General features: G+C 34.3%; 5 protein-coding genes across 15 annotated transcripts in view; 1 reads left to right on the top strand and 4 right to left on the bottom strand.

Annotated features, from left to right (window-relative positions):
* Positions 1 to 1,170, bottom strand: part of LOC114377559 (CSC1-like protein At3g54510) — a 13,585-nt gene extending 12,415 nt beyond the window's left edge. For 8 of the 9 annotated variants that reach the window (XM_028336120.1, XM_028336126.1, XM_028336128.1 and 5 more), the window contains exons 1-2: positions 916 to 1,170; positions 528 to 775 (exon numbers count right to left, since the gene is read on the bottom strand). Coding sequence is in view for 1 of the 9 variants with exons in the window: in XM_028336125.1 (XP_028191926.1) it covers positions 528 to 555 (28 nt within the window). In the remaining 8 variants the exon portion in view is untranslated. The remainder of the gene's footprint in view (positions 1 to 527; positions 776 to 915) is intronic. The other variant, XM_028336123.1, reaches the window with a different exon arrangement.
* An 18,546-nt stretch (positions 1,171 to 19,716) lies between these two features.
* Positions 19,717 to 25,728, bottom strand: LOC114374015 (U3 small nucleolar ribonucleoprotein protein IMP4-like). The gene is made up of 9 exons (XM_028331599.1): positions 25,412 to 25,728; positions 25,254 to 25,337; positions 24,896 to 25,005; positions 24,721 to 24,771; positions 23,125 to 23,268; positions 22,964 to 23,053; positions 20,879 to 20,985; positions 20,674 to 20,758; positions 19,717 to 20,017 (listed from the first exon to the last, which is right to left on the bottom strand). Exons 1-9 carry the CDS (start codon positions 25,521 to 25,523, stop codon positions 19,919 to 19,921), a joined length of 882 nt encoding a protein of 293 aa, XP_028187400.1. The 5' UTR covers positions 25,524 to 25,728; the 3' UTR covers positions 19,717 to 19,918.
* Positions 25,729 to 34,635: 8,907 nt separating this feature from the next.
* LOC114377451 (U-box domain-containing protein 44-like) lies at positions 34,636 to 38,964 on the top strand. 3 transcript variants are annotated; one of them, XM_028335963.1, is made up of 4 exons: positions 34,636 to 35,183; positions 35,365 to 36,116; positions 36,217 to 36,517; positions 37,276 to 38,964. In XM_028335963.1, the coding sequence occupies exons 2-4, from the start codon at positions 35,379 to 35,381 to the stop codon at positions 38,730 to 38,732; spliced, it is 2,496 nt and encodes an 831-aa protein (XP_028191764.1). In that variant the 5' UTR covers positions 34,636 to 35,183; positions 35,365 to 35,378; the 3' UTR covers positions 38,733 to 38,964. The 3 variants fall into 3 exon arrangements, with proteins under 3 accessions (XP_028191764.1, XP_028191762.1, XP_028191763.1); XM_028335961.1 differs by having other exon boundaries at positions 35,283 to 36,116; XM_028335962.1 differs by having other exon boundaries at positions 35,271 to 36,116.
* A 4,191-nt stretch (positions 38,965 to 43,155) lies between these two features.
* LOC114374143 (NADPH:quinone oxidoreductase-like) lies at positions 43,156 to 45,819 on the bottom strand. Its single transcript, XM_028331747.1, has 3 exons — positions 45,563 to 45,819; positions 45,253 to 45,444; positions 43,156 to 43,697 (listed from the first exon to the last, which is right to left on the bottom strand). Exons 1-3 carry the CDS (start codon positions 45,660 to 45,662, stop codon positions 43,393 to 43,395), a joined length of 597 nt encoding a protein of 198 aa, XP_028187548.1. The 5' UTR covers positions 45,663 to 45,819; the 3' UTR covers positions 43,156 to 43,392.
* Positions 45,820 to 55,289: 9,470 nt separating this feature from the next.
* Positions 55,290 to 56,441, bottom strand: LOC114373003. The gene has a single exon (XM_028330564.1). It carries the CDS (start codon positions 56,439 to 56,441, stop codon positions 55,290 to 55,292), a length of 1,152 nt encoding a protein of 383 aa, XP_028186365.1.
* Between the last annotated feature and the right edge of the window lie 15,648 nt (positions 56,442 to 72,089).

Raw genomic sequence — 72,089 nt, 5'->3', positions numbered from 1 at the left:
ATTAGTACAAAGATACTCAATCCCCTCTAAGATATACTTAAGACCTCTACTTGGGATCTAAATCTAAACTCAACAAATATACCAGACAACTAAATTTAATATAATAAAAGCAACAAGACTAATATATACATCCAAAAACAATAACTAGATGGAAAATATCAAACTAAACAAAATAAATTCATTTGATTACTCACGTAGAAGGAGCCTGCAGTAGGCAATAAGCAAGAAAAACAGCAATCATAAAGGTTGATCCATATTAATAATTTAAAGGTTGAAATAAATTTCAAAGCACGGTCATGGCGTGTATTGTGATTCTCTAAGATGAAAATGTCAATCCAAACAAGGGCAAACATTGATATATAAAACTGCATTTAGTTAAACTAACAGTCATCGCCATATGTTAATCAATTTTGTCAGCAAGGAATTAATATGTTTATTCCACTAAAAATCCCCAAAAGTATAGTTAAAGCCTGCCAACAAGGCCAAGATTAACACCATGCAAGATACAACAATTCTTATATACAAACCTTGATACGCTGAAGAATTCAGGGGCATTTTTCATCCTTCAAGGGACCTGGAAATGAAAGCAGCAATAGCCAGCACAACAACATATTCAGCTTCATCTTGGGTGGAATTGTTTGCTTGCAGGTGCTTCTTACCAATCTTGAAAGAGTGGTCACCACCATCGATGACATATATGCAGCTCATTGGGTGCTTTCATCTTCTTCCGAGTGGCTTCTAACTTTTCAAGTGGACAGAGACCATCCTTGCTGCCCTGGGCAAGACACACATAAACACACACAAGGATAGAATTAAACACATAACGCAAGCAATTTATGTGTTATTACCCATACTGATAGAATATGAAAAATTTGACAGGTCATTCAACTTAAGTACAAAAACTAACAAAAATACCTTTGTTGCGTCTTCGTCTTCTCTGACCACTCTTCCCCGGTTAAGCCCGTCGGCCTCATTGCACCATCGCCACCACTGACAAAGCCACCTCTGTCGTAGAGTAAGACCATCACAAGAAGGTTCTATGTAAAATCTAGCTAAGATCTGAGTTTTCTAAGATCTGAAATCAGAGTATTTTTATTTTAGATTTGAGATCTGTGGAGCACCGTGCCACTTTCCCTCCGTCAACCATGTCCTCCTCCACCAGACTGCAACTTCTTCTCCGACGACTACGACAACGACTTCTTCTCCAGCGGCTGCTTCTTTTCCGCCTCCTTCCTGGCGACAACCACCACCACCACGCCACCAACCTCCAAGGCCTCCATTTTGATGTAGCGGCGGTCCTCGTTGTTGGAAGCAGGCGAACACGATGCCAAAACGGTCTTGCCCAAGTTCTTCAAACACTTGGTATTCTTCTTTCTTCACAGCTACTCTTCTCGATCGATCTAGAACCTTCCGGGAGTGCAAATAAAGAGACACGGGCATTATTTTTTAATTTTAATTAAACCAATTAAAGACGGTGTTTATAAAATCACCGTTCTTGTCTCTTTGGCTTCAAAGATGGTGTATATTCGCACCGTCTTAAATCATTTTAAATAAAATAATTTATTTTATAAAATAAATATCATTGAGCTTTCTACAACGTTGTTGTAGTACCCATCGTCGAACAAGTAATTTTAAGACGGGTTTGAGTAACACCATCTTCGTATAGCAGCTTAAAATTACGAAAATGCCAACCCATATATTTTTAAGACATTTGCGTAATGACCGTCATAAAAATTGTATCGTGGAATGTCCTTTTTTTAGTAGTGTAAACTTCAGTTAAACTTTGTGAAAGTGACTTGACTTCAAGTGTGTGGTCCATCTTCTCATGTACTCCTAGGCGCCCAACGAGTTTTTTCACTAACATGGTACCACATTGCATATATGATTGAGTCTTAGTGTATCTATTACATAACATCTGTGTAATAATCATTGTGACTTGTTACGTGATCGTGTGTAATGAATTATGTGAGTGTGAGATGTTGTGTTGTACTTGAGATGCGTTGTGATTTTGTGAAGGTGTGGAATGTGATTTTGTGATTAAATCCTTGGGACAAGTGATGTTACGCAATGATTGGTAAAATGATGTGAATTATGCTAAGTTGAGCTTGTTATACTTAAATAATATATGTATATGCTTTCATTTATCTCTACCTGTTTAAGAATGTGATAACTCACTCCTTGTGTATTTTTTCTGTTTGGATCCTGTGATGATCTCAAATCTTGTGTTTGGGGGAATAGATGGTTAGGTGGATGGCTTTAAAGAACCTCGTGCTAGAAGACGCTAAGACACAACAATCTGATAGGATGTGGCATTGAAGCATGGGTTTCTATATTATTTACATAATATTCTAAACATGTTACTTTATGTTGTTCCGCTGCTTAACTTACTTTATTTTGTAAAAAAAAAATTAGGCGGCCTTGTTTTGGGCCAGAGATGTTTTCATACTCTTATTTGATAAGTTTTTAATTTGATGATTAATATGGATGTGCACCTTTAACATACATGAACTATTTTATGCTCAGAAAATAAAATCTCTTTTATGTAATTCCACTTTTGCATGTATTTTATTATATAAATATGTATATCGGGGTAGAGGGTGTCAGGTTTAGTGATATCAAAGCAGGTCAAACCTTTCAACCAGTGTGTTGTACACTCTGTGTGATTTCTTGTGATTATTTTGTTGTTTATGTTGGAATTGTTGCTTGTTTTTTTTCACATGATTGCATGAAACTAATTGATGCTCGTGATATGCCTTGTATCCTTAATGTCCGATATACCATAATGTGCGGTAGGACATTATGGCAAGCTATTATGCAATGCAAGTAGTCTTGATATTAATTGATAATGCCTTAATGAACCCTTATCTTCCTAGGTGTATGTTGTTAATAAGCTTATTTCTCTCTTGATGTGTGGATTAGTATTGTGAAAACCTTTTGAACCGTATATATGCCTTGGATAAGTGTGTCTCTCTTGATCTGTAAATGTATGACTGCTTAACTCCCTTCTTTTGTGTGTAGTCATGAATGTGGTTGTTGAAGCTTGTGATTCATTAATACACCATTTGTGACATCCTCTACCCCGACATATATATATAAATAAATAAAAGAAATACGAGATCAAATTTAATTAAAAGTTTTTAAAATACATTTAAATAAAGTCTTTCAAAAGGGTAAAAGGCTCGCATTCACTTTTCTAACACCATAATAAAACTTGTTCAAATCATTAATAAATTATTTCAGCTCAAAACAAGGTTGTCCAAGACCTCGTACAATTAATATAGCAACTTATACCCTAATGTCACATCCTATCAGAGCATTGTGTCCCGACGTCCTTCAGCACAAGGTTCCTTAAAGCAATTCACCTAGTCATCTGCTCCCCTGAACATAAAGTTCAAGATCATCACATGACCCAAACACAAACAGCAAACCGGGAGTGAGTTATCACATTCCTAACTACTAGAGAGAAACAAGACAACATATAGTAGCCAAATACAATTTACTTAGCATAGCTCACATTATTTCACCACTTTGTCATTCAAAATTCACTTTTCAATCATCAATCACACCTTTCAATCATCAATCACAATACACAAGAATCACACACTTCGATCAAGACATAATAACACATCAATTTCATAATAAACAATTAATAAGTGTATGCAACAGTTATGCTAAGACTCAAGCCTATATGCAATGTGGTACCATGTCAGTGAAAAATCTCATCAGGCGCCTAGGAGTACATGACAAGACAAACCACACACTAGCAAGTCAAGTCACTCTCACTAGGTAATATCATAGGGAGACCAGTCAGGATCATAGTGTTTTGTGAGAATGCTCCAACCATATGGGATCAACATAGGCTTAAAAGAGTACTCAAACCGGGTGACCCTCAAGGCCTACACTCCGAAGAGTCGGTCAAGGCCTCTCCCTCCTGATTCAGGTCCAACCCAGAAAACATTTTAGCACACAGACTCTATCTATGAATTGTACAAAACACACGACTCCTCAATTGTTCTCAAATATTTTTAACTCGTCGCCCTTTAAGGGTCTTAGCATTAACTCGTCACCCTTAAAGGGACTTAGCATTAACTCGTCACCCTTAAAGGGTCTTATAGTTGTGCGATTGTACAATCCACAGTTTACAACTCAATGCACACAACATCTCAATCACGTGCATACTCAATTTATCACATACACTCGATTTCAATCACAATGTTATAATCTCAAAATAACATGTTATCACACCTCATGAATCATACACACTTTACCTGTGAACTATGCAATACACACAACTACTCAATTATTTTCAAAATCATTTTAACTTGTTGCGCTTGTGATTAAACTCGTCGGGTTCCCACAATGGATCCCATCACAATACTCGTCACGCAAAACTCGTCGCCCTTAAAGGGTCTTACAGTTGTGTGATTTCACAATTTATAGCTCACAACACAATACACATCTCAATATACATGTATTCCATCATTCATCACATGTTCAATTCACCACATACTCACAATTTGAATCATCATTTCATATCCTCAATATAACAATTTATACAAAAGACTATCACAACCTGGGGAGTAAAACCCCTCAAATAATATTACACAATTATATCAAAATCATAGGTCAAAATATACAAATATCAAGAGCACAATTTACCAAGAAATTCTCATTAGAACATCAATATTTTATTTATAATCATAAAGGAAAAATTGCAATTTAATAAACATCCCAAAATAAAACCCTAATTTAATCCTTTAAGGATTCCTACACATGTTCTCACTAACCCCCAATTGTAACTAACTCATCCCTTACCTCCAAGCGGACTCACGTGTCTTCCAACAGCGATAGCAGCATCTCTAGCGATTCCCTAAGATTCCTCCAGTTTTTCCTCTGACTGCTCCGATAGAGTTTCCAAACGTCAAAGAGACGGAGAAGGGATTGAAGCCTCCATTTTTACTATCTTTGTGCGATTCCTTTTTCTCTCTCAGTGAAAGTGTGTGTAATTAAATTGCAAACTACATATCAAAATTTCATGAAAATCCAACGATTAACGAAACAAGGATCGCAGTTTTACTGAGACCGTTTTGGGTTTTTGCGGGAAAAGAGAAAGCTACGGTGTGAAGGATATTTCTCTTAGCTCTGACATGTTTTTGCATTTCCCAACGGGGAGAATTCTAGGAATTGGGTTGCGAACCTGGTGCTCAAATTTCACGACGATCCAACGGTGAATAAGTCTGAGATCGTAGTTTTTCTAAGACAAGTTTGGTGGGTTACGGGAAAAAGAAAGGGCTTTGGGAAGAGAAGAGAGAAAAACGAAAATGAAGGGAACAGGAGGCATCATCAGTCTAAAAACTGACTTAACACGTCTCTACTTATAACTAGGGTACTTACAACTTATTATTTACTTTATTTATCTATTTTTATTATTTTATAAAAAAAATCTATTTTATTCTCTATCAAATGAATAAATAAAATATCTTTTTTTTTCTCAAACTATTATTTTATTATAACTATTTTTCTTTATTTATTTAATTAAAAAATATCATTATTCTCTAAAATTTTATTTACGAAAAAATGGGATTTTACACCATTAATGACTGTTTGATTCTTATTTCTTATATGTACGGTAAATACTTGTGGTAGGAACCTATAAGTCTATGTATGCTTGTGTCATACACTAATTTTGTCTAGAGACTATCATTCATTGATCTTTGATCACTGTTAGTCGACTTACAGTGTTAAATGCCAGTTACAGCACAAGACGAAAGATCGTTTAATGTTTTGATCAAGAATACGAAAAATATCGGAAAAAGGGGCAAAAGGGTCTTTTCATTGAATTTCCTGGACCTTAGCTCGCCCAGGCTAGCATCTGGCTCGCCTAGGCCCCCAAAATACTTCAACCTGAAGGAACCAACTTGCCTAGGCAAGCTGTAGCTCGCCTGGGCCAGCCAGTTACTTCAGGAGTAAGTCTTGGTTCGCCTGGGTGAGCTGCCATTGCCCCAAATGCTCATTTTCCTATAAATAGGCGTGCTAGGGAGGTTGAGGGGAGGTTCCAAGGTTCAGAAGTGCTGAAAATTAAGAGAATTAAGAGAGAAGAAGAAGAAAAAAAAAAGAGGAAACGAAACTGAAGCACTGTTGAATCACAACTATGATCAATCTCTACATCATTCCTTGTTTGATGTTCTTCGTGCGACCATCAGTTAGTTTTTTTTTTTAAATGTGATATATGCACCCTTAGGGGTCTCCCTTGTTGTTTTGTGCACATTCATCTTCTCCATCTATCATCGTCGATCTCTTTTTAACCGATCACTAAGTGTTGTAAAGTTGTCTTTAAAAAGATTGAAAGTTAATAAACAAAACCAAGATAAAACCAACTCATAACTAATTTCTTTTTATCAAATTTCACTTAAGATCGTTTCAAGGTCCAACGTCTTAACGACTCCCTCCTCTTTTCAAAAATCAAAAGATCGTTTCAAAGGTCCAACGCCTTAACGACTCTCTCCGCTTTTCAAATTTAAAAGATCGTTTCAAGGTCCAACGCCTTAACGATTCTCTCCGTTTTTCAAAGTTTAAAACATCTTTTCAAGGTCCAACGCCTTAAAAGACTTTTTGTTCGCAATTAAAATGAATCCTTCAAAAACATAAAAATCAATTTAACACACAAACATTCAGACTTAAAGAACTACGTAGGTCTGAATTCCTCATCGCACCTGAGGATACATAGGAGCAAGGGCGACACCCTTGTCAACCCCAAAAAAAATATAAAAAGGGAAGGATAAATAATTTTGAAGTCACATTATGCACACTTGATTAAAGGTTGTCATCCTTTGCAACGGGCATGTGGGGTGCTAATACCTCCCCATGCATAAACAACTATCGAATCCTTATTTTCAAAATTCGTAAACCTCTTTTTGGTTTTTCTAACGTTTTCCTTAAATAAACGTTGGTGGCGACTCCCGTGTGTTTTCCTTTTTGGAAGATGCTCCTTTGGCTTTTCGCTCACACTTCCATCATAGGGTAGGTTGCGACAGATGGCGACTCCACTGGGGACTTGTTACAGAGTTAAGCCAGTCGATCAGTGTGCAATGTTTATCGTGACTTCTTCATTCATGTTTCCTTTTCTCTTTTATCTTTTGTTTTGTCCATATTTGTGTATAACCTTTGCTATGTTATTGTGTTTGGTGTGTGTTTGTCTATCTATTACATTCATAGTTAGAAATATTTGTTGCTCCATGCACACATTGCACCTACACCTTTGCACACACATTGAGATATTAGGCCTTATACCCGGGTCTATGTGAGACATAGGGAGTGGAGGTTTTCCTCTTTTGGTGAGACATTGTCGTTGGTAGTCCCTACCGCCATAATCTTTGTTACCTAAGAGGATGATATCTCTAGAAGCCATCGAAGTTACATGAAACCACCCTTGGGAGTTGCCACCATAAGTGGACTTTTGGATCCTTTCCATTAGGTTCCTGAATTATAGGGCACATAGCAAACTCACTCTGACTTGTTCCTTGATCGCATCATGCATCTCTTCATGGCATCATAATGGACATATCATTCCTGCATTTATCATTTATCATATTCATGCATTGCATTTGCATAAGTCATTGCATTATCATATATCTTCATTTAGCATGCTTTTGTTCTGCCAACTGCATACATTCTATTTTCATCGTTCACATGTTATGTTCACTCATGCATAATCCTTGCATTTTCCTTTGCAAAAAAAAAAAAAAACAAAGAAAGAACAAAAAGAAAGTCACATTGAAGAATGAAGTTTACACCACATTCTTAGTTACATGTGTTGGGTACCATGATCATAGTTGTTGGATCAAGTGGTCTCGGAATAATTAAGAAGGGGGGTTGAATTAATTATTAATGTGTCTTGACTAATTAAAAATTTAACCTTCTTAATGTTACTAGATTCAATTAGGCTTTACTACTAAGTTGTGAGAATGTAAAGAACAAAGACAATAACTTAGACAAAAGTAAAGCGCAAATAAAAGAACACAGCGGAAATTAAAAAGTGTAAGGAAAAAGAAGACAAACACAAGATTTATACTGGTTAGGCAACAACCCGTGCCTACATCCAGTCCCCAAGCAACCAACCGGTTCTTGAGATTTCTTTCAACCTTGTAAAATCCTTTACAAGCCAAAGATCCACAAGGGATGTACCCTCCCTTGTTCTCTTTGAATAACCAAGTGGATGTACCCTCCACTTGAACTGATCCACAAGAGATGTACCATCTCTTGTTCTCAGTATAACAACCCCCAAGTAAATGTACCCTCTACTTGTACCACAAAGGATGTACCCTCCAATGTGTTGGGACAAAGAATTCTCAGGCGGTTAGTCCTTTGAATCTTTGTAAGGGGAAACAAAAGATATCTCAGGCGGTTAGTCCTTTGAAATCTTTTGTTTAAGGAGAAGGGAAGAATCAAAATAATTCTTAGGCGGTTAGTCCTTTGAATTCTCTTGGAAATATAGAAGAGAGACACAAAAGAATTCAGGTGGTTAGTCCTTCTATTCTTTTGGCAAAGGGAGAAGTGAATGAAGAAGATGAATAGCACAAGTTTTTGAATAATGAACTTTTCTTGGAAGAGAAAGTATTGAACAAAAACTTTTAGAAAGAAGTTGAGAAAATGAATCAACAATTTCTGTAAAAAACTGGTTGAAAAGATGAAGAGAAATGAGTTAGAAAGTTCTGTAGAAAAGCGTTGAAAGATGTTGTGAAATTCATTCCATGGTCACATATTTATAATCTCTTGATGATTCAAGTTAAAGTTTGTGACTCTTGGTAATTTCTTTAAAACTAGTCACCCTTTAAAAATTGTGACTCTTTTGAAAACTAGTCACTTAAAAAGTTGTGACTTTTGAAAAAATCTTCAGAAACAAGTCACTTGAAGAATTGTGACTTTTGGAAATTTATTTTTCGAAATCAGTCACTGGTAATCGATTATCATCAAGGTGTAATCGATTACACATCAACAAATGTGACTCTTCATGTTTTAAATTTGAAAATCAAAATGTTTAGAAACTCTGGTAATCGATTACAAGTATTGTGTAATCGATTACACAAGTTTAAAATGATTTGAAAATGTTTTATCACTAGTTGTGACTCTTGAAATTTGAAATCTAACATTTTAAAACATTGGTAATCGATTACATGATTCTGGTAATCGATTACAGTTTTGTAAATCAGTTTTGAAAACAATGCTGGCTACTGGGAACTGATTACTACCTTCTGGTAATCGAATACCAGAGAGTAAAACTCTTTGGTAATGATTTTGTGAAAACTTCTTGTGCTACTTAATGTTTTGAAAAAAAAAATTAGTACTTATCTTGATTGAGTCTTCTCTAGATTCTTGAATCTTGATCTTGATTATTCTTGAATCTTGATTCTTGAAACTTGATTCTTGAATCTTGATTCTTGAAACTTGATTCTTGAATCTTGATTCTTGAAACTTGATTCTTGAATCTTTGGAATTTGCTTAACTCTTGATTCTTTGGCATCATCAAAATAATCTTGGAAGGCATTGCTTCCACAATAGCTATAAATAAACCATGTTGGGATTATACACTTATTTCTCCTAAAAAATGATTGAAAATCATGTGAACATGGTACCTAATGCATTGTTAACTAGGAAATGATGGTTCTTCAGGCATCTCATGTCGATCTCATAATTACATTTGTCATGCATAGCATAAGCATGTCGTAGTCATTCATCTCTATGATATGTTGTCGAAGTATTGACAATCAAAATTTCTATTCCTTGGATTGTGGGGTCGAACCAAGCACATGCTTTTAAGAAAAGGTTTTCATCAAGTCAAGGTCAAGTATAGAGGTAACCAGCTTGCAAAAGTTGAGGCAGAAGATGGATCGAGTTTACATAGCTTCTTTGGCTACTACCAACACATGATTGAGCTAAATAATTTATAAAATTAAGGATTGTTGATGTCCATGTTTTATTTTCAGTTTCACTTTGATTCTAACAAGATTTGATGAACCATGTTGCTTTAATGAAAATCTTAATTGATTCGACCCTATGTTCTACTGAATGTCCTATGTAAAACTTGCAATACTTCAACAATATATCATTCACATACATCCATGCTTATTTTTCTTTTCACGTTTGGATGCATTGCTTATTGCATTCTTTCCTTGAAATCAGAACCGTAATCATTGTAATCATAAGGAAAGAACGCGCTTTACGGCGCCCTTATCGAACGTGTGCCAAAGCTGGAGTGATGAGTGAAATAGTGGAGGTGCAAGAGCAAATGAAGGCCGACATGGAGGCCATGAAAGAGCAAATGACCACAATGATGGAAGCCATGATGAGTATGAGAAAAATGATGGAGGTCAACACGACAATAGTTGTTTCCACAAGTACCACCACAGAATTAGACCCGACTCACCCACCTGGCTTCAATCAAGTAAATTATCCAGCCTCAGATATGGTAGGTTAGGGAGGCAAAGCATTGGGAAGTACGGGTGGCCCCTATTTTGTGCAGGTCCAAAGCAAGCATTCCCTCCCACCATATGGCTTGCCTCCCAAATATACACCACCCAATGTTGCACACACTCCCGATGAGAATGCCAACAACTCTACTCCTCTACCCATTGAGAGCCAGCCTCCCCAATCTGGTCATGCACAGGTCTCTTAACCCATGGGGGAGACACATGAAGCACCTTGAGACCACAATCTAGTTGACTTCGAGCCTCACGTCGAATATGCCACTAAAGGGCAAGCGTTTTGCGGCATACCTCTGCCAAAAACTTTGGGGGAGCCTCAGTATCGCCCACAACCACAACCCTTCCATTTTGCGATGGGAAGAGTCCCTCCTGCTATGGTGGAAAAGGAGAGATTTGATCATATAGAGGAGAGGCTGAGGGCTATTGAAGGAGACGGGGATTATGCCTTTGCTGACATGGCAGAACTGTGCCTAGTGCCCGACGTCGTTATCCCTCCGAAGTTCAAGGTGCCGGATTTCAATAAATACAAGGGGACTACTTGCCCCAAGAATCACCTGAAGATGTACAGCAGGAAAATGGGGGCATACTTGAAAAATGAAAAATTAATGCATTTCTTCTAGGAAAGTCTTACTGGGGCAGCTGTCACCTGGTATACGAATCTGGAACTTTCCCGAGTTCATTCTTGGAAGAACCTAATGGTTGCCTTCGTTAGGCAGTATCAGTACAATTCTAATATGGCTCCGGATAGAATACAGCTAGAAAACATGTGTAAGAAGGAGCATGAATCTTTCAAAGAATATGGCCAAAGGTGGAGGGATCTGGTAGCTCAAGTAGTGCCCTCAATGATGGAGAGGGATATGATAACAATGATAGTAAACACATTACCGGTGTTGTACTATCAGAAGATGGTGGGTTACATGCCTTCAAGCTTTGTCGATTTAGTTTTCCTCGGCGAAAGGATCGAAGTGGGTCTGAGAAGAGGCAAATTTGATTATCCTGCTTTGATGAATAGGAAGCCTAGGGCAAATGGAGAGAAAAAGAAGGAGGGAGAAACCCATGTCGTGGCTGCCATTCCTACATGGCCAAATTTCCCATTAGCCCAACAATATCAATACTCGGCCAATATCATTCCTTCTCATTACCCACTGTTCGAACTCTAGGACAATCCCGAACTTTATCAGAAAGTGTACCGAGTCGTTAAAGTAATAATAAAACGGTAAGAAACCGAGTATCGAACTCAGGGAACTTGTTTCATTTGGCGAAGTTTCATTCAAAAAGAAGATATTGATGTAAAGCCATGTAAACAGAATTAAATCAAAGATGTATGTGTTGTAAATCTAAAAGAACTACAAATACGCTTATCAAAACAGGAGAGAAAACAGATGATTAAAATGTTGGGTCCTTCTACTGAACGCTTGATGTAATTAAAATATTTTTCTCTATTTAATTTTATTTCTGTGTTCTATGCTAAGGACTAAAATACAAAACACTAATTCCTCGCGTGAATGGACTAATTCTAATTAAACCTCGTTCTCAGATGTCTCATCAAACTTAGCCTAACCGAACAACATTACAACAGCATATCAAAAACTAAAACCCTGCACTCTATGTCTTGCAATGTAGTTATCTAGCCCTGCTCTATCCAGTTCTAAGGATTAATACATTTTCCTATGCTAAAAATTCTAACTTTACACATCAATGGGTGATTAAACCAAAAGCATGCAATAATTAAGTGCAGATAGAAGCAATGAACACATAAAACAACTTTAAGTAGATAGTTAAGAATTTACATCAAATTACAGCAAAATTTCCCAACAGAGATACTTATCCTTCCATCACAAAGCAGCACCTTTCAGCTACAAGATGAGGGTTTAAGAAGAAAATAACATATTACACGGTGGTAGGATGTCTCCTCCACCTCTAGGAACCTACAAATTACTCCTAAACCTAAGATCCTCTTGAAAGTTGAGGTTTTTGGCTTCCTTGCTCTATTTTTTGCCTCTGTTATGCTCTCTACGTTCTAATCCACGCTCTCTCTCCCTTTGATTTTTCCAACTTCAGCCTTAAAAAGGGCTTTCTGTCCTCAAAGGCTCGCTTAGCGCCATTTTCGCGCTTAGCGCGAGTTAGTGAATATCCGCTGAGCGAGCTAGGCGCGCTTAGCGCGGGAAGAGACAAACGCCTCGCTGAGCAAGCTGATGACGCGCTGAGCGTGCAAATTCTCCCAACTCGCTAAGCGGGCTGAGTGCCTCGCTTAGCGCATGACTCTCGCTAAGCGCACAAGCCTCGCTTAGTGAGACACCAACTGCTAGCCTTCACAAATTTCATCCTTTTTACATGAAATTGAAATTGAAACACATTAAATTCATAATGTTGGGCATTTCTACTAAACAAAATTAAGCTAAACCTAAAAATATGTACAAACCTACAAAAGAACCATAAATTGGGGAAAAGACAAACATTTTATAACACTTTTCTATGCAAAAGTTAGTCGTAAATGACGACTAACACCCACCACACTACCAACCAAGAACGCCCAATCATTCACAAAGGTCATCCCCAAATCGGCCACAAAATCCACCCGATGCACATCAAAGACCAAACACTACCCCTAATACAAATCAAAACACCAACCAAGGAAGGAATTTTCCAAAAAAGAAGTCTGTAGAATTCACCCCAATTCCAATGTCATTTGCTGACTTACTCCCCTATCTGCTCGATAATGCAATGGTAGTTATAAGCCTAGCAAAGATTTCTCAACCCCAATTCCAATGCCATATGCTAACTTATCATGGGGGAGTTTCGGGGCATTCCATTAAGCATTGTATGACCCTAAAACATAAGGTGCAAAGTCTGATTGATGCAAGCTGGCTGAGATTCGAGGAGGAAAATCGTTCGTGAGTTCTAATGTCGTCAAGCAATACTTTGTATGATGCTTGGAGCAATTTGAAGGTTGTTGTTAGATGTCTCCAATGACTCATTAGGATTTTCAGGTTTATGTCATTACTGTAAAAAAGCAGGCACAATGCTAATAATATGGATAAATTTGATGTCCTTGTCTCTCATTTTCTCACAATTACATCTTTGCTTATTTAACTTTCACTAGAATGTGAATGTAAGTCGTTGGTTTGTTTGCTCAAGTGACCTACGCTTATGAATTGATCTCCAAGTTTGTTTAATCAAAAATTGCTCGTTTTCCACATTTGGTGAGGGTGCCGTAAACGACGAGTAAAGTAAAAAGTTCAAAAAAAAAACATTTGATTGACTGTGAGCTATCAAGAACAGGAGTCATTTGACTTAATCTGTCAATTGAAAATCTTTTAAATATTTCTCATCCTTGAAAATTTATTTTCAAGAACCTGCACAGTTTCTTTTATTACTACAAGGTCATGAAAAAATACAACAATAGATACATCAGAGCCCTACACTGGGCAATGAGAGTCACCATGCATGAGCCTCAAAGCGAACCTAAGGGCAGATCAGAAGTTCTCACCCGGTAGGTCGAAAATCCAAAAGGGCAGCCTAGGCAAAAATTAGGGTTAATAATAAATATAAAAGGAAAAAATAATCAGGAGCGTGTTTATCAGGGGATTGGTCCCGAAATCCAAACTACAAAAGGATCTAAGTCAAGATTTGAAATGACACATGGTCATGTTTCAACATCCCAAACACTAATTTATCCATTGCTACCCGCTCTGAGCCAAAGCATATTTTTTTTCTAAAAAAAACACAAAAACCAACAAAAACAAAATAGAAACCCCAAGTAGGAACCACCGCTAAATCGGTGGGAAGAGCAATGCAAACTACACATGAATGAAGTTGGACAACAATGAAAAAAAAAATCCGCCGAAGGCGAGTGAAGAAAAAAAGGGACAAAAGATCTCCAAATTTTACAAGAGGGCACAAAAGTGCAATAAGGATTAATGTATAAGACAAAAGGAGTAGAGGCCAACCCAAAAGTTGACCTTAAATCAGGAAAGTTTCACTTGGTCACATACCAAAGTGTGACAATCCATTGCTATCCTTCAATGGGGCGCACGATTGATCCCATAGCCTTATGTTTTCTTGTTGTGCAGAATAATCGAAGTTTTTAAAAAAGAAAAGGGAAAACCCTAGGATCAATATTTCAGTTGATTGATTAAATGTCAAACGGCTCCATTGTCGTCACTCCAAAATCGTCAAGTGACTAAATCAAACAAAACATACACTCTGAAGGAGTCCCCGAAGAGATTTGCAAAAAGATAGGATGAGGTCTCATAAGTTATCACGTCTTTCAGAAAGAGACAATCAATCTGTGTTTTCCACAAAAAGGAAAAAAGCAAAAAAAAATCAAATCAAAATCATAAAAATAGGAAAGAAGGTCATGAGCATTACACAATTTTAATGCTTCAAAACCTTTTTCATTACTAGCATTTCAAGATGAAGGTTGCGTGCATCTGCATCCCAAAAATCATGTTCAAATTAGGCTATAAGTGTGTAGATATATTTCTCTTCATATACCAATTTCCTAAATCTAATGTCCTATCTTTTAAGTTTAGGATGAGAGGCCCTCTCAAAGAGTCAATCTCTTGCTTTCTCATTAGGTTGAGCCCTTTGGTACTAGTGCCTATTGGCTTGTTTCATAGGACTCAACGTCCTTTGCTTTATGTTTTCATGGGACTCAAAGTCCTTGCCTCTATCTTTCACAGGACTCAAAGTCCTCACTTTTATCTTTCATGGGACTCAAAGTCCTCGCCTTTATTTTTCATAGGACTCAAAGTCCTCACCTTTATCTTTCATAGGACTCAAAGTCCTTACTTTTATCTTTCACAGGACTCAAAGTCCTCGCCTTTATCTTTCATAAGACCCAAAGTCCTTGCTTTTATCTTTCATAGGACTCAAAGTCCTCGCTTATATCTTTCATAGGACTCAAAGTCCTAGCTTTTATCTTTGATAGGACTCAAAGTCCTCGCCTTTATCCTTCATGGGACTCAAAGTTGTTCTGCTCTTTGACAACTGCGAAATTTATCAGCAAGTGTACTGAGTCACAAGTAATATAAAATGGTAAGAACCAAGTATCGAATCACAGGGAGTTTGTTTCATTCGGAAAAGCATTCATTCAATAAGTAAACATTTGTATAAAATCATGAAAGTGAAATAAGCACAGGATACAGTTGCAATTCTAAGATAACTACACAATTAACTAAGTAAATGCGAAAGATAAACAAATGATTAAAATGTTGGGCCTTTCTACTGAGTGACTTGATGCAATTAAAGGTTTTTCTCTAGTTAAGGTTGTTTCTGTGTTCTATGCTGAGGGCAATTCTACCAAACACCGATTCCTCGCATAAATGGACTAATTCTATTTAAACATCGTTCTCAGATGTCTCGTCGAACTTAACCTAAACGAATTGCATTACGATTACAGCATATTAAAAACTAAATCCCTACACTTTGTGTCCAGACATACAGTGATCTAGCCCTGCTCTATCCAGTTATAAGGATTCAAAACATTTCCCAATGCTAAAAATCCTAACTTTACACACACATGGGTGATTAGTTCACAAGCATGCAATAATTAAATGTAGATAAAAGTAATGAACACATCAAAACAACATTAAATAGATAGTAAAGAGTATTTACATCAAGGTTCAGCAAAAATTCCCAACAAAAGCTTTAGCCTTCCATGGCAAGTTATCACCTTTCAGTTACAATAGCAGGTTTTGAAAGCAAAATTCAGATTACACAGTGGTGTGGATGTCTCATCCACCTCTAGGAACCTAAAAATCACTATAAAACCTAGAATCCTCTTAAAAGCTGAGGTTTTTGGTGCTCCATTGCCTTGTTGCGTCTCTCTATTGCATATGCTCTCAAGCACCTCTCTATTTTTCTCCAACTTCAGCTTTTAAGGGCTTTCTGTCCTCGAAGGCTCTCTTAGCACCATTTTCGCGCTAAGCGCGAGTTAGTGAATTTTGGCTAAGCGAGTCAGGCATGCTAGGCGCCAGAAGAGACAAATGACTCGCTGGGCGAGCTGATAGCGCACTAAGCGCATGCTTGCGTGGCAGATTCTCCTTACTCGCTAAGCAAGCTAATGTCTCGCTTAATGGATGTTGCTCGCTAAGCGCATATGTCTCGCTTAACGAGACACCAGCTACTACAACCTTCTTATTCTTCATCTTTTCACCTGAAACTGAAGTTGAAAACACATTAATTCACAATGAAAGGAATATCTACTACATAAAAATTAAACCAAACATAAAAATATGTACAACCTACAAAAAGAACTATAAATTGGGGGAAAGACATAAATTTCATAATGCTTTTCAATACAAAAGTTAGTCGTACATGACAACTAACAAAAGTCTTCTATCTTTATGCTTTTATAGGACTTAAAGTCTTCTATCATTTACATTTCAAAGACTTCAATATCTTCTGTCTTTTACATTTACAAGACTTCAATGTCTTCTATCTTTTACACTTTATAAGACTTCAACATCTTCTGTCTTTTATAGGACTCAATGTCCTTGTCTTTGTGCTTCTTAGGACTCAACGTCCTCTGTTTCTATGCTTTGAAAAAAAAAAATATATATATATATATATATATATAATATAAAATGAAATAAAAAAAATAAAAAAAAAAACTTCAAATGTCTTTCGCTCTACAGGACTTCATTGTCCTTCATTTTACGTTTTATAAAACTTCAATGTTCTCACGTTTTTCCGGTTTCACTTCCTTGGTTTTCACCAGCTGTCTGGTCGAATAGCAAGATCACTCGAACGAAATTAGTGTTCTTATATTTACTTCCCCTTTATTTCCAATAAAAAGTAAGTAAAGAAGGGCAACTGTCATACCCTAATTTCGCCCGGGGACTATCATTCGTTGATCTTTTGATCCTTGCTAGTTGGCTTACGATGTTGAACGCCAGTTACAGTGCAAAGCAAGGAACCATTTAGTGTTTCGATCAGGAATGCAAAAAATACCAAAAACGAGGGGCAAATGGGTCTTTTCATTGAGTTTCCTGGACCCTAGCTCGCCCAGGCTAGCCTCTGGCTCGCCTGGGCCCACAAATTACTTCATGGTGAAGGAACCAGCTCGCCTGGGCAAGCTAGTTACTTCAGGAGTAAGCATCAGCTCACCTGGGCAAGCTGTCATTGCCCGAAGTGCCCATTTTCCTATAAATAGGTGTGCTAGGGAGGCTGAGGAGAGGTTCCAAGGTTCAGTACTTGTGGGAATTGAGAGAATTAAGATAGAAGAAGAAAGAAGAGGAAACGAAGTTGAGGCGTTGCCGAATCGCGATTCTGATCAATCTCTACGTCGTTCCTCGTTCGGTGTTCTTCGTATGACCATCGGTTAGTTTTTATTTTTGAGGATTGAATGTGATCTATGTACCCTTAGGGGTCCCCCTTGTTGTTTTGTGCACATTCATCTTCTCCATCTATCATCGTCAATCTCTTTTTCTTTGTAAGGTTCAATCTTAATTGATCACTAAGTGTTGTAAAGTTGTTTTTAAAAGATTGAAAGTTAATAAAACAAAACCAAGATAAAACCAACTCATAACTAATTTCTTTTCATCAAATATCACTTGAGATCATTTCAAAGTCCAACGCCTTAAATGACTCTTTGCTCGCAATTAAAATGAATCTTTCAAAAACATAAAAATTAATTTGACACACAAACATTTAGACATAAAGAACTACATAGGTCTGAATTCCTCATCGCACCTGAGGATATGTAGGAGCAAGGGCAACACCCTTGTCGACCCCAAAAAATAAAGAAACATAAAAAGGGAAAATAAATAATATTAAAGTCACCCTTTTTGCACACTCAATTAAAGGTTGTCATCCCTTGTGACGGGTGCGTGAGATGCTAATACCTTCCACATGCGTAAACAACTCCCGAATCCTTATTTTCAAAATTAGCATACCTCTTTTTGGTTTTTCTAATGTTTTCCTTAAATAAACGTTGGTGGTGACTTCTACGCGTTTTTCTTTTTGGAAGACGCTCCTTTGGCTTTTCGCCCGCACTCCCATTGTAGGGTAGGTTGGGACAGCTTGTTGTATGGTTGTTTGCGATTCCTTGTTCATAGTGATGCTAATGCCTTATAGTTCAATGACTTGTATCAAGATATATTTCATAAGGAATATTATTTTGACCGTACCTTCTGGTTCTGGTATAAGCCATTTCTTTGTGTCGCATGTTGAATTCAAGTGATTTGATTTTACTTGTAAGTCCTAGCATAATTCATTCTTTATTTTGTGTTTGTGCAAAATAATTTGCTTCCTGATGATTCTGTCACAATCAAGCGATTTTGGACGTCTCCATATATGTGTACAACACATTAGCTTCATTGTTATCAAATAAAACTTCTCATAAACATTTTCAGCTCAAAATAAGATCGTTCAAGTTTACAAAAGAACTCAAGCAGTAGCATAAAATAAAGTAAAATAACATGTTCGGAACATCATATAATTAAAATAGAAACACATGCCCCAATGTCATATTCTATCAAAGCATTGTGTTCTAGCATCCTCCAACAAGAGGTTTCTTAAAGCAATTCACCCAACTATTTGTTCCCATGAACACAAGATTTGACATTATCACAAGATCCAAACATAAACAATACACGAGAAATGAGTCATCAAATTCTTCAATGAATAAATTCGTTAATTTATCAAAAAATAAAAAAATATCAATGACCAAAAATAAAATTATTATTTTATTAAAAATTTAATGTAAAAAAATTAAAAAATAAACATAAAATTCATGTATTTATTAAAGATCAAGAACATATTTTATCTTTTATTTTAATAATTTAATCAAGATATCTTTAAAAAAAAAAGAATCTTATATCCTCTTTTAAAGTTATTCTTGAAATAACTTAATCCCACCTCCTAATAAAAATATTTTCTAATAGAAAATAGTTAAGTTGTCAACCGATTAAAATCCACTTGAAGATTAGCTGATAAAAATGCTCCACCAACTAACTCAGAAGCCAAGATTGTTCCTACGTACGAAATTGCCAGAGATTCAAAAGGGTGGGCTCATGACTTGTTTAAGTTAAAACAACTGCGAAAATATGCTTTTCCGGGAAATCTTAAATTCTTGATCTTTTAATATATCGATTGTCTTCTTTTTTGTCTTTGGTGGGTTCATATATGTCAATATTTAATGAATTCAACTACCAACATGAAATATCAAGCTCCGTAGACGATATAAGAACACACAAGTATAAAAATTAAATTCCAAAAAATAATTTTCATCCAAAAGCAAGTACATTTTCATTTTCATTTGCTCAAAACTTTGCTCTGTCAAAAGACAGTGTTTTCATTAAAAAAAAAAAAAAAAAAAAAAGCTTGTTTATCAACCTAATCAACTTAACACATCCTTAAAGTACAGTCAGTGAAATGCGAGCTCAAAATGTATAATCATATGGTTTAGCTGAACAAACACTATGCTTGCATCAATTACTGAGAAATTTCCGCTTTTTGGTGGTGTTCATGTAAGGTCTGATGACCCATTCTATTTGAGCTTCAGCTTGATCCACCGTTCCCAACTTTATCTGCAACAAAGTTTTTGAAAAAATGAGGAATTGATTGTACTTGTTTCAGAGTTGTATTATGAGGAATAGGCCCGGTTTCAACAACAATCGACTTAGGAAGAATACTGGAGTTTAAGGTAAACCACTTTAAGCAAAATATTTAATCTTATACACTATTATGCAAAATATTCACTTTAAGCAGCTATAATACCAGACATAAATAGCCGGTGCTTCACCACTGCATTACAAAAATTAAAAAGCAATGCTTGATCACAATTTAAAGTGATACTACTTGTTGAATTAGACTAAGATTCTGTCAAGCAGCTACATTCATGATTTACAAAAATTGGTGGAAGATACAAAACCAAGACATTTAAATGAAAAATAAATCAATACAAGATCAAATCAAATTAAGTTCGAGAAATATTTATAATGATAACAGATTGAAATTTTAAAATATATGATAAAACCCATGCAAAACAATTGCTAAACTATGCAGATGTAAGTAAAATCTTAAATCCTAGTTGCCACAATGTGTTCAACAAAAAGGAAATTGTTGTTTTTTTTCTTAATTTTAGTAGCATGTAGTTATTTCCTTCCAACTGGAAGATCATCCCATTCTTCACTACATCACTAATAACAAAGCAATTGATAGTGAGCTTGATAGTGATGCAAACCTGATAAAGCCGTAACTCAAACCGGGGACCAATTTCCTTCAGTTCTATAGATTTAGGGCCCCCATGCTTTTCATAAATATGATGCCTGTATGTTACAGACACAATGTCAAATGAAAAACAAACTCTAACCAGAGAAAGTTAACAGAACTTGAACAAAAAATTGTAAAGAAGACAGGATGCACAAAACAAAATACATTGACCCAACCTGAACGAGATATAGTCAGACTGGTTGGAAAAGGTGACAATACGTTTTGTGTCTGGTTTTGGCACTGGAAAAAGATGCTTCAGAATGTTTGCGGTTCTGTCACCTAACTATTTAATGTCCAAAAGAAATTCCAAACAAGATGAGCAGTCAGCACACAGCAGTGTAATTATTGTAGTAGATAGTAATTACTTTTGTTAGAGTTTGCCAAAGCATATTTTCTTAAAAAGATACACAGGAAATAATTGAAAAGTACATGGAAAAACGGTCATTATACACAGATCATGACCCTATATGTCAATCATGAATTACCAATGCTTTCAATAATTCAATGTGACTTGACAGACTCAAGATTTTTCACAGAAAAAATATGCAATTTATTGTGGGAAATAACTTTATTGATCAAAAATCAACAATAGCCCAGTGATTGAGCACCTTTAGTGGCACATCCAATTTCCTCCGTTTTCTGCCAAATTTTGCCCAGACTTGATCTGTCCCAATGTGGATCCAGACCCAAAAGAATATACAGTATGATACAAGAATGCTGAGTAATTCAAGAGTCTTGGACCTCTGCCTCAATTCCCAATTGTACAATCCCCCTCAACCCTTCTTTTCCTAATTATATTAATTCTACAAGCAACTAACCTACCCTGCCCCACCTAACTAACAAACTTCTGATAGTCAGTTGTTTACTTTACAGTGAAACTGACCCATTAAGGGTTGTGATCCTCTACAGCTGCCTTGCACCTCCTTTCATAAACCTTCCTAATAGGTCTATTTCTATCAGAATCTCAGTCATACAATTTCTTATTTCAAAGACCTATAAGTACAAGGGGTGCAATTAAAAAATCAGCTATATATTAGTTACACAGACCAGTGCTCAACTGATTGACAGCACACCTTCTCAGCTCCAATTCATGTTCAAGTACTGCTCCCATCATCTTGGGGCTTGGACATGATTCTATCATCCTTTTCTCAGTAGATGTTATTCATATGCTCTCTCTTGATATGTTCACTCCTGATCTTATCTATTCTTATACGTCTACTCATGCATCACAACATTCTCATTTCTGCAATGCCTAATGCTATTGTCAGCACTTAAGAGGGAGATAAGAAATTTGAACAGTTGAACCAGATTAACCAGTCAAATGCTCAACCACAATCATACCCCTACCAAATACTAAAACCACAACCAGTTTGCATATTTGCACACTTCATTGGTTAGAAACACATTCTCTAATGCTAAACCTGGTTCGTACCACTTTGGTTTCAAAAGCCAGATCAGATTAGCCAGAGGACTGGCTGCTGGTTAACAACTCTGTTTAAGAATACTGAGCATTACAATTTACATGTCAACATTGGAATTAAATTTCTATCTAGTGCAATCTTTAATTAAAGTTTGTACAAAAGTTTTAGTCAATGATATAACATTGTGCTACAGCCTATATCAGTTAATATCACTTTACTATCAAAACATTTTGAACCCCAAAAATTCCACTACAGAATAAGATATGAACCAATAATACTGCACGACCACAAATCGACACTTCATGCAGTACCCTTGCTTGCAGGTTGAAGGAATTAGGAAAAGGAGATGGCAATACTGGTGGTTGGCTATAACCTGGTCTACGTGGCAGCTTAGAAACAAAATCTTATTCTCCAACGCAACATTTGATGGTCACAAATTGTTTGAAGATGCGCTTTTCCTTATGTGGACTTGGCTTCATAATTTAGAGAAGGATTTTGCAGTGCATTTTAATCAATGGTCGTCTAACCTCCCACATCATTTTTTGCAGTAGTAGGAATTACAATTTAGGTTCAACAAACATGTATACTAATATAACCATAGCTTGGTTCCCAATCAGACTTATGCTGTCTGACTGAGGAACCATTTTTATGGTGCTTAACAATGTAATTAGTACCTCTGGTACTCCCTTTAATATATATATTTACCTTTGCAGATCAAAAAAAAAAATGATACTGCACGACCTGTAGTTATCAGAAGGTCCAGTGACGAACGCAACAGACCATTCCCAGTGAAATTTGGCACATAAAAAGGTAACAAATCCAATACTGAATTATGAGTACCTTAGATGAGAAATTATCAAGAATCAGATGTGGATAAGCCTCAGGCATTGTTCCAATGGCTTTCTTGTCTTTAATTTCATGCCTTGTAACCTACAAGAAACAACAAATTAGCATATTGTCCCCAAAAAATCAATAAGAGACACTGTAAGACTAGTACTTGCCACGTTGAGTAATCCAAAATATGCAGTTGGACCAAATGGTAGATGGCAAACAATTAAACCGTCTGGTACACCACGATGTTCATGGACCAAAACAACATCTGTATAGTCATGTGCACGACAAGATTCTATAATCTCTGAGATAACCTGAAATGAAAAGGAAGATTGTGTAAGTATGTAGAGGAAAGACCATAGGCATTGGCAAGATTGTAGTCAATTAGTTCAAGGTGTCTAGAATTAGCAACTGATTATATTTCAGCTATATTTATAATCATGCTTAATCAACAAAGTGTTGAGCAAGCAAAGAAAAGATTTTTTTGACCACAGGAAAATAAATATTGAAAATTACAAACACTCAAGTCAAGTTAGAGCCACACAACAAAAATTATTGTCAAACATATGAGGAACAGATGTTTTAAACAGCACCAAGTAACAGACGATAGAGTTGAAAATAAAACTAATTCAGGAAATTCATTTGCATCCTGTCCATTTAAGCAGTAAATAGTAAATACATCACCCTGATATTATGAGATGGAAAAAACAGCTTAATGAATGCAACTAAACCCAAGCTGAGATGCACTGAGGCAGACATTTATTCCACCTAGGTACTTACAAATAAAAGTTAGAAATTCCTGTTAGAAGAGGTACAGCTAAGAAGACCGAGAACTATGGTTTTCATGTCAAACAATAGATTAGTTATATTATGATTTAAGAAATGTAGGAGTTAGAATAATGAAGCCTAGTGGTCCAAGTGTTATTCATGCGATACCTTCAATTGTGGCTGTGATATCAATTTCTTTAACAAGAAACAAGAGGATAAAGTTTGCATCTCATTGGAAGACCCTTAGCAAACATACTATCAAAAATGAAATTATATCAACTTCACATTGCCTGAATGACTGAGAAAGTAACAAGTAAGAACCAATTCTGATATTTTTTATATTGAGATTCTTTCGGTGTGTTTAGTTCTAGCAACTCCTGCTTTCAGTTTCTTGCTCATTCTCCAGATAACTCTTCCTTCAAGACCATTTGGAATTCAGAAATATAAAATTCCCTCCAAGGTCTTGTATTTGTTTGGATAGCAATTCTCTAATCTGATGTGCTATGTGCACATCTATTTTGGAAACAACATTGCAGTTCGAGCACCTACTTTCTTATGGAATAACCGAATAATTAATTTAATTTGAAGTTGTTGGATTGCTCATTACTAGGGGTGTTATGCCACCACACACCATGGAGTGTTTTCACACAATGAGAAAAATGCTTTTGCACGACAAGAAAAATTTATCGCAATGTTCAGTTTATGAGGCTCTTCAGTGCATGAGTATATTCATCTGGACCATTTGAGCATCACGCCTGAAAGATTAAGGGGCTTTTGCATATGATATAATAAATTGTGTCCATGGTATCTCTTTTGGTTGCTTTTGTCCATCTACTCATTTATTATCCTCCTACCCTAGTTCTCTTATTTCTAATTACAAACACACTTTGTTATCGAAAAAATATAAACAAAGAAACCACCCAATAATCAAATATTCGCACCACAAACATGCAGAAGACGAGACAATGGACGGAAAAACAGTAAGTAAAGGCACCAACCTGACCACCGCGATTCATCCTCTGTGCATTGGGAAACACAAAACTCAACTCCTACACAAAAGAATTGAATAACAATAAATAATGAGATGTCTGCAAAGCATCAAACAAATATATACAAAACATGATTTATTTAAATAAAAAGAATTGAAACAAAAATTCACCAAAGCAAGCAAACCTTAACAAACTGTTGAAGAGGAGCACTCGGATCCCTGGAAGTAGTCAGCAAAATTTTAGGATCCTTTTCCGCAGCATAAGCATACTCATCGTCAATGTGCGTTCTCGGAACTGAATTCGTTCACAAACCACAATTGAAACACACAATTAGGTGAAACAAGCAAAACAAAAAAAAACTAATATGACCCAGAAAAGGGATTGAGAACTGAATTCGATCACGAACCACAATTGAAACACACAATTATGTGAAACAAGCAAAAAAAAAAACTAATATAACCCAGAAAAGGGAAATAGAATCCATTCTAAGTGATTATTACAAAATTCACAACAACAAAAAAAGGGTAGAAATGAAAATATACCAGCGGTGTTTTCATCTTCGAGGTCGATTTCGCGGCGAAGAGCAGCTTCCTCGTTTCTGAGTTCAGTGGGTATGGGTTTCCCTTCTGCAAAAAAAAAAAAAAGTATAATTTATGAGAAATAATAAAATGAATGAAGAGGGATTAGAGTTAGGGAAGACCTTGAAGAGCTTCTCTGATTTTGCGCTTCTTTTCGTAGAGCAAGCGTTCTTTGCCTTCTAAGCTCTTTCGGTACAAATACTCTCTCCTCAAACGGATGTTTCTACGCAGCATTTTTTAATACACTCACAAAACAAAAACCCTTTCACAGTGCACCGTTCCGATCCGTTGAATAGAAATAAAGGAAGAAAGAAAAACACAGGCAACGGAGTGAAGACAGTATGAAGCGGCGGCTGGGAAGATGAGAGAAGGAAGGAAAGAAAAAACAAGAGACGGAAAAGTAAGGTTGGAGCAAAACCCCTGCCTTTCTGTGCCTCTAAACCCTTTTTTTAAGAGGGGTAATCCTTTCTTTTCTTTTCTTTTTTTTTTCTTTCTAACTAGAGTGGGTGACACACGGGTAAATATTATTTATAAATATTTTAAATACATTAATATTTTAAAAAAATTATATTATGAAATATATTTATAAAATATAACATTTTACTTATTATTTGTTGTGTTACATGTAGATATATAGTTAATTATATGTCTGGTAGATAATATTAATTTTTAAAATACAATAAACGAGAAAAATAAATATTAGTTTTGTTTAAATAAGATAGTAATTTATATAATATAATAATTTCTAGTTATAATAAAATAAAAACAAGATATTTTTATGAAAAAATATTTTTAATTATATTTTTTAAATTAAAACTTAAATTCAAACCATCTATGTTATATATATATATATATATATATATATATATATATATATATATATATATATATATATATATATATATATATAATGAGTAAGGTATAAGTTGGATATTATACTACTTGTTTTTATACTCGGGCTTTTAAAAAATTATGTATGTAAACTCATATTAACATTGATAGTAATATTTATGCAGGTAGTATCCTTATCTTATGAGTACCACAATGTACATCTAGTCTGTATGGGTCTTTGATTTACAATTTAAGAATTCTTATATTATTATAAATTTTAATACATGTGTAATGTTTTTTATTTTAAATATATATTTGTATATGTCTTTTAATTTGTGCATGTGAATATGGATGCATATGCTTAGAAGTAAAAAAAAATTAAATAAAAAATAAAACAAATTTAAAACAATATTAAGATAAATATTTTTAAAACATATATTTATATTAAAAATAAATAATTTGATGAATGATCTATCAGTATAGTTTTAAATGAGATGTTATTTTTTACAAAAGAAAAAATATGCAATAGGAAAACTCACGAAAATCACTTTTTCTTCAATTATGACGAAATCTGTTTCCTTTTATAAAAATTACACCTAATTTAAACCGCCAATACATAATAATCTTGCGGCTTTAAATATTTTGATATATATATATAATAACTTTCACATATTTTTTAATAATGAATTAGTTAACTTTAAATGGTCAATTATATCACTTGACTCTTTTATTATAATAATTGATAAAACTATGAAAAAATTAATTTTTTTTCAACAAAGTAATATGTTAATTTAAATAATTAAAATATTTAATTTTAATTAATGTATATGTATAATTAAATTATTAAAAAGATATAATAATATTTTTTAAACAAGAACTAAAAACAGAATGGACAATTAAAATCTGACCTATTGAGTTTTAAATTTTTTAATAATTTAATATGTATATATATATATATATATATATATATATATATATATTAGTTTGTAATAATTTATGTAATATTATAATAAAATATGAGAAAAATATTTATAAATCAAATCTGAGATAATATTTACTGTTTGAATGAACAAACGTATGCTAATATGTATTTTCAATTAAATATTGAAATTTAAGTTTATGTTTAATTATATAAGTTATTAAATTATATAAATAACATCAATTTTTAAAAATTAATTATTTAAATTAACAAATTGCTTTGTAACAATTTACATAATAGTAATATAATTAAAATATAAGAAAGACTTGTATATATAAGATCCAAGAAAATATAAAATCTGATGTAACATATATTGTTTGAATAAAAAATATATTTAAATAAATAAAATATTTTAATTTAATATCATTAATATGATTTATCTCTAAAAAATATTAACAAATTAGTTTATTAGTAATATTTGTAAATAATTAAAGAAAAAATTAAATAAATCAAATAATAAATTAAATGAAATCAAATGATATAATTAACTAATTAAGATAACTAATTGGTTGTAAAAAAAATGTTAGAATTACTATATATATTACCAATCTAGATTGGACTGGTGTAATTGATATCTCCTCAAATAAATTTTAATTTTTATATAATTATAGTTCGTTAATCAATTTCAAAACACAAGTATTGTAAGTTTGGATTAAATAGAGTAAAATTTGATTTATTTTATTCTTGGATGCATGTATCCATTAAATTATTTATTTTAATTCATAATAAATTTCAATACATTTTTTTGTCATCTCTAATCATTATACTTATAACTTACATTAAAATATTGATCAAACTTGAGAATTCAAAAACAAAATAATATTCTTATATTATATATCAGATAAATATATATAATATAATATTATATATATATATCAATTAATATTCAAAACCATAATCACTAATTTTGTTTAGTACATGCACACTAGTCGCATTAATTATTAGAAAATATATTTTAAATACATTAATATATTTTATAACTTATATTAGGAAATATATTTAAAAAATATAACATTTTTATTATTAATTATTGTGTTACATGATATATTCATGTTGATTATATATTTGGTATACTATATTAACTTTTAAAATAATTCAAAAAAAAATTAATTTTTAAAATACAATGAATGAAAGAAATAAATATTAATTAAAACTTAAATTCAAACAATGCATGTCATGCTATATATATATATATATATATATATATATATATATATATATATATATATATATATATATATATATATATAGGATGACAATATATAGGATGACAATGAGTAAAGTATAAGTGGGATACTAGAGTACTTGTTTCTATAGTCGTACTTTTGAAAAATTCATGTATTTGGACTCATTCCCATGTTGATAGTAATACCTATATAACTTGTGCCCTCTTATGATACCTAAATGCATATATCCGTGTCTATTACCTACATTTTAATTAATAAAAAAATTGATAAATGAATAATATTAACAAAAAAATGATTGTAATTAAATTAAAATCTCATTCGAAGATTTTTTGTAATTATAATAATTTATTTGTATAATAGATATTTATAATAATTTGTATAAAATATATTTATAGCAAATGCATAATAAATTACTCTAGGAGCATCACAATGAAAGTTGCTTTATATATATATATATATAGACACAAATATAATATTTATAAGTTAAACAAAACTCTAATTAGAGAAAAATTAATTAAATTACTTTGACCACTACACCATTAATGGTATAGAACGGTAACAACACCAACACCGTCAACCAAGAAAGACATCTCGTTAGGTTGTGTCAGACTCAGTCTTTTCACTCAAGCCCATGCACAACCTACTTAATTTTACCAAAATCGATTCAACTTTTTTACATTGAAGGCACCACTACTAAAAAAGTAGTATTTTACGACGCACATTCTAAGACGATTATTGCACTCTGTGACATTTTTGTAATTATGGTTAAGTTAAACGAAGACAGGTCTCTCCAAAGAATCGTCGTCATCTTTGTTACCCTAATAATTAATCTGGTCTCTCGCACGCGAGGTCAAAAACCCTGTGTTCAGAGCTTTCTCCCATTGTTCATATGTCCTCCGTGTTCAGAGCTGAGTCCCCGGTGTCGCGTGCATCCTGAGTTCAGAGCTGAGTACCTGATGTTCCCTGAGTTCAGAGCTGGTGCCCCCTGAGGTCAGAACTGGTGCCCCCTGAGGTCAGAGCTGAGTCCCTGGTGTCACGCTTTTCCAGCCATCATCAGCCAGGTAAGTGCATTTTACTCCGGTGGGTTTGTGTTGAGCTGCCCTATTTTCTGCCTCATTCTTGTTTTTGAGTCACTCACACCTAAGATACTTAGTTTTTGGTTAGAAGTGTAAAGAAGCATTCAACATGTAGATCAGATGTCCGATCAAAGCATCCTTAGTGAACCCATGAAAGTAAACCACAATCAAGACAATCCCCATTTTTCAGTAGTTTGAATCGAGTTGAACTAACATTGTAGGTCCTCCTCCTGCCATTCCCATGAGATTAGACCAACTTCAACTCTCGTGTCCTTTGAGAGGAAGTTCATCTCCTTCCTCACCATCCTCCACCTGTATAAAGGTATTAACACCTACAAAAGTATAAAATGAAAACCCATTTCATAAGATTTTTTTGTAGGGGGTGGGGGTTATTATGGCAGAGAGAGCAAGCTCATAGTTCTCATCATCACTAGGATAGGTAGAATCCAACTTGTGATAGAAAACTTCATCTCCGTTGTCCTTTACATTCTCCACTTGTTCCTGTGAAAAGTGATTCAAGCCAAATAATATTGGGAAACGGTGTTTCCATACAACATACAACTTGGCTTGCAATAAGAAATGCTAAGAATGTAAAGATCATTAAGAGCATAGTACTACGGATCTTATCCTCTACACTTTACTTTGTAAACTTGAAATATGATTCATGAGTGCCTGTTTGACCGCAGAAAGAGAGTTAAGGCATTTTCTAGCTTAACAGATAAGAATATGCGTACAGGTCTACATAGAGGGGTAGATACATTAAGAATAAGAGTAAAACCTTACTTTATTTTGATTGTTGTTATATAACCAATATGGGATTTGCTAACTAACTTTCTTAAAATACACTGAGGGTGTTGCTTCCTAATGTACTCCTATAAAACAAGTGGGTCTACATTAGCAAATATTTGTAGGGTTTCATATCACATACCCACTTCCTTTTTAGAAAGAATATGTTAGCAAATTGTAACTGCAGTTTTTTAAAAATACAACCAAGTGGGTGTGTACATTACCAAATCCCTAAAAGTTAAGCTAGATTTTATCACCTTGGACTTTAAAAGTTAAAACTTAAAATCTCCAATATTTTTCATCCCTCCATCTATTTAAGTTTCATGTTGTTAACTCGAAAAGGCTTTGAATAATGTTAAAAGATAAACATGGCATATCTATGAAAATTAGGTCTTTTAACTGAGCCTAATGATATGATGTGATGTATGTAGCTTACCTCACCTAATGGGAAAGACTTTAGTTGTTGTATTCAGCACAGTCAACTAATCCAAAAATATGTTGTTTTGCCAGTTTTAGACATCATTAGGAATTGTGTCCGTACAAAATTTTCTATATTAGAGTATTCATATACCTTTTGAAGACACCTTTATGGCTAAATAATGTTATTTTCACCCAAGCTTGGCTAAGCTAGAGATGCCATGTTATCTTGTAATGTGGCAAATCAGATTTTAATGTTAACATTGTTAAAAAATGGATGGAGGAGGGGATGAAAATTTGGGGATTTTAAGTTCTAGGGACTAAATTTATTACATTTATCTCTAAGAATCTAAATTGATTAAAAATTTTGCATCTTTCACCAGGTTAAACCTAAAAATTATAAGTTACTTTCATTTAAGGGAAAGTTTCATAAGGTATAACAAACAACAACTAGCTGGGAGAACAACAACTTAATCAAGTTTCAGGCATACTTAGAGCAAAGAAAGGGACATTTCTTACATGGGTTTCTATAACATTAGAAGAAAAGTAAGTAAATTATATATTAAATAAATAGGCCATAATCCAGTGAATCTGTGGGCTGACATTAGATAGTAAAAAAATTGTAGTTTTAAAGGTACATTGTTTGGTGCAATTATCTCTAGATGTACATGAAAATTGATATTGTAGAATAAGAGTTTGTATACATACCTCATGTCGTTGAAACTCGATTGAACGTGCTAAATTCGTTCTCTTTGTCAAAATATTTTTGGGTCTCAATGTTGAAGGACGCTAGTAATCCTTACCCCGATAAACAATTAGAGAATATCCTTTTGTCCCCCAAAGGGGGACTGGAAGAACCTCCTCTGCCCCCGTTGCCAAATGATGACAGCTTGTTCCGAGATTTACCAGAATAACCAGAATGTCTACAATCCCCTTGGTTGGGGAACCTATCTCCATTATGACTTTGCTCACTTCCCCACATGCCTGGATTCCCAATCGGGGCAACCCAACTAGGACTGGCATTTCCAAGTGCAAGACCCTGACTAGGCCCAACCCAATCTGCATTCGTATTTACATGGGAACGACCTTGACCGAGTCCAACCCAGCCACCTACATTCACGGGAGGCAGCCCCTGACTAGGAGCAGCCCATCCTGGATTTGAATTTCCAGGTGTTGGCACCTGCGCAGGCATCCAATTTACATTTATGTTGGCAGATACAACCCCCCCCCCCAATTCATATCATGATTTCCTAGCATGCCCATGCCCCAAGGCATATTGGGTTGAGCTGGAGATAAAGTTGTGGTGTTTGATTGACTACTTGAAGCCGGTGGTCTCCAAGGCTCAGGTGCAGTCATGCCTAGAAATCCAGGTGTGGGTAAACTCACAATTGGATTTCCAGTGTTAAAAGAGGTAGTGTTTTGCACAGACAAAGCATCACCCTAGGGGGCATGGGAAGCTGGCTAGGCAGGCATGGTAGTAGGATTATTTGCTTCTATCCTTTGAGATGATGCACCTCCCCAGGCCGGTGGTTCTCGCTTTGGAACCCTAGCAGAACCCCACCCTTCAGTTTCAACATGAGAGTGGTGACTACTCAACCTGATTTTGCATAATTTCTTCATTCACACAAGATTACATTTTAAAAATTATGAATTCCAAATTATGAGGAGTTGTGGAAACAATAAATTGATGAAAGGAATCAACAAAAAACATTCCATAAAATACTTCCAGATATATCATATTTGAATTTTTCTTTAGAGAAAAGGATATTCTTTTCTGCGTCCTTTCTCACTAGCTCTATCACAGAGATGACTCAGCCGCACTGTCTCTGTTTCTAGCCACTATAATAGAAAAATAAACATTTGAATTACTTTACAATGACCAGAAAATATATTTCAAAACTCACATATAGAAGGTTGTGTAGAGAACATTAGCATTAGGAAATGAAATGAGGATTTAACCAAAATACAACAAGAATTGAATTTGACAATTCAAAATAATTGGGACAATTAATAATCTTCCAAAGTGAATGCATCAATCTTATTTGAAAGCATTTATATCATGAATGAGAGTTTCCTGAACACCATTACTAGGCCTCAACAGATTTAAGACTGAGGTGATCGATGAGAAATTTAACTACAGAAAGAATATGATGACCCCTCTCCTACCAGTAATCAATGCAAATGAAGGATGTAATCAAACAGAGGATATGATAACTCTCAAGAGTCTTGTTAAATAGGAATTGAATTTTCATCACTATAATTTCCATTAGCATATGTACTGAAATTAATACATCAATAAAACTTCATCTCTCAATTGAAGGTAATTTTCTTCAATACATCAATAAATCACATAAACAAGGAGACACTGAGAAATTAGGAAATTTAAAAGATGGGTGAGCACACACCACCAAACGGCTAACACTAAAGGTATAGAGAACAACTCACATGACGTAGAATGCGCGACAATCTACGCTAGGTCTGTGGAGGCGATCGTCGTAGAATGCGCTGCATTCTACGGCGGGTTGTGAACCGTCATCGTAGACCATGACACATTCTATGAAGCCTGCTACGACGATGATTGAAGACCGATGTAGAATGTGCTTCATAGCCGATGTAGAATTGGTTATAAGTAGTAGTGCAAAGTAACACATTTGTAATTTGTTTCTTATATAAAGGACATAGTACCACACCATTATATTTAACAATGGTTAAATATTGGACCATGACAAACCAATGTAATAGTGAGTCATTGTAGCTTTGGTATATGTGATGTAAAGTTTAATCAAGAGGGTTAGAAACACATTCTCTTTAGTTGGATAAAATTGATTGAAAATTACAAAATCACGAAAGAAAATTATTACTCCCTATGTTTCAAAGTAAGTGTCATCTTAGGTTATTTTGCACAAAACCAAGAAAATTAATAAATAAATAAAAGAGAGTAATAATTTTATAAAAATAATAAAATTATTAGTAGTATGCAAATGTTAACCAATGCTTTGAGAGCACTAGTTAAAGAATTTAAAGTAAAAATGCTTTTATTGAGAGAAAAAAATTGTGGTACTCATTAAGCAATATCTTATAAGTACTAGTTAACAAGATCTTTAATAGAATTACACTGAAAAACTAAAGTGACACTTAATAAAGTATTAATTGAAAATATCAATTAATTAATGTAGTATTACATTTTTATTACAAATATAGTGTTACATTGAAATACTAAAATAATTCTCATTTTGAGATAAATTTTTTTTTTATCAAATGTTACACTTATCTTGAGGTGAGAAGAAATAAATATAATGTGAACCCATAAAATTTTATCTTTTTCAATAAATTTTAACTTGATAAAAAAGAATATGTTCTTCATGGTCTTTCTAAAAAAATATGATAATAAACAAGAAGCTATATATTTCTTATCAAACCCTTGCTCCAGCTCATATCTATCTTCCTTCACTTTGTTAGAATTTTTAATTTAATAGTTAAATTGATAAAACTTAATATTAAAATAAAATATTAAACCGAAACTTCCACGCTAGTTCTCGTTATCCCCCACCCCACACCACTTGGGGAGCTACTTTCATAGTTTCAATCACCGTATATACTACTACTACTATTTACTATTTACTAGTGGTCCAAATATGCCAAACAAGTTGAGAACAAAATTATGAAAAAAAATAGGTTTAAGCATAAGCTTTTCCCTATAATTTAGCTTTTTTTTTTTGAGTTTGTAATTTTTTTTTTAGTTTTTGTAAAATATGTTTATTTTATTTTTGTCCTTAAAATACTTTAAATAATATTTTGAACAATAAAAAATACTTTAAATATTAAAAAATAATATCTAAAACATTCTGAAAACAAAACAAAATAATCATATTTTATAACAACTAAAATAAAAAATTCAAAATTGTACTAAACCAAAAAAGTATATTTATGCAATTACGTGGCGCTTGCTGGAGCAATTTCTACCCCCAGCCTGCAAATTCAAGTCGGGTGGGTACTGTGTTGAGTGTTTGACCCACCCAACAACATCTACAAGTCTTTGTTAGCATTCAAAGCAGAAAAATGGTTGGAAATGAAACTGAAAAACTAACCAAAATCATCGAACCACAAAATACTTTCATAGTACAAAAATCCATATAGAGAGAGAGAAAGATAGTAAAAAAAACAAGTGCTTGTGATGCAGGTTTTGACTTTGTCTTCCATCACTCATTGATATTCATTGACAGTTTCACTTTTGCTTTGGAAGCACATTTTGACCATGCCGATCAAAGCAAGGGAACCACCATATGTCACCACCTTATTTATATTTAATTGGTTTCAGCCGTCTCTGACAATGACCCACAAGACTACACCTTGTCCTTACTATATTCCAAATTAAACATAAGAAAAAAATCAACCACCTTGTTTTACACTTCTTCTTTCAAGGCCAATAACAAGAACAAGAAGAAAGAAGAACAAGTGGGGTGTTGTTGTTATTCTTTCATTTCTTTGCTATTCAGATTGGGAATTTATTTGGGTATCTGAAAAGTTCTCAACTTTGAAAGACGTGGTTGTGGTTCTAAGGTCAAATTAACAGACCAATTATCTGTTTACTTCAAGCATCCTTGCGTTTTCTCAGCAGGTTCAATTCACCCTTTTTTTCTAATTCTTGTCTATATATGTTATTTGTATGATTTTGTTTGTTTGTGTATTCATTTATTGTTAGCAGTTTTTTTTCTAGATATCTACTGTTTCCCAATTGATTGAGGATCTTCTGTAACTGATGAGGGATGACTGATATGTCTTTTGCTGCATAAACTCAGTTTTGATTGACAAGATGGAAGTCATGGAAGAGAGAAAATTTTCTAAATTGTTGTCAGAGCTGATAGTTTTGGTTGATGAGGTTTCTTCTATTGCTATGAACTCTGAAATTGAGGTGGATATTTTTGCTGAGTTTGCCATGTTGGTTGAGAAATTGCCACCAATCTTCAATGACTTGAGGGAAAAAAACACTGTTTTGGACAAGCCGCCTATAAGAAAATCCTTGGAATCTCTTGAGAATGAGTTGAGGCGTGCTAAAGCTTTGATAAAAAGCTCCAATTTGAGACAACCTATCAAGCAAATTGAGGACATAACGCATGATATCGGTCGATCCTTGGGCCTTCTGCTTGTAGCCAGCCTTGAAGTGTCCACGGATTTCAGAGAAAAGATTGGTACATTGCAAAGACAATTGATGAATGTGAGATTTGATGGCAGTTTAAGTCTAGCTTCAAGTCCAAAATCAGAGTTTTCCACCAGTGACATGAAGCTGACCGGAGAAATAGAAGAGGAAATAGTTAATGTCTCTATCGATGATGTTGTTTTGCAACTTAAGAATGGTAATGATGAAGAATTTGCGGTTGCAATTTTGAGACTAAAGCAGTTCATGAGGAGTGAAAGACTGGATGGTGGCTTGTTTAACGAGGAAGCAACTCTTGCCATTCTTTTCAATCGTCTAGGTTCATGTAAGGCAGACAATAGGTTGGCGATCATTCGATTGCTAAGAAGTATTGCTTTTGGAAATGATGAGAAAAAGGTATAGTCCTTAACATAAGGTGATGTATCATGTAAATGTTGGTCTAAAATGATTGTACCTATGGTTGATTTAGCTTACTTAATAAAGTAGTTCAATGCAGGATAAGATGGTAGATATTGAGTATTTATCAGCAGTGGTGAAGTCACTGACAAGAGATTCAGAAGAGAGGAAGGAAGCAGTAGGGCTGTTGCTAGACCTCTCTGACATTCAAGCAGTTCGACGGCGAATTGGAAGAATTCAAGGGTGCATTGTTATGTTAGTTGCTATACTTAATGGGGATGACTCTGATGCCTCTCATGACGCAGCAAAGTTATTGGATATATTGTCTAGTAATACTCAAAATGCACTTCATATGGCTGAGGCTGGCTACTTCAGGCCACTGGTGCAGTATTTGAAAGAAGGTAATGCAGGACTTTCCTTCTATGTGGACCATCCACTTATGATATTACAAGTAATTTAGGAGCAAATATGGTCCAGAGGAAATTGGGTTATCATAGATGAAAATCATTATGTGTTTATTTAGGATATTACAATTATCCTTAAATCCAGTTTAATCTTAATTTGGTAGTCTTGTCTTGACTATGTTTCCTCAACCGAATTAACAGTTGCCAAACCCGGTATTGTACCGGGTTCATACATGTAAAATTTTGATGTGTTTTCTTCTATCCAAATGCTACATGCTGCATGCATGGTAAATAACAAATTTATTTTTCTTATCATGGTTTAAACATATGTTTTTGTTTCTATATGTATCACTCGTTTCCAATTTGACGATTATATGTAAAAAAATTAATTTAGTCCTTATACACACAATTATTTCCAATTTTGTCCTTGCCATCTGTTGCCGTATGAAGTATGGAGTTAAGTTACTATAAAGTATAGTGTTATTATAGTAACCAACAGCAGGACCAAATTGAAAACAATTGCACGTGTAATGTCTAAATTGAACTCCTTTTTAGTATAGGGACCAAGTTGAAATTTGAGTGTCATGCGTGTTGTATATATGTTTTAACCTTGTATTATAGTAATATTTAGAGGGGAGAGGACCAAATCACTTTCATTTGGATTTGTTATGTGCATAGCTTCTAAATCAACAATGATCAGAACTGAAGTAAATTCCACATTCCCTGCACCTGAATATTAAATAATGTTATTGTAGGGTCTGACATGAACAAGATCCTAATGGCGACAGCACTTTCTAGGTTGGAGCTCACTGATCACAGCAAACTTTCCCTTGGAGAAGCTGGGGCAATTGAGCCCCTTGTGAATATGTTTTGTACCGGGAAACTCGAGTCCAAGTTATCATCTCTAAATGCGCTACAAAATCTGTCTACCATGAAAGAAAATGTGCAACACTTGATCAGTTCTGGAATTGCAGGATCTCTGCTACAACTTCTTTTCTCAGTAACATCTGTGCTCATGACTTTGCGCGAGCCTGCATCGGCTATTCTTGCAAGAATTGCTCAGTCAGAATCCATCCTTGTTAATGAAGATGTGGCTCAGCAGATGCTTTCACTTTTGAATCTTTCTAGCCCTATAATTCAAGGTCATCTGTTAGAAGCTCTAAATAACATAGCCTCTCATCCTGGTGCATCCAAGGTGAGAAGCAAAATGAAGGAAAAAGGTGCACTTCAGCTGCTCTTGCCCTTTCTGAAGGAAAACACCACCAAAGTCAGGAGTAAGGTCTTGCAATTGCTATACACTCTCTCAAAAGATCTAACAGATGAGTTGACTGAACATCTTGATGAAACTCATCTTTTCAACATTGTCAATATTGTCTCAACATCAACATTAGACAGTGAAAAGGCTGCGGCTGTTGGCATACTGAGTAATCTTCCTGCTAGTAATAAAAAAGTGACAGATATACTGAAGAGGGCAAATTTACTGCCCATTTTAATATCCATTATGTATTCTAGCACAGGAAGTAATTCATCCACAACAAATAGTTTCTTAACAGAGAGTATTGCAAGTGTTATTATTCGCTTCACAATTTCCTCTGACAAGAAACTACAACTTTTTTCAGCCGAACAAGGGGTGATTCCTTTGCTAGTAAAACTGCTCTCAAGTGGTTCACCAATCACAAAATCAAGGGCTTCTATCTCTCTGGCTCAACTATCACAGAATTCTCTGTCTCTTAGGAAATCGAGAAAATCAAGGTGGTCATGTGTTCTGCCCTCGGTGAATGCATATTGTGAAATTCATGAGGGATATTGCTTTGTCAACAGCACATTTTGTTTGGTCAAGGCGGGTGCTGTTTCTCCCCTTATTCAATTATTGGAAGATACTGAGAGAGAAGTAGTTGAAGCTGCTTTGCATGCCCTCTCAACTCTTTTGCAAGATGAAATCTGGGAAGGTGGTGTCAATTCCATTGCCAAGTTGTCGGGTGTGCAGGCTATTATAAAAAGTCTACAAGTTGAGGATGCAAAGGTTCAAGAAAAAGCAATATGGATGTTGGAGAGAATATTCAAGGTTGCAGAACATAGATTAAAATATGGAGAATCTGCTCAGGTGGTTCTTATTGATCTTGCCCAGAAAAGTGATTCTAGATTGAAGTCAACAGTTGCAAAAGTTTTAGCTGAGCTGGAGCTCTTGCAATCTCAATCAAGTTACTTCTGAAACCAGTCTTTCTCTATGAGAAACACTGGCAGTGATTTTGTTTTGATATCCATTCATTTGTATTATTTTGGTGTACATGCTTTCTTCTTTTGGATGAGCCACATAGTGCCATTCTAGTATATGTAATTTATAAGAAATAGTAAAAGTTTGGCAATGTATCAAGTTTGATTCATTCTATATTAATGAAAGAACATATGTTAAGAGAGGCCAGTCTCTTAAACAAATTTCAATATCTGTTGGAATTCTTATCTATCTTTCGGCTGGAGTATATACGGGTTAAAAAGAAAGAGTTAGATTCATTCAGTTTCTTGAAGGACATTTGTTGTCTCAAATTTGTTTCTCCATTGGTTTTTTGTTCCCTCAATACGGTAATAATATTCATGTTCCCTAAACTAATATTGTTGTCCTTCACTTCTTGTGTGGTACATGGGCTATGCACAATAAACCATTAAGATGCCCAAGCAATAGGGATGGAAGAAAAAGATTTGAGGCTTAAAAATATTTTTAATGATTTAAATGTGAGTCATTTTTTTTAGTCTTTCAAATTTAAAGTTATTTTTTTAGTCTTTAAAATCTACAAAATGTTCTTTTTAGTCTATGCAAATTGTGAGTTAAATAGAAAATAAAAAATTTACAATTTTTGACATTTCTATCGACGTAATTTTGATTTTCTATTTTATATTTTAAAGTATGATTTTCTGATAGTTTGAAATTGTCATAATCAAGTCAGTAAAAATTAAAAACATTAAAGTGGTCAATGGACTTTTTTCCTGACTTGATTATGATAGTTTTTAATCATTGACAACTACTTTAAAATATTAAATAAAAATCAAATTTTTGCAGTAAAAAGTTTTCACAAATTGTGAATATCTTATTTGGCTCCTGCTGCGTACTAAAATGAGTATTTTATGGATTTGAAGGACTAAAAAAATAAATTTAAATTTGAATGACTAAAAAGGAAATGACTCAAATTTAAAGGCTAAAAATATATTTAAGTCAATTATTTATCAATGAAAGGAAGACAAAAAATTTGAATCATCACAACCATTACTTTGTGATAGATGATAGTTCTTTTTTTTTTCTTTTTTTATTCTAGGAGGGTCCAAGGGTTAGAAAAACAAACAAAAATAACTAGGGAGTTAGTATTGGTCCCATTTCAATTGCTATGGGTCCTTACCAAGGTATTGTCATTTTTTTTATTCTGAAAATGTTTTTCCCATAAAATCATGATTTCGTTGTACAATCGCTTACACAATTCATAACGGAAACGTATTTCCGTTGTATTGCAAGGGAGCGAACAAATTACCCAGTGGAAACATATTTTCATTTTGGATTTTGTACGTGAAAACACATTTTTGTTTTATATTTTGTATACATCCCCTAACTACAACCGAAACACATCTCCATTGTAGGATAGGGGATGCATACAAAATATTCAACCTAAACATGTTTTCGTGAAAAAAATTGGAAACAAAAACACCTGTCCATCATGTAATTTTTTCACACCCCTTTTTATACAACACAAAATGTGTTTTTGTTAGGTTTTTTCATGAAAAATTATTTGCAAATTTAATTTATCTTTTTTACTTTAATTTTGATACAAATTATATTAATGATGACACATACTATCTTTTTAACAGTAATACAATTAATTATTACATAAATTACCTCTTTTTATTTAAATTTAAATTAATAATGACATAAATTACTTTTTTTAATTGTAATCAAAATAATATCATGAATTGATTTGATTACGATTAATCCAGGTAATTCTTATAATAATTAATTTGATTACCTTTATAAATGATAACTTGTATCCAATTATTTTAATTTTAATTAAAAAATATTGAATACTATTAAAAATGATAAATTATATTACAATTATTTTGATTACTTTAAAAAGATAACTTGCATTTATAGTTAATAAAAAAATCATAAAAAATACACAATAGAAATACAATTTCATTACTTATCTTAACCAAGATCATAACAAAATTATATTTTCATTGTGTATTTTTTTTTTAAAATACGAAACAAAAATATGATTTCTTTGTGTATTTCAACAAAGATAATAAAAAAATTATGTTTCTGCTCTAGATTTAATAGGAGATGAGGAGAAGGAGGACACTCCAAGAGGAAGGGGAAAGAAGGAGTGGTGAAGTGTTTGAAAAAAGAAGCAAAATATTTTTCAGGAATTTTAAAGTTTATGGGAACCAATATCAATTCTGAAACAACTACTTACAAAGGAAACGGCTGAAGCAAGGAGATGACTAAAGCATGAGGTAACAAAAATAATAATAATAAAAAAACGCCGAGGAAATGGTTAGCAAAGACATCCGTCACAAACTTTGTCTCCCCCGAGAAGCTGCCACGATATAAAAGATTGCACAGGACAAAGTTGAGGAGCAGAATTTAAGAGGCCTTAATAAATTGAATCCGGATCCTTAATAAACAAGTTTGGGATTAATGAATCCGTGTAACATTTTCATTTGTGATAATTTCCAGAAATATAATTTGGGAACTATTTTTTTAAAAAACTGATTAAGTATTATGGAAAACGTAATGTTTTTTGGATTACTTAATTGAAAATATTAATATATAACTTACTAATTAACAAATTCATAAAAAAAATGTTGTAAGTTTTTGGATTAGCAACTCTCGATCAAGGAATATTAGTTTAGTTAGTTGAACAAAAACGTATAAGTGTTAAATCCTCTAGTATTGCATTCAAATTCATAACTTACCAATTTTTTTTTTTGTTTCTCGAAGTTATGTGAGTATTTTTTTAAGTCATGATTTTTTATATTAAATTTTAACATTTTCATGTTTGATTATATCGTTCAATTTAATCATTTTACTCTTATATAAGATATATTTTCATTAATAATTTTAATTTAAATAAACTTTAATACTAATAATTTTTATTCTAAAATTAATAACTATAATTACATTAAAATTTTAGGAGAGAGAAACTAACAAAGACAGAGACAAAGACAAAAGCACAAAAGAGGTGAGTGGGATACACTTGGTTGAAGGTCGCTTGTAGGAGGAAGAAGCGTCAGGCAAGAACTTATAAAATGGAAATCATAATATTGGGATATTAGAAATTAGGAAAAATATGTTTCTAGTCTCTATATTTTTAAAAATATGTTTCTAGTCTCTATATTTTTATGAAAATTTGTTTTTAATCCACATAATAAGCTTATTTTTTATAAGCTTAATTGCATAAATAGTTTTCCTATTTATCTCAATTCACTAAATTGGTTCTGTGTAATTTAATTCACCAATTTAGTTTTCTATTTTTTTTCTATTTGAGTTTCCAACTTCTAAAGTGGACATTGACCGTTAATGAAAAACGTTAACAGCCATGTATCATAATCTTATTGGATGTTAAAATGGTGTATGAAAATTAATGTCCAATATGATTATGACACGTGACAGTCATCATTACTCATTGACTGATAATGAAAAACGTTGACTGTCAAATGTCATAATCCTATTGGATGTTAAAATGGTATACGAAAATTCACGTCCAATATGATTATGACATATGACAGTTAACGTTACCCATTAACAGTCAACGTCCAATAGAATTGTGACACATATCAGTCAACATTATTCAATAACAATTAATGTTCAATTTTGATATTGGGGACTCAAATAGCTAGATTGAAAAAAAACATGAGGAACTAAATTGGTGATTTCAGGAGACCGATTTAGTGAATTGAGATAAATATGAAAACTATTTTTACAATTAAGTCTTTTTTATTAAAAAAAAAACTTATTTTTAGATCCTCCTCACAAATGCTATTGATGTCATTTCCTACATGAAAAATAATTTATGCATATAAACAATAATTTCAAGGAAATGATGGGTCTGACGGTACAAGTGGCTCTAGCGTTCCTTGTCTTTGGATGGTGTAATAGCCTAATAGTAATAGGCATGACCTTGTATATGTGCAAAGATTTTTTTTTTTTCTTTCTAGAAAAGGTTGTATAAATAGAATGATGAGTACTTCAATACTGTCGAACAGGGTGTCAATGATAAGTTGGAACTACCAGCAGAGGGCTACCTAGAAAATTTTTGTACATGCCCGAACCACAAACAATTTCACCCTATTATTGCTACTTCATTAGTCCATAGGCACTAAAAGATCTTCCTCAAGAAAGTTGTCCACCTAGCAGGAAAAGTGGCAAAAAGAAAATTAGAACCCACATCCATAAAGGTGAAAATTTGTTTTGAATCGTTAAGGGTTTGTGTTAACCCGTATTAGCTTTTAGCTTTATATGTGTGAAGATAAGAATGAGAATTTAGATATTCTCAATTATTCAAGTTTTTCTTCAATTAGAAACATTAATGACAAATGCAGGTGGGCTAATTTAATCATTTTCACGTGATTGTTGAAGACATTTGTAATGATCCTTAAACACAAATTAAACCATGTGGACTTTACTCAATTGCCAAAAGTAAACAAAACAAACCAAGACACGACAATACATAACAAAAAATTTCAAATGTAAAAACAAATACACGTTCTCTTGTTTCTGCATAATACTGTTGTCATGCAGTCAGAGACAGTCCAGATCACACTATTATTCCTAAAAGGAATGGACCAAAATCCAAAGCTTATTTTAACAATTTTTGGGAATCAGAAATGTTTCAATTTTTTCCTTGAAGTCTAAGGGTAAATTCCTTCAAGGACAGAAGGACATCCTTCAACCTATTCTTGGCATCTTCATCAATCAAGTCACCATCATTGTTAAACTTTGCAGGTGGCTGGAATGCATTGAGGAAGAATTCAGGTTTGTTGATGAAATGAAGATCCAAGAATACTCCAATTTGGCGTAGATGATATTGTGATCTTCCACCACCAAAGCCTCCTCCAGCACTCACTATGGCAGCAGGTTTACCAGCCCAAACATTTGGTGCCCTTGATGCCCAGTCAAGTGCATTCTTTAAAGGACCTTCAATAAATGAAAAATATGCATTTTAGTTTGATATTCTATCTGTTATTATTAAGGTATCATCATATTGAAGGACACAATTTTTTTCACAATCAAGGCTCATGATAATTAATCATTAGATCCATGAATTAACATTGATTAAATAATCATTTACTTCTTTTTGTAATCATGCCATACTATTCAACAATAGCATAGGTTGCAAATCCATGAAAAAAATGGATTCTCCTGTAATTTAGATTTGAGTCTAACTCACTCTCAAAAATTAGTTTACAGATGAATAATCTCCCACTTATACATACTATTTGGTTTTACATTATTAATCCATGTCAGATCTTCAATACACAACCTTCTGCACATAGAAGGTTTCAAGAGTAAAATTTGCAGGATTAGACATTTATAAGTAATTTTATAACAGTCTCATAGCATGTGATTCAATAGACTCAACAAGAACCGTTAAAATAAACCCTAATATGTGTCATAAGTAAAAGTTCAAAGCTACAAACATCTTAGAAGTAAAAGATGCATCTTCATTATCAAATAAAATTTATTCAATTTCATAAAAAATTTAAAAAGGAACACACCAAAGAAGACAAAATTCAACAATAGGTCACTAACAAAAGCAAATAAATACAAAAAGTCTATTTAGATGAACAATTTTTGGTGTTTTATTCACATCATTTTTATGTGTTTTACCATTATGATTGATTATTTTTCTTTCATTAAATATATTTTTTTGGTTGTTTTATTATGTCAATTTCACTTTATTCTTATATTATTCTTTTAAAATTTATACACAACACTTACTTTTATCTTCATATTAATCAATTTTAGTTGAATGGTCAACCTCTAATTTTGAAATATTCCCTTATAAATATATTGATAAATAAAAAATATCTTAATTTATATGTAATTTTTTATCTCCTTTAACAAAAAATGATATAAAATATCATTAACAATTATATTTTTAAATTTGATTAATCAAATAAATAATTTATTTAAATATTTCTTTAATCATTTATAAACCCGCGCAACGCGCGAGTATTTGTCTAGTTTATAAGTAATTTCATAACAATCTCATAGCATGTGACTCAACAACATCGGTTAAAATAAACCCTAGTATCAACTAAGAAATTTGAGTTTAATTTGTGGTTACTCCAACTCCAAAAGTTAAGGTTGAACAAACACACCTTCATATACACATCTTTTGAGAAATACGAATTCAGAACTTTTAATTCACCGGTTGTTTGAGAGTATCTCAACGGTAAACCAAAGACACATTAAATCATAGTATAAGAATTATTTCAACTTCTATACATTATTTTGACTTCCAACTTTGAATCATTCGAGTACCATTCAAGTTTATTTTTGGTGAAAATAATTTTTTACCAAATTTTACTTAGCGATCGAACACAGGAGATTTTTCCCCTTTAATAAACCAGAAAATTAAGACAAAAAATATGTATTATTTTGACTATATCAGTAGTTAATGTCCTATTTCCAAAGATATCAACAAATTAAAAAAGAAAACAAGAAACAGATAGTGGAGCCAGCATACTTGCGACAGAGTAATTGTACTCAGGGGAAGCAAAGAGGATACTATCAGCTGCGAGAATCTTCTGGCGAAAGGCTTCAACTTGTGGGGGGTAGGTCCCATTCACCTCAAGATCGGTGTTGAGAAGGGGCAAAGGCGAAATATCAACGTACTCGATTTGAAGGCCTTCAACTCTACCTTGGCTTAGCTCAATAGCTATCAATATCAAAGTCAACCCAAAATAAATTAAAATCAAAACAAACAAACAAATAAATAAATAACAAAATGGAAAAATAAAAGTGACTTTGTCTTAGAGTGTGTAGTAGGAACCTACCAGAACGAATGAGGGCTCTGTTGTAAGAGCCTTTCCTTAAAGATCCGGAAAGTGCAGCCACCTTAATCACGGACGAAGATGCTCCGGCCACCGCTGCCATGTTTTCTAACTTTCTAGTAATGTGTGTTCTTTTGTTGTCTCCAAACAAGGGTGAGGGAGGGATATATATATATGACAAATGCAGTGGTGTGGGTCAAAATTTTGGTGTGGGGTGGGTATGGCATGGATTCTCTGCCGACAGGTAATTTGTAGTACCAAATTGAATTCAAGTTTGGAGGATTTTAAAATAGAAAATGACAGTAGTATCACACACAATGAATCCTGCCCCTACATGTATATACAAAAATATTTTCAAATTAAAAGAGTAATTACTTGTTTATTGGACTAAATAATTTATATTATATATATTCTTTTATAAAAAAATAATTATATTGTATAATTTTATAATTAACCGTAACAATCTAATAAATAAAGTAGTAGTAAAACCTAATTCAATATATATATATATATATATTATATTAAATTTATTGACAAATTCTTTTTAAGATTCACTTTAAATTATGAATTAATATTTTATGTTGTTTGGTGTTTTAAATTAATAGTGTAAATTTCTACTTACTTAATAACTTATCTTAGTAATGTTAGATGCTTTATTGGAATGATGTTTATTTATAACTTTAAGTTTAGAGTTTAGACAAATCAATGTGATGTCTCCTTCTTTTGATACTATGTGTAGATATTTTTAATGTTATGTTTGGATTAGAATAAATTTTAAATTTACTTGTAATAATTTTTTAATTAATATATTTTTATTGATTTATTAACTTTATACCTAAAGTATGGACTACGAGGTAAGTGTAGATAGCAGAATGAATATTAAAATTATTATCTATTTGGATATGAGACTAGATACAAATATTTTTTTAAAATTCGAATAGGAGAATGGATAGTATAATATCCTACTCATTATTTTCCCTAATCATACATGTATTAGAAAATTCATATTATTCCTTAAAATATTTCAGAAATTTTCATACCACAACAATTCTATTAGAAGCATGCTAAATCATCAATTTATTTAAACTGCTTCAACAAATTCGATTATTTGTTTTATTCTTTAATGTTCTATTTAATTGTGAAGTGAGAAATATAGTGGATGAAAATAGAGGAAAAATAATTGAAAAATAAGTTGTTTGATTATAGAAAAATAAGTGAGAAATAAATTGAAAAGATTATAAAAATGCTAACATGCCCCTACCAATATGTTTTTTATTTTTATTTTTTATTATTTATAGTTGAATCAGTTATATTATATGACCTTCTTCAGTCCGATCTCCCAATCAATTTTGACGACGCTGAAAAATGTTAATATTAGTGTAGGAAAAAGAATAAAAGATTATTTAAAAAGAAAAAGTGTTTCCAATATTCTTTATTCCCCTTTAAACTTTTTCAACTTCTCGCCTCTATTTAGCCGAGGCAGCTTTGGCTGCGGGTGATGCTGTATGTTGCGTAGTGGTGACAACAGACAACCGAATGAAATTTTGGTTGTTGCTTTTTTTTTTTTTTTTTCCTTTTTTTTAAACCATGGTGTTACATAAAGTTGTTGGACAGACGTTAAATACTCCCAACTTATTTCCTACGGAATGATTAATTAGAATTGAAATCATCAACTATTTAATTAAAAAACACATTTCATTACTACTTGTGTCAATTATGTTACTTCGTTATCTTCATATTGGGGAATTTTTACTCGTTTTGGTTAGTACATGGATAATGAAGTTTATGATTCTTTTCTATTAAAAACTAGTTATAATTTCAATTGTAACCATGTATATAAGCACAAACTTATCCTCACCTGAAAAACAGTTTAATATCCCCCGCAAAATACATGAGAAATGATAAAAAAAAAAACTTTAAGGATATGTTTAATTTGATAAAATATAAGGGACACTATATTAAAAAAATATTTGTTTTCTGTTTATTTTAAAAAAAGTCACGTGACAACATAAAGTAACACACCACAACATCAATATATAAATTTTGTTACCCACTAAATTAAGGGACAATTTTTGTTTCCAGTATAAAAGATTGAAAATACAAAAAAATATCCACTACATCCTTTCTCTCTCCCCACTCTATTTTTTCTAACAAACATGTATAATTCAATTCCTCTTTCATACTGGATATATCACTGAAACAGTTGCAGCACCGCTTAAATAAAATTCACATAACGCCAAAATGCTAGCAATCTGAAAGAATAATAACTTGCATTTGCTTCCTTCCAAGACTTTTATAATTTAAATTATTTTATTAGAATCAATTCCCGAAAGGCCACTCATGTATACTGTTATTATATCATCAAATTTCGTGAATGAAATCAGCAAATTGCCGTAATTGACAATTATCTTCCTCTATTTTCAGTGGGCGTAATACAAGAAATAAGTGTTGAGGATGAGTCTATAATGGCGAGTTACACACATGAAGATGAAAATGATAACTGACTCGCCATTTTTTCAAGTAGATCTAGGTTTGTTCCTGCACTTGCAGTTCATAAGGGAGCGTAGTGTCCCAAACATCTACCTTAATAAATTTTATATTATTACTCTTGGTTTGTAATTTGTTTATCAAATAATGAATAAGATCAAAAGTTATCTTATGACATGAGTAATTGTTCTTCTTGTAATGTACCCTATCGAGTACACTTAGATGATTAAGTTTCGGTCTCAATTAATTAGTCTAGTAGTCGGTCTAAATAATTGAAATTTGTAGAAATATCTCAAGGCTGAATCTAGAAATATCAATTATGGTGGTTACAAAAATATATAAAAATAAAACATTTGTGTTTTTTTTTTTTATCAAAAAATGTGCATTTGTGTGACTAGTTTCAATAATATGTTTTTTGTCCTATAAAATTGGTGAAGTTCGTTTTTCATTCTGTAAAATTTTTCATTTGTTTTTCATCCCTGAAAAATTACAATGTGTTATTTTTTGGCTTGGAGTCAGGGTTGTCCGACTCCAAATCTATGTGTCTGGTGTTTGTCCCCATAAAATTGGACATGTGTAACTCTATGTTTCCTTCCCTTTCTCTTCTTTCACACTCGTTCTTCATTGGTTCGTGCTTCTTCCTTTAATCTTCACTTGTTCTTCTCCCACATCGTGCTCCTTCCTCCGATCTTGTCTCACCTTGACTTCCACTAGCTCACAACGGCGACGTCGTCGCTCTTCGACGCCACAACCACGGCTTTTGTCCCTTGGATCGATCCTTCCGCTATCTTGACTCCCTCCGATGCTTCCCTTTGTACATGTTTCTCGTGCTCCATTCTGAACCTCCTCTGCAAACACCCACCTCTGACATCACCACCAGCAGTTAAATCCACCCCGTAAACCATCATCTTCGTCCAGATGCAAACCCAAATCTGCCAAATTCGATTCCAATTACAAGCCCTTGTTTTGGGGTGTTTGGCCATGGGGTTGATTTTGCTGGGTCGATTATTCCTTTTGATTAAGGTGACCTCACTTTGATGAATTACAATGATTGCACGTGGATAGAGATTCCTGACTTCAATTACAAAATTGGCAAAATTCCTTTCTTTGTTTTAGAACATCCCACCGTTATAGAGTGGATTTCCTTCTCTACCTCTGATTTTTTTTCTATTTGGTATTTTTTATTTTTGTCAATTGTTTTGGTCTTGTTGATCATCCTTTTTCATAAGAGGTTCATGATTTTGTAGGTCTAAATGCATGCCTTGTATTGTAGCTCATAATTGATAATGAGTCCTTTTTTGTGTCACATAATGGGTTTATGCAAGTATGTTTTTGTTGTTGGACCTTGTGGCCTCAATAATCTTAAGAGGGATAGGCTTAGAATGCAGAAGAAGCAACAACAATCAATTTAACAATGTTCTTTAAACATGCAAGACACAATTGATTGCAACAAAACAAATAAGATAAGGGAGGAGAGAATGCAAACACAATTTTATACTGGTTCGGCCACTTCCCGTGCCTACATCCAGTACTCAAGCAACCCACTTGAAATTTCCACTATCTTTGTAAAATCCATTACAAAGTCTGAACCACACAGGGACAACCCATCCCTTGTGTTCAGGAATCCTTTACAACAAGAGACTCACAGTCTCTTAACCAATCTCATTGAATAAAAAGAATGGAAGAAAAAATTCTCTCTTCAAGAGAAGAATATTACAATAAAGATCATGTAGGAATCCTTATAGATTTTGCAAGTGTTTGGCCAAGGATTTCTTTTGAGAGAACATTTGACAATGAAGTTCTTTTGGAATCTCTCTCTTTGTCTTTTGAGAGGATAAGACATTTTTGCCAAGCAAAACTCTCTCTTCAATTTTGTCCCAAGTCACACATATATATAGGCCTTTGATGGCCATTCAAAATCCAAATGATAAGATGTGACTGTTGGCGATATTCCTTGAAAATCCTCTCTGGTAATCGATTACAGAATTAGTGTAATTGATTACACAGTTGTTTTTCTTGAACAGATGTGACCCTTCATTTAAAATTTGAATTCCCAACGTTCAGAGTCTCTGATAATCGATTACATATGATGTGTAATCGATTCACACTTTCAAACCATTGGTAATCGATTACATGTATTGGTAATCGATTACATGTGCCTTGAATGACTTGAAACCTTTCATTGTGAGGTAAGGCTTGATCTTGAAGAAATCTTGAATCAAGGCTTTGTTTGTTGAAACAATCTTGTATTAATCTTGAAGCAAAATGAGCCTTGTTTGATTCTTCTTTTGACATCATCAAAATCATGTATACATACATTCACATTCTCCCCCTTTTTGATGATGACAAACATGTGATTTCTTCTCAACACCATCAAAGCTTGCATGATTTACATTCTCCTCCCTTCTCAAGCAAATTCTTAATTCTTCTTGACATCATCAAAATCTTCATGATTTACATTCTCCCCCTTTTTGATGATGACAACCACCTGTAGGTTAGGAGCAACAACAAAGAAAAAATATCTATTTGCATATAGTTTACTCCCCCTTGGTTTCGCAATGATTGCTTATATGAGGCAGATGAAGATTTCATATTTTTCATATGTAAAAAAATTGTCTCATAAAGAATAGATAATTTTTCTTACTATTTTATCTTTTATCTTTCTCTCCCCCTTTGTCAACATCAAAAACAAATCATGAATAGGGAGGAGAAAGATGTTACCACTTGTTAATTACATACATATATTTTATCTTTTATCTTGTTGATTGCAATGTATGAGAATCAAGTGATACCGAAAGGCATTAAAACATTCAATATTAATCAAGCAAAAACAAGTACAATAACACATCAATCAAACACAATCAAATACAATCAATCATCAAACATTTCAAATCAAATTAATTAAATTTACAATCAACTAACTATGCACAATAATTTCTATTAAAAAAATTTCAAATTTCAAATTTCAAATTACAAATTTCAATTTTCAAATTTCAAATTTTAAATTTTAAATTTTAAATTTTTAAATTTTAAATTTTCAAATTCCAACTTCCAATTTCCAACTTCAACTTCCAGAAACTTTCATTTCCAACTTCCAACTTCCAGTAACTTCCACTTCCAACTTCCAACTTCCATTTTTAACTTTCAACTTCCAATAACTTCTACTTCCAACTTCCAAAATTTTAATTTCAAATTTCAATTTGCAATTTTCAATTTTCACATTTAACTTTTCAAATTTCAATTTTCAAATTCAAATTTCAAATTTCAAATTCAAAATTTCCTTTTCTAAATTTGAAATAGTTTTCTTAAAATATCAAATTAATTTGAAAAGTTTAATAATTCTTTAAAAACAATCAAAAACTCAATCAGGAACAAACATCAAAGACAATAATCAAATACAATCAAACACACAATCAAAAGCAATCATCAAAACACAATCAAAAACAATTATCAAAATAATCACAAAACTCAATCAAAAAAACAATCATCAAACACAATTAATCAAATATAAAATATAATCAATCAATCAAACTAACAAACATTGAATATCAATCAAGCAAAAACAAACACATCAATAAAAAATACAATCAATCAATCATCAAACACAATCAATCAAATTTAATCACAGTCATCAAGAACAATCTAAACTCAAGTAGCAAACAAGCATCAAAAGTAATTAATCAAAGACAAGTGACCTATTGGTATCATTTGATATCACTTGTTGGACTTGTTGATCAAGTGGCCTTTTTTCGTTGTCTCCATAGATCGCATATTTTTTTTTGGAAAAGAAGAATATATTCATTACCAAAAAAACAGATCAACACAATGCGACCCCCACGGATCCAGCAGATCAAAAACCCAAGCAGACAAAAGAACAAAACAAACACCACCTAAGGGATCATAAGCCTACCCAAATGATTCCTAAGCTTAGGATTCAACCAACATCTGTGAACAATGGTGTCGGTGATTCTAGTGCCTACATTACTACTAGTAGTATCCAGACCAAAACACTTGTTGTTTCTGAACATCCAGGTTTCATAAACCGCTTCCGTGAACGCACATTTTATGATCTTCGCTTTGCTCCCCTTACTCTTGCACTTCTTAATAATCCAATCCAACTCCTCATTCCAACCACCCGGAGAATGTGGAACCTCTAGCCATTTAAGGGTGTGTTTCCAAAATTGACTCAACACATTACATTGGAAGAAAATATGTTGAATGGTCTCTTTTTCTTTACAGTAACAGCAAGTATCATCATTGAGCATTCCAAATCGCATTAATCTATCTTTAGTTGCCATTCTCTCATGACAAGCCATCCAAAGGATAAAGCGGGCTCTCGGACAGGCCATGTTACCTTTGAATAAGTATCTCCATTTAACCTCTTGGAACTGATGAATTAGAGACTTGTACATTCTGCCTGTTTGATAATTTTGTCCCTGCAACATACTTTGCCAAATTGGATTGATACACACTTCTTGTCTTTGAGATAAAACTGCTTTCAAAATCCAGGAAGTGTTAGTCTTCATAGGGACATTCATGATACTCCATTTCTTTAAGAAATAACAGTGAACCCATTTTATCCACAAACTATCGGTTTTACCATTTAGATTCCACAATAACTTGATGAGATTAGCTTTGTTCCATTCCTCAATAGAAATAATATTCAGACCTCCTTGCTTCGTCGGTGTACAGACTCGCTTCCAAGATATGGGGGATTTACGCGTAAGCTTATCTCCACCCGACCACAGGAACGAGCGACATATTGCATTAATCCTCTTGATAACTTCCTTGGGTAGCGGTATGCATTGCAGCCAGAAATTCGAAACTGCAAAAAGAACACTGTTAATCAATTGCGCCCTGCCCGCAAAACTCAGAAGCCGCGCATTCCAATGTTTGATTCTCGCCGTAATTTTATCCGCTATGAGCAGGCAATGCGCAACAGAAAGCCTTTTGTTTGATAAAGGGATGCCCAGATAACGAAATGGAATGGTGCCTTCATTGTAGTTCACATTGGCCTGAATCTCTTTCTTCACCTCATCCGCAACATTTCCAAAATAAATGTTACATTTGGATGGGTTAACCCTTAAACCAGTGGCTGCTGAGAAATCATTAAAAGCATTCATCGCCAATCTTACAGACATGGGATCTCCTCTTGTAAACATAAGCAGATCGTCGGCAAAGCTAAGGTTGATTATGGCTAACTTTTCGCACTTCGGATGAAAATTGAAGTTCGGAACCTGCTTCAACTTCTGCAGAACACGGTAGAGATATTCCATAACGATCACAAAGAGCAAGGGGGAAAGGGGGTCCCCTTGCCTGAGCCCTCTCTTAGCTTGCACAATATTAGAAAGCGCACCATTCACTTGGTATCTATACGACACAGTAGTCACCGTAATCATAATCCACTTAATGAACATGTGAGGGATGCTTAATTCATTTAAAATGGCTTCTAACGCCGACCATTCCACGGAGTCGTACGCTTTTTGTAAGTCCATTTGGAGCATGCATCTCGGAGTTCCTCCCTTGGTGTTGTAACCTTTGATCAGCTCATAAGCCAACAATATATGGTCATGAATATGCTGACCCGGTATAAACGCTGCTTGACTCTGATGCAGAACTGAGCTCAACACTTTCCCCAGCCGCGTAGACATTATCCTCGATATGATTTTGTAAACAACAGTACAGCAAGAGATGGGGCGAAAATCTTTCACCATATTGGCATTGTCCGATTTAGGAATTAGAGTGATTAAGGAACAATTAACTGCTTTGTAGATTAGACATTCCTCAAAAAATTCCTTCACCGCCGAAATGACGTCAACCTTCGTTATGTTCCATGTCGCTTTGAAATATTTCGCATTGTACCCATCTATCCCCGGTGCAGAAATATCACTTATGCCTTTGAGACTGTTAACAATTTCTTCTTCAGTTATAGGCGCTGTCAAAGAGGCCCTTTGATCACTAGTCAGTTGCTTGCCTTGCCTCATAGCTACAAGATCAATACTATTTAACTGACAGCTCCTCGTGCCAACTAGCTTCCTGTAAAAATTAACAATCTCATCTTCTATTTTCTCCTGCTCAAAAATCGTATCACCATTCTCAGTAACAAGCGATAGAATTTGAGTTTTCCTACTTTTCGATTTTAAAGACGCATGAAAATAAGCATTGTTCCCGTCTCCTAGTTTAAGCCACTCAACTTTCGATTTCTGCTTGAGAAGCTGCTCCTCAAGGTTGCTCAGATTCAGAACTTGTATCGGGCATCTTTTCACATTCTCAATAACCTGCATATTAAAACGATCCGTTAGAAGCTCCTGCTGCACAACATTGAGTTGATCTCTGGCTTTGATCAGCTCTCTTGAAATGCCTTGGAAGGTTCTGCTCAAGGACTTGACAACGGGTTGGAGTCGTTTAAGCTTTTTCCAAAGTCTGCACATAGTAGTAGCGCCCGTAATAGGATTATTCCAGTTATCTCTCACAGATTCTTGAAAACCTAAGACATTAGTGACCACATTTTGGAACTTGAAGGGAGTTCTACTGGGACGTCTGTCTTCCTGTTTGCGCAAGCAGAGGAGGGAATGGTCTGACACCCCAGAATTCATAATTTGAAGATTGAAGTCTACGTGCTGCTGCAGCCAGCTTAAGTTGCCAAGGACATGGTCTATACGAGAGTATATCACACCATTAGCTTGGTTATTTGTCCAAGTATAATAGCCCCCACTACTATCTTTTTCATGAAGATCCGTTACTTCAAGCATTTTCTCCAAATCCCTGTATTCATTTTCTATGACCATGTTTCCCCCTATTCTATCTTGAGCATGAAGTACGATGTTAAAATCCCCCATGAGAGCCCAAGGACCTGAGACACTGGCATGCAGACCCTCTATATCATGCCACAGATTTTTCCTTTGCTCCAAGGTGTTCATTGCATAAATTGCAGTCAGATACATATACATGTCTCCATTCAAATGGGTAACACAACAATGCAAAAACTGGGAAGAGCTTTTGACCACCTGCAGATTGAATTTGGCCTCTTTCCACATCACCCAAATTCGCCCATTATTATGGTCTGCATAATTATCCTTAAAAGACCACATACGCCTAAACTTATTCCTAACTTCCGCAGCTTTGTGCGGTTTAACACGAGTTTCAACTAAGATAACAATATCAGGGTGAATTCTATTGAGGCGGGAGCTAACCTCATTACACTTACCTGAATTATTTATCCCCCTTACATTCCATGAAATAATCATGTTCCCGTGTTGAGAATGTCTTCAAGACCCCCAATCTTGAAAACATCAAAACCATTTTGACACCTAACTTCATGGATAGTTTCTTCCATTTTTCCTTTATTCCTACTGCTGCTTTTAACATTTGTCCAAGATGATGATTCTGGTTCACCGGGGTTATTCCTGGCTCTCTCTACCGTCTTTTGTTTGGCATTCTTGACTATCACTTCAGATTTTGGTTTCTCACGCCATTGTTTATTAGGTTTCTCCTTGCACTGATGTCCGGCCTTCTGACACAGTTCACAGAACTTAGGCTTCCATTCGAACTCAACTGGCTGTGTGATTTTGTTCCCTTCCTTGTCTCTTATCGTGATATTCTCCCTTTGCTTTTGTGTTACATCTATCTCTACCAAGATTCGGGCGTATGAAACTCGCAATTTGTTTGCCGTACATTCGTCTGTAAATAGAGGGTTACCAAGAGCACTCCCAATTTTTCCAAGACTTTTGGTACCCCATAGATATAGAGGAAGATTGGGAAGTTTCACCCAAACCGGCAATGTGCGCAGCATATCTCTTTTGAAATCAAACTCAGGGTTCCAGTCTTTTAGCACCATTGGCATATTCTGAATGGTATAAGGGCCCTTCATCAAGACCATGTCCTTATCTTTGTGCGTTTGAAATTTCAACATAAAATACCCATCTTCATGATAGTACATCTCTGGCAGTTGAACAAAACTCCAAAACTTCATCATATACTGTTTAACCGCGTTCATGCTCAACTCCCTACCCAAAACATACATTATCAAAGTCGTTTCCCAGTATTTGAGCTCAGATAGGATGTCTTCTTCTTCAATCTCCACTTCTATTTCACCTTCCACTACCTTCGGGGCAAAATACTCAATGGCAGCTCCATTGGACGGGATTCTGTTTCCACTGATTACATCTACCCATAATTTCTTCGGTTCCTCAACAATCTTCTGATTTACCACCGGATCATCCTCAATAACATCTAGGGTTGGGATTTTTTCCTCTTCCACCGTCGCATTCGATTCAACTTCATGCTCAATCGTTGGGCTTCTCTCTGAATCATTTGTTCTTCCACTCTGCTTCAAAACATTCGCAAGCATCGGAGACGGAACCTTCTTCTTTGGACGCCCTCTCCCGCGAGCCATTTCATACACGAGATTCTAATAAAATGATGATAGATCGCATATTTACTTTTCTTGAGATTCACTTTTTCTTGGGGAGAAATATGGCCTTTGTTTGTTGTCTTCATAAATCACATATCCACTTTATTTTGGGGAGAAATATGAATAAACTTTGATGCATGCCATGGGTTTGGAGAAATTGCTATCAATGTATCGATTTTTCTCTTCTCTGTTTTCATAGTCTTTCATCATGATACCCAGACTTATGATTTTCTACTCTGAATCACTTGAATAATTTATGACATTATCTTCCCAAGTGATGTATCCTTTCTTTTCTTTCTTCTCTTTGAAATTCATCTTGTCGGATTTTTCCATTCTTCTTTTAAACACAGGACAATTGAATCTCATGTGCCCAAGTTGATCGCACTTAGCATTTTGGGGCTAAAGAGGAATCTTCTTCTTTCTTCTTTCATCATCGTCTTCTTTCTTCTCTAGTTTTTTTTATATAGTTGCATTTCTCTCTACCATTGTAGGAATAAAGAAATCAACTTCAATGGCTTCCCATATATTTAAATCTATGGTTTCAATAAGGATCTGCATTCGAGTTTTCCAATAGTGATAACCCTCACCATTGAGCATAAGATATATGAGACCATATCTATTCTTGAAGTTTCTAAACTTTATACAAGAATCCTGCTCTGATACCACTTGTTGGACCTTGTGGCCTCAATAATCTTAAGAGGGATAGGCTTAGAATGCAGAAGAAGCAACAACAATCAATTTAACAATGTTCTTTAAACATGCAAGACACAATTGATTGCAACAAAACAAATAAGATAAGGGAAGAGAGAATGCAAACACAATTTTATACCGGTTCGGCCACTTCCCGTGCCTACATCCAGTACTCAAGCAACCCACTTGAGATTTCCACTATCTTTGTAAAATCCATTACAAAGTCTGAACACACAGGGACAACCCATCCCTTGTGTTCAGGAATCCTTTACAACAAGAGACTCACAGTCTCTTAACCAATCTCATTGAATAAGAAGAATGGAAGAAAAATTCTCTCTTCAAGATAAGAATATTACAATAAAGATCATGTAGGAATCCTTATAGATTTTGCAAGTGTTTGGCCAAGGATTTCTTTTGAGAGAGCATTTGACAATGAAGTTCTTTTGGAATCTCTCTCATTGTCTTTTGAGAGGATAAGACATTTTTGCCAAGCAAAACTCTCTCTTCAATTTTGTCCCAAGTCACACATATATATAGGCCTTTGATGGCCATTCAAAATCCAAATGATAAGATGTGACTGTTGGCGATATTCCTTGAAAATCCTCTCTGGTAATCGATTACAGAATTAGTGTAATCGATTACAAAGTTGTTTTTCTTGAACAGTTGTGACCCTTCATTTAAAATTTGAATTCCCAACGTTCAGAGTCTCTGATAATCGATTACATATGATGTGTAATCGATTACACACTTTCAAACCATTGGTAATCGATTACATGTATTGGCAATCGATTACATGTGCCTTGAATGACTTGAAACCTTTCATTGTGAGGCAAGGCTTGATCTTGAAGAAATCTTGAATCAAGGCTTTGTTTGTTGAAGCAATCTTGTATTAATCTTGAAGCAAAATGAGCCTTGTTTGATTCTTCTTTTGACATCATCAAAATCATGTATACATACATTCACATTTGTTTGTAGGTTTAAGACCTTAGATTTGCTAGTTAGTTATATTTTGAGGTACAAATTTTTTCAAGAGTTACTATTAATTAGAAAAACAGAGAAAAAAATGAATGTAGTATTAAATTTTCACAATTCCCAAAATAATTTAGATCTTTTCTTCTGCAAAGTTAGGGCATTGCATAAGGTTTGGCAGTGGCCATGGATGCCACAACCAACATCCAATAGAACACCAACTATATCGTATGCCCCATGGACTTGGTCGATACTTGGATTGTGGTTGCCCTCAACTCCCTACGATCACGTATAACACGTAGAGGAACAATTACTCAACGTGGCTCCTCGAAATATGTCACCTCCCCAAGATTGGACGCGTATATAGACATCGAGAAAAAACTACGAGGTATGTTTTTATCATTCCATACACAGAGACTTAAACACCCCAGTCTCAGTTGACGTGATTGTTAGAGTCCCTTTTGTAGGTACCTCACCCCACACCAAGATAAAAGATCGGAGATTCCACTGGGATGAGAAGCGAAGGAGGACAACCCAACAACTCATCTAAAACTCTCTTGGGACTCAGCCGGAACATTTGATGCCACCGCAGGGCCAAGGAAATTATTTCCTTCATCCATAATATGGTAGCAACAAGGAGAGGTGACCCCAATTCGTCTATGCAATCCACAAGGACAGAGACATCCATAATGATGCAATTCACTTTCACCCTTTTATCGATGGGATCGTGGACACACCTCTACCCATAACCTGGAAGCCATTGCACATTGAAAGATACAATGGTACATCAAATCCGAACGAGCACCTGGATGCACTTACCACTAAGGTAAACTTGTATTCCAACGACAATGCTATGTTATGCAAAGTTTTCCCGACCTCCCTCAAGGTATCAACATTAACATGGTACAAGCACTTACCCCCACGATCCATCGATTCATTCATAGCCTTAGGCCAACATTTTGGAGCGCAATATGCAATCATCTGTCCTCATCACACAACATCCGTAGCTTTGGCCAATCAACGCCAGGCTAATGATGAACCATTGAGATCGTTCATGGAACGGTATGCAACCGTTTTTGTCAAAATTAGAGACCTCGACCCGATATCGCACTTCATTCCATGATCACAGCACTGAAGCTAGGGTCGTTCGTCGACAGCTTCTGTCGGAAGCAACCCAAGCATTTGGATAAACTCCGAGCAAGAACGACATAATACATCCAGAAGGAGGAATTATCCACTTTCCACAACCAAATATGTTTCGGGGAGCAAAAAAAAAGGACCAAAGCAAAGACAAGATCAAGCCTATTCAAGACAAATCCTTCAAAAAATTTGGCAGCCTACCGAAGTACAACCACTACACACTGTTGAACATCAATCGAGCATATGAACAAAAAGCAAGAAAAAATAGAAGCCAAATCAGACCAGGTCAGCACCTCAGTGGTCAAGGAAGGAGGGAGACACGAAGTTATTAACACTATCGCCAGCGATTTTGCTAGCAGAGGAAGCACCAAGTCAGCTTGGAAAAGACACTTGTGTGCCATCAAAGCGTAAAGCATATTACACGTGCTAAAAGATCAATCCCTCCAATAATGTTCATAGATGCCAACTTCGCGGGAGTCGATTCCAAGCAAGACAACCCAATGGTGATTACGGTTGGAATCACCAATTTGGACGTCAAAAAAGTCCTGATAGACGGATGCAAATGGCCGATATATTTTTCCTGTCCACTTTTCAAAGGTTAGACATCTCTCAAAAAGTAATACCTCATCCATAACCCTTAATTGGTTTTGTAAAGGGACAAGTCCAGACCCATGGTGTTGTAGAGCTTAAAACCACCTTTGGAATGGGAGAGTTGTCAAGCACACCACTCATCTAATACGTCCTCATCAACACCGAAACTTCCTACAATGTCCTAACCAGAACAACGTCAATGAATGCTCAAGGCGACATCATCTCAACGCTGCATCTCATGATGAAGTTCCCTAATCTTGCGATATTGTCACTATCAAAGCATATCAAATGGAAGCCCACAAATGTTATGCCAAAAGCTTACTAGTCAAACCATACACCCTCACCTCTTAGGAACACACCAGAGCAGTAGACATCAACCACGTCGAAGAAGCCGACTCGAGAAGAGATAAAGAGGACATAGGAGTTATGTCGAGCTAGGTCAACTTTAACCCGAGACGAGATGAAGAGGATGAAAGGCCTATGCCAATTGAGGAACTACGATCGTTCTGACTTGGAAAAGAACCTCACCAATACACCAAGATAGCTGAGAAACTTGACAAACACCTTCAAAAGAAGATCAAAGAGGTGTTAAAGTAGAATGCCAACCTGTTTGCTTGGAGTGCAGCTGACATGCTTAACATAGATCCTAATTTCATTTGCCACAAAATTTTTGTTTTCTATGAAGCAAAACGAGTAGCACATAGCTATGAAGGAAGAATTTGAGAAATTGATTAGTGCTGGCTTCATTAGAGAAGTCACGTATTCAACATGGTTGTCACATGTTGTGATGGTCTAAAAATCCAATGAAAAGTGGAGAATGTGTGTTGACTACACCAACCTTAACAAAGCTTGCCCGAAGGACAGATACCCGCTCCGTAACATCGACTGGCTTGTCGATGGCGCCTATGGATACAAAATTCTTAGTTTCCTCGACTAATACTCAAGTTACAATTAGATCAAGATGAACCCACCAGCGAAAGTAAGATTGCATTCATCCCCAAAGATGCAAATTTCTGCTACAAAGTCATGTTTTTTGGTTTGAAGAACACTGGTGCCACGTACCAGAAATTAATGGACAAGGTCTTCAAAGATCTAATGGGGAAGAATACCGAAGTGTATGTTGATGATATGTTGGCGAAGTCATCCAAACCTAGAAGACCGAGTAAATGCTTTAGCTCATCTTGCAAGCACAAAGAGACCAGGTCAGCACCGAACATTCATCCAGGAGACCCTCACCTACCTAACCACCGACGTCACAGAAGTATGCTCAAGTCAAATTGCACCCAATGGTTGGAAATCTCCAATATGGGCTTACTTAGTCAACAAAGCCTTACCGCAGGAAGAAGTGGAAGCCAAAAAGATAAAACTCCAAGCTTCACTCTATGTTGTTATCAACAATGAAATGTTGTCAATGAGAACCACACAGAGTATGTCCTGGACGAGGTGCATAGGGGAATTTTTTGGAATGTACACTAGAGGCCGCAACATGCAACGAGAGTTATATAAGCCAAAAGCCAAATCAAGTTCCTCCTCTTCATTGTGGACTACTTCATCAAGTGGATTGAAGAAAAACCACTGGTAAAAATCACAGCCCAAAAAGTGTAAAAGTTCACATGGAAGAACATCTTATGTAGATATGAGTTGCCTCAAGCCATTGTGATGGACAACGAAATACAATTCACTAAAAAAGGCTACGGAGAGTTTCTCAAGCAGCTCGACATTAGCAATTTGGCATCCTTGGTAGAACATCCCCAAACCAATGGGCAAGCAGAAGTCACAAACAAAGTCATTCTCGTCGAGTTACACAAAAGACTGTCTAAGGTTCCCAAGGGGTTGTGGGTAGACAAGCTCCCAAGCATGCTTTGGGGGTACCATTGTACTCCTCAATCCACTACACAGGACACACCATCAAGACTAACCTATGGTACTAAAGCTATGGTACCTGTAGAGATCGATGAACCCTCACTGCGAAGAAGAACATTTAACACGGTCAATAACTCAAAATCACTAGTAGTAGAACGGGACTTGGCTGAGGAAGTGCGAAGCGAAGTAAGAACTTATGAAGAAGCATGTAAAAGAAAAATGACTCAAAAATACAACTCCAAGCTCAAGAAACAAGGCTTCAAGGATAACAATCTGGTTTGGAGGTTAAAAGGAAATGCCAGGAAAGACAACTCAGAAGGCAAACTCGTGCCAAGCTAGGAAGGCTCGTTGAGTTACAAAATCTCTACAGAACAACTCTTACAGGCTTGAAGACATGGCGGGAAGGGTCGTCCCTAGGACTTGGAACGCAACTCACTAAAGGCCTTACTATAGTTAAAATTGGGTAGTGTACTCTTTTTCCTAATTTAGTATTTTTTTTCCCACTTGTAAAAGAATAAGGTTTTTGATGAAAAGTTTTTAATGAGGCATACCCTAGTATCCATGTAAAAGGATGGTCCCTTTAATACTAAATTGTCAATGAAGTCCTTTCACACCGCCCAATTTACATACTTGTTCATTTATTCTATTATCCAGTAGTCCATTTAATAGTTGAACCATAAAGTTAATTAAGGAGGTCAGATTCGAACCTCAACTTTTTAAGCAACCGAGATGTCGGATCTGAACCTCGGCCTTTTCAAGCAACCAAGAGGTTGGATCCAAACCTTGGCTTTTTCAAGCAATTCTCATGAAGTCAGATCCGAATTCTGTGTATAAAGGAAAATGATAAAGGTCAAATCCGAAAATTAAAACAATAAACCAAGACAAAATATAGATATATATATAAAACATTCCTCTACCATTTCATTCAGTTTCGTTCTTATAACTTTTAAACAAATAAATTTGTACAAAAAAAATTAGAATCTAAGACCTTAAAGCCAATTACTTTGACACAACCTTTTCTTTTTTCTTTTTCTTCCTCGGACTCAAAGCAAAGTTGCGACTCTTTGACGCTTTTTCTATCCATAACATCGCAATTCACATCAAGTTGTGCGGAGTCGAAGGAAGAGAACAATACCTTAAATTAACATTGAGCCTTTTTGAAGCCCTTTCGGTGATGTAAGGCAATCAATCTTTTGGCCTCGTCCAACTCAACCATCAAAGCAGACTTAACCTTTTTCTTTTTTTGTAACTCGTTCTCCATTTTTGTAAGCATCTTCATCAAATCAAAAATCTCATTTTTTGTAGTTCTCATGTCCTCCTTGACCATCTTCTTCTCTGAGGTTAACTCCCTCATCTTCATGCATATGTCCTTCACTTGTTGCTCTAAGTCAGCAACTCGACCATTCAAAGCCTTGTTCTCCTCAGACTTACTGGACAAGTAGACAACATGGTTATCGAGGTCCTTTATCAATTTCCTCATTGTTTCCCTACTCTTAGCCAACTCCATGCCAAGTTGTTTAGTCTTACTAACCTCAACCCTCAAATCCTTTAGTTGTGCAGCCATCGCCTTAGTCTTCTCATTAGATTTTGACACCGTCTCTTTCCAATGGTGAACAACAAGAGATTGGTCAAGAAAGATCTTGATAGCATCCAACCTCTTCATCAGCCCCACATAGTCCATCATGTCACGATCAGCTTGACTCAAAAAAGCAGACGATTGGATGAACTATGGGCCTATCGAGTTGGTGTTACGGAGCAATATAATGTTAGAAGCCACGAAAGCATGATCCTGTCGATGTAGCTTGCCTTCATGATAATGCAACGCGACTTTGTTCATATGCAGCGCACTGATACTTAGATTATCCTCGAAAACCATAGAAGTCTATTTTTGAACAACCTCCTCCTTTTTCTCCTTCTCGGTAGCAACCGACTTCTTAGCAGTTTCCACTTCTTTCCCTTCTCCGACTCTTTCTCTCTTTTTTCTTTGCCCAACTTTTCAGTTGATCCCTCACCCCCATTGTTATCTTTTACTCTTTTGTCCTAAACCTCTAGCAAATCCACACAGATGATCTCCACATTGGCGTTGCCGACCTCAACTTGCCTCTCCACAGAACCTGCAACATTTTTCCCAACATTGCATTTGGAGGAATCCTTATCCTATTTACTCCTTTTTGTCTTCCCAAGGGTTGTCGCACAGTTAACCACGTAGATTGAGACACATGTCACTTAACTTTAATATTTTGAAAATGCTCGATGTCTAAACAAGAAAAAAGCATGTGACAAATGTGCCCATTTATTTCAATTCGGTCTAAACTGATGTGGCACATTTACCTATTGTTATACAACTCGACCACATTCGTTACATGAGCCCTAGACTTATATGTTACCAAACACCACATGAACCTAGTATAAGGTCAGAAGGCTGAAAATCTCAGCGTGGTCAAAGACAACACTTATAAAACTTTATCATTCATAATGAATTCAAAGCTTAGGGGGCTTATGTACCGTGTGACCCACGAACTCAGCCGATACTTGGATTGTGGTAGCCCTCAACTCCTCACGATCACGTATGACACATAGAGGAGCAATTGGTTAATGTGGCTCCTCGAAATACATAACCTCCCTAAGATTAGACACATATATAGACCCTGTGGAAAAGTTACCAGGTATATTTTTATCATTCCATACATAAAGACTTAAACACCTCGAGCTCAATTGACTTGACCATTGAAGTCCCTTTTGCAGGTACCTCACCTCACACCAAGATTGAAGATCAAAGATTTTGCTAGGATGAGAGGCGAAGGAGGACAACCCAACAACTCATCTAGAACTTACCTGAAACTCAACTGGAACACCAACTATCCAATACAATAACATTTCAGCTTTGCTCGAGTATGCATGAGGGGTTTAAAAGGTTTAAAAGATTGTGTGGAAAGATCCATTCTGGTGTTTTATTTTGTTTTTCTTTTTGCAATTTTGTGGCAGTTTATAATTGCCAAAAATTATGTTGTTATTTTTTATGTAATTTGTGCCGATTTTTAACTCTAAAAATTATATTTTAAAACTTAATTTTATAAAAAAAAAATACCACGTAGGTTTGGAGTCATCCAAATCTAGTTTCACACCAAAAAGTAGTATATTTTAATTTTACAAGAATAAAAAATTGACAAAAACATATATAGAGATACAAAAACCAACTTTACCAATTTTATAGGGACAACAATCATATTTTATTTTAGCCTTCAATAAATTAGAAAAACAGTTTCATTATTTAAACACCAAATAATTAGTATTGTATCCGACACTTTAGATATCAAACCAACAAGTATCATGCTTGCATTTGATGCATTTAATGACAAAGCTTTTATAAATAAATGTCAAATGCGTTTTCTTTTAAACCGTTTATGGAAGGAGTTTTTGTAATACAACGTTTTCTATATGAAGATTCTGATAATGACTTCATTATTTTTCAAATATATACTAATAATATTTTCCAAATAAACAAATATTGATTGTATTATATTTAATGCCCCTATTAAAAGTTAAAGACTTTTTCTAAAATAATGTAGGGTGCATTGATGATGCGTATTGTAATACTCTTACTTTTAGTTACTAAATTATTTATTTAATTACTTTGTATTTTATTTTAGAGAACTCTGAACCTCATGAAAATTTTAAAATTATGATCCTCACCCTTACATTCATATTAGGAAGTCCCATCAAATTTAGATGCTTAATATTTTTTTTTGTTGATGCACATGAAGGGATAGAATTAGGGGTGAAAATTATAATAATTTTGGTCTTAACATTTTGGAAATGAAAGGCTCCTTAGTTTTGGGAATTGAGAAGCCAAATTGAATGATTAATAATGGGTAATAATGGCCACTAATGGGTTGTAATAGCTACTAAATGCATTCTTGATGGTAGAATGCCTATATATAGTACATATATTTGGTCCTAGAGCTTTCTCTTCCAATTCATCTGATACACCATCTAGAGAGAGAGCTTGAAAGAACCAAAACAAGACAACTCTTTCATGGCAATGGCTGGAGGTATAATTTGATTTTTGTTTTTCCGCATTTTGTTAATAACCTGTGTTTCTTTTTATAATTTGTAACATCACAGGTTGAAAAGTTTAGTCTAACATTTGGTATCAGAGCCTCTGCCTTGTCCATTTTTGGTTTTCAGTATTTTTTCGATTTAAATTCGTTTATGGTATGAAGGGCCTTGTTTGTTACAAATAAGATTAGAAATCTTTATTTTGTTCGATTTCCTTGGTATAAGCAGACCACCAAATCAATAAAGATTTTATAATATGTAATTGTTTTTCATATCTTATATCCTTATTCTGCTTTACAATTTATGGAATTTTGATTTAATTTATGCATGAATATATTATGGAAAAATTTTATTCTATGCATATATATATATATATATATATATATATATATATATATATATATATATATATGAAATCAAATGCATAATATTATGTTTCAATTATGAAATTATATGAGAATCTTATTCATAATTATATTATATCTTGATTTTGAAATGCATAATATGATTTATTGTCATATAATTAAGTTTTATGTCTAAGTGATCTTTATAATTTTGATTAATTATGGATTAGCCACAACATCTATATTTTGATTAAAATTATATATTAAGTTGGTTAAAGATCATATAAGGAATTAGACATAATATTGTAATTAATTATACTTATATAATGAATTTTATCCCACAGGATTTTTTATTATATTTGTATAATTAATTGGGATAAAATGACATTATTTTTCATGGTTTACCCACAGACATCATGAGGTATGTATAATTTGTCGATTTTACCATAAAGTAAATATTTACGATAGAAATTAAATTATTTTCATGTTGTACCCGTAAAGCATGAATTTGAGCATGTAATTTGGTTATTCTATCATAAGGTTTAATTGTTTCTTATTGAATTAAAAATTTAGCCCACAAGCAATTTTTATGTCACAAGATTCAATTTTATGGTATGTTTACATTGATAAAAGATACAATTAAGATTAGTATGCCTCAAATTTTGACATAAGCCTTTGAATTTTGCAGCTTTCCAAACTATTAGTTTTTCTTATATTCAATGTGATGTTCCTGAACTCAAAGGAGATAATTATAAGATATGGAAGGAGAGAATTCTTCTACAATTGGGGTGGATGGACATAAACTATGCTATAAGGAAAGGCGAATCACCTGCAATCACTGATGAAAGTAGCCCAACTGATGTTGCGCTATATGAGCGGTGAAAGCGATCCAATCGACTCAGCGTGATGTTCATTAAGACCAAAATCTCGACTGGGATACGTGGTTCTGTTGACCAGCATGAAAAGATCTGAGACTTGCTTAAGGCCATTGATGACCAGTTCATCACTTTAGATAAGACTTAAGCAAGCAACCTGATCATAAAGTTCTCCTCTCTTCGGCTCACCAGTGTGAAAGGTGTGCATGAGTACATAATGAAAATGTGAGACATTTCAGCTCAACTTAAGAAACTGGAGGTTGATATGTCTAAGTCCTTCCTAGTGCACTTCATTTTGAACACCCTTCCACATGAATATGTGCTGTTTAAGATTTCCTACAACACACATAAGGACAAATGGTCTATTAATGAATTAATGACCATGTGTGTTCGGGAAGAAGAAAGGCTTGTAATGGAGATGAGTGAGAGTGCATTGCTGACAACTGCTTATTGAAAGAACAAAGCAACTAAGTCTTAAGCTAATTAGAAGGGGAATGGTAAAATACCACCTCAAGATGATATTAAGAAGGTGGCAAAGTGTTTCTTTTGCAAGAAGAAGGGACACATGAAGAAGAATTGCCCCGGATTCCAGAAATGGCTTGAGAAGAAAGGTAAATCAATCTCATTAGTATGTTATGAATCTAATATGGTTAGTATTAATATTAACACCTGGTGGATTGATTTTGGATTTACTATTCATATTGCAAATTCTTTACAGGGTATGCAAAACCTAAGGAAACCAGTGGGAAGTGAGCAAAGCATTTTATTAGGCAATAAGCTAGACTCACATGTGGAGGCCATTGAAACTTGCATTTTAACTTTAAGCAGTGACTTTATTTTAAAATTAAAAAGAACCTTTTATGTACCAAGTTTTTCTCGAAACTTGATTTTTGTTTCTAGACTTGTGCCTTTTGGATATTCCTTTAATTTTAAAGGCACATCATTTGAGTTATTTTATAATTCTGAATGTGTTGGAAATGATATCTTGTCTGATGGTCTTTATCTTCTTGGTTTACAAAATTGTGCCACTTATAGTTCAATGCATGTTCAAACTGGTATTAAAAGGTGTAATATTAATGAGAATTCCTCTATGTTATGGCATCGAAGATTAGGACTTATCTCCATTGACATGATAAGGTTAGTGAAATATGGGGTACTGAATACTCTAGATTTTGCTGAATTTAAGACTTGTGTGGATTGCATTAAGGGCAAGCAAACCAACATGTCTAAGAAAGGTGCTAACAGGAGTTCAAACATATTAGAAATAATTCATACTGATATTTGTTGTCCAGATATGGATGCACGTGGTCAAAAATATTTTATCACCTTTATAGATGATTATTCACGATATATGAATGTTTATTTGCTTCATAACAAAAATGAAGCATTGGATGCCTTCAAAGTATTTAAGGCTGAAGTTGAGAACCAATGTGGCAAGCAAATAAAAATAGTGAGATCAGATAGAGGTGGTGAATACTATGGCAGATATACTGAGAATGGACAAGCACCTGGTCCTTTTGCAAATTTTCTTCAAGAACATGAGATTTTTGCCCAATACATTATGCCTAGTTCTCCAAATCAGAATGGTGTGGCAGAAAGAAAGAACCGAACATTATTGGACATGGTGCGAAGTATGCTTAGCAACTCCAATCTTCCTAAATCTTTGTGGGCGGAAGCACTAAAGACGACAATGTATATATTAAATCGTGTTCTAACCAAGGTTGTTCCAAAGACATCTTTTGAGATGTTTAAAGGTTGGAAACCGAGTTTGAAACATATGCGCATTTGGGGTTGTCCGTCTAAGGTGAGAATATATAACCCACAAGAGAAGAAACTTGACCCGAGGACTATTAGTGGGTATTTAATTGGATATGCGGAAAGGTCTAAAGGTTATAGGTTTTATTGTCCATATCATATTACTAGGATTGTGGAATCAAGAAATGCCAAGTTTCTTGAAAATGACTTGATCAGTGAGAGTGATCAATTGAGGGACTTAGGTTCTAAAATTGATTATATAGAGTTTCAACCTTCCAAATCAAGTGAAAGATTGATTGTAATTCATACCCCTCAAATTCAAAGGGATGATGAACAACACATGATTGCCATTCCACAAACTGTTGTTGATAATCCAGTAGATCAAGTTAATCATCAAATTCGTGAAAATGATGAACAACCAGTTGAACAACATGATCTCTAAGAAAATGTTGATGCAACATTAAGGAGGTCTATTAGAGTAAGAAAATCAACTATTCCTAGTGATTATATTGTATATTTGCAATCTGACTATAATATTGGAGCTGAAAATGATCCCGAAACTGTTGATCAAGCCATGAGTTGTAAATAGTCAAATTTATGGTATGTTGCATGAAGGATGAGATGAATTCCATGCAAAGTAACAAAGTTTGGAACCTTGTAGAGTTACCTAATGGGGCAAAGGCCATTGGATGTAAATGGTTCTTTAAGACCAAAAGGGATTCATTAGGCAACATTGAGAGATACAAGACAAGACTTGTTGCTAAGGGATTTACTCAAAAAGAAGGAATCGATTACATAGAGACTTTTTCTCCAGTATCTAAGAAAGATTCTCTTCGTATTATCTTGGCATTAGTTGCTCATTTTAACCTTGAGTTGCAACAAATGGATGTGAAAACAACTTTTCTTAATGGTGATTTAAAGAAGGAGGGTTATATGAAACAACCTGAAGGCTTCTCCTCTAGTAGTGGTGAGCATTCGGTTTACAAGCTTAATAAATCTATATATGGTTTAAAACAAGCTTCCCGTCAGTGGTACCTTAAGTTTCATGGGATAATTTCTTCATTTGGTTTTGATGAAAACCCCATGGATCAATACATATACCACAAGGTCAGTGGGAGTAAAATATGTTTTCTTGTTTTATATGTAGATGATATTTTACTTGCAGCCAATGATCGGGGTTTGCTACATGAAGTGAAACAATTTCTGTCTAAGAATTTTGACATGAAGGATATGGGTGATACATCTTATGTTATCGACATTAAGATTCATAGAGATAGATCTCAAGGTATTTTGGGTTTATCATAGGAAACCTATATTAACAAAATTCTAGAGAGATTTCGGATGAAAGATTGTTCACCAAGTGTTGCTCCCATTGTGAAGGGTGATAGGTTTAATTTGAACCAATGTCCAAAGAATGACTTTGAGAGGGAACAGATGAAAAACATTCCTTATGCTTCAGTCGTTGGAAGCCTCATGTATGCTCAAGTAAGCACAAGGTCCGACATTGCTTTTGCAGTTGGAATGTTAGGAAGATATCGGAGTAATCCAGGTATTGACCACTGGAGAGCTGCTAAAAAAGTGATGAGGTACCTTCAGGGGACCAAAGATTACATGCTTATGTATAGACAGACAGACAATCTAGATGTGATTGGTTATTTAGACTCAGACTTTGTTGGTTGTGTTAACTCTCGTAAATCAACATCTGGGTACATTTTCATGATGGCTGGTGGAGCTATTTTATAGAGGAGTGTTAAGCAAACTTTGACTACTACTTCTACCATGGAAGCTGAGTTTGTCTCTTATTTTGAGGCTACATCCCATGGTGTATGGCTTAAGAGTTTCATTTCTGGGCTGAAGATAATTGATACTATTTCAAGGCCTTTGAGAATTTTCTGTGATAACTCAGCTGCTATCTTTATGGCTAAGAATAATAAAAGTGGAAGTCAAAGTAAGCAGATCGACATTAAGTACTTAGCCATTAGAGAAAGAGTAAAAGACAAGAAAGTGGTCATTGAGCATATAAGCATTGAGTTGATGATTGCTGATCCTTTAACTAAGGGCATGCCACCATTTAAATTTAAGGATCATGTAAAAAAAATGAGACTTGGTTCCACTTTATGATTGTATACTTACATGTTAAAATTGAAACTTTTATATTGTGATATTTTCTCATATTTAGGTGCACATTGATTTATTTGAAAAAAAATATGTTTTGGACCAAGAATAAACATTGGGTTTATTCATTAAGTTTATTACCACTTTGAGTATACTGCTTGAGAAATTGAGCATATTGTAATACATGGATGATATTACTCGTTATAAGAGGAACTATCACTATGATTCGTATATTCATTTCTTAAAAAGATTGAGCATTGAGTCAAAATATTTGGACCAAGTGAGAGAATGTAATAATTTTGGTCTTAAAATTTTGGAAAATGAAAGACTCATCAGTTTTGGAATTGAGAAGCCAAATTGAATGGTTACTAATGGATGGTAATGACCACTAATGGGTTGTAATGACCAGTAATGAGTGGTAATGACTATTAAATGCATTCTTGATGATAAAATCCTTATATATAACACATATATTTGGTCTCTGAGCTCATATCTTCCAATTCATCTGATATACCATCTAGAGAGACAGAGAGAGAGAGCTTGGAAGAACCAAAACAAGACAACTCTTTCATGACAATGATTGGAGGTATAATTTGATTTTTTTTGTAGTTTATAACATCACAGGTTAAAAAGTTTAGTCTAACAGAAATAGGCCCAATTGTCTATAGGAGCTTTATGGCTTGGTCGAATTAAGACTTAATTAATCCAACTCATTAAACAAAAAGATCAAATTCAAGTTTTTTTTAAAAAGTCTATTTAATTAAATAGGCTAGATCATAAGTCTTAAGAAAAATCTATTAAGCTTGACCGGTCAACCCGTTTAGCAACAATATTTTATAATAATAATATTATTAATATGATATATAATATTATAATTATTTTATTTAAATTACAAAATTATTTTAGTAGTTTGAAGATTTGAATCATCTTAATATTTGAAATAGGTTAATTCTTATAAACATAAATGGATAGCAAAAATATATATATTTTTTTCTTTTAGTGAGATGTAAAAGACTTTGATAACATGACACATGTAATGTTTGTAATAAAATTTTGTCCATATCTTATTATTTAAAATTATCTTATTATTTTTAATGATTTTTTTTGTTTTAAAAATTAATATTTTTTACATTTCTTAATATAAAAAACACCTTTAAAGGACTAATGGGTCTAACAATTTTTACAAAGGTTAGACTCAATCCTAAAAATAAGATGACCATGAATAACAA

This window comes from Glycine soja, chromosome 11 (assembly GCF_004193775.1).
Source record: "Glycine soja cultivar W05 chromosome 11, ASM419377v2, whole genome shotgun sequence".
Taxonomy (NCBI): domain Eukaryota; kingdom Viridiplantae; phylum Streptophyta; class Magnoliopsida; order Fabales; family Fabaceae; genus Glycine; species Glycine soja.
The sequence above is the reverse complement of the archived record's forward strand: the minus strand, read 5'-3'. Positions and strand labels throughout refer to the sequence as shown.

Coding starts and splice junctions, on each gene's coding strand:
- LOC114374015 (XM_028331599.1), bottom strand. CDS start 25,523: ATGCTGCGTAGAAACATCCGTTTGAGGAGAGAGTATTTGTACCGAAAG. Junction 23,269..24,720: donor GGATGAATCGCGGTGGTCAG/GTTGGTGCCTTT, acceptor TTTTCATTTCAG/GTTATCTCAGAGATTATAGA. Junction 20,018..20,673: donor TTGAGTTACGGCTTTATCAG/GTTTGCATCACT, acceptor ACTTTGTTGCAG/ATAAAGTTGGGAACGGTGGA.
- LOC114374143 (XM_028331747.1), bottom strand. CDS start 45,662: ATGGCAGCGGTGGCCGGAGCATCTTCGTCCGTGATTAAGGTGGCTGCA. Junction 45,445..45,562: donor CAGAGCCCTCATTCGTTCTG/GTAGGTTCCTAC, acceptor TGATATTGATAG/CTATTGAGCTAAGCCAAGGT. Junction 43,698..45,252: donor GTACAATTACTCTGTCGCAA/GTATGCTGGCTC, acceptor CATTTATTGAAG/GTCCTTTAAAGAATGCACTT.
- LOC114373003 (XM_028330564.1), bottom strand. CDS start 56,441: ATGGCTCGCGGGAGAGGGCGTCCAAAGAAGAAGGTTCCGTCTCCGATG.
- LOC114377451 (XM_028335963.1), top strand. CDS start 35,379: ATGGAAGTCATGGAAGAGAGAAAATTTTCTAAATTGTTGTCAGAGCTG. Junction 36,117..36,216: donor TTGGAAATGATGAGAAAAAG/GTATAGTCCTTA, acceptor AGTTCAATGCAG/GATAAGATGGTAGATATTGA. Junction 36,518..37,275: donor GGTGCAGTATTTGAAAGAAG/GTAATGCAGGAC, acceptor ATGTTATTGTAG/GGTCTGACATGAACAAGATC.